This window comes from Cibotium barometz, chromosome 10, assembly GCF_041138505.1.
Source record: "Cibotium barometz isolate CiBa-2024 chromosome 10, ASM4113850v1, whole genome shotgun sequence".
NCBI classification, from domain to species: domain Eukaryota; kingdom Viridiplantae; phylum Streptophyta; class Polypodiopsida; order Cyatheales; family Cibotiaceae; genus Cibotium; species Cibotium barometz.
Genome location: NC_141055.1, coordinates 52,699,739 through 52,771,827, shown reverse-complemented (window position 1 = coordinate 52,771,827; position 72,089 = coordinate 52,699,739). Strand labels below are relative to the sequence as shown.

The window sequence follows — 72,089 nt, the reverse complement described above, 5'->3', positions numbered from 1 at the left end:
ATTGTTGATTAGGAGGTCACACCACTCTGAAAAACATACGATTTTGGAGCCTTGTGCTATTGATTCAGATTTAGATTTGAAATTTACGTTAGAGCATTCTATATTCATCTATTGGAAGGACAAAACTTTTGATGATTTGCATGAAATTGGAGCTCAAGAGTCTTAGATTTCATTGATTTGATCCAAGGATTGATTTATCAATTGTGATTAGGAATGGAATCCACTCCAAAAACATGAGAATTGAGCTCCATTAGGTTGGATGAGAGTGGAATTATCAATTTTTGTTCATGCATTTCATATTTTTTTTCATAATTTGTTCATGCATCGTTAGAGTTGGTAGATTGGAAATATACTAAACCATTAAAAAATGATAAAAACACTTAATTAATTGCATCATAACCATTAACTAAGATTAGGATCATTTACCACATCCCATCAAGTCCAAAAAATCATCAAAACCATAAAAAACTCCAAAAAATTAGCTCTCATGTAGGGGATGCTAGCCTAGAGTCCCGTGCAAAAAGATGTAAGTCTAGATACGTGACCTTGTAGATGTGAGTCGTGAGTTTGGGCATGTATAGACACATGTCTATCAACTTGGACATATGAACGTGGAGATGTGAGTCTAGAGGTAGATATATCTAATATAGTATGGAATAATTTTTACTACCATAAAGATTCATATGGGCACACCTATCCATGTCCTTGGAATATTTTCTTGTCATACACAGCTACAAATTCTAAGAAAAATTATTATCCTTTGTAATTATTGGTGGGGAATTAAATACACTTACTACCCACACCAACCCTGTCTCATAGGCCCGTGTTTGAGGTAGAATCATTAAATACAAGGGAATTACCTGAGTTGAGTTCATTAGAAACAGTGTGAGCCTACAGAAGACATGACTCTAGAGGCGTGAACCTATATACGTAAACTTGGACATGTGAATCTACAAACATGAACCTATATACGTGAGCCTAGATACATGAACCTAAACACGTGAACTTGCATATGTGAGATGTGAACGTCGACATGTGAGAACCTACATATATGAACCTGTAGAAGTGAGCTTGGAGATGTGAGTAGAGGTGTGAACGGAGATGTGAGTAGAGGTGTGAACCACACATTACAATTAACTGTAGCACATCAAACGACACTCCTTAAGCCTATAGAGGTGAGTCTAGAGGCATGAACCACACAATACAATCAACTGTAGCACATCAAACCACACTCCTTAAGCCTTTGATTCGACCAACACTCATCAGAGTGCTCCCCTATTAAGAAGGCTAGACTCCTTCAAATCAACTTCCACATGAGGAGCTTTGGGAGAAATGAGCCAACGAAACACAAAAGTGAATGGAGGAACATTGGAACACCTGGAAACAAGAGCCACCCCACGGCTCTTCGGGCTCTAGATTCACCAACTTGCTTTGTAAATGCCGCCTCAAATTTTATGAAGAAGGTATTCAATTGCCCTATTCTTGGGTGTAGCTCTAGTGAAAGAGTGGGAGCATGACTAGGAACCTCGAGGTTCATTCCTACAGGAAGTAGTGAAACAACCATGTCCAATGCCATGATGTTTCAAACATTTGGAGTCGATGATGTTGACCTAGGTTTATCCCAAGCTGACCATGACTGACAAGTAGCCCAACAATCTTAGTTACAACAAATAAGACATGTCTCTTTTGTTGTACCACTAGGGACAACAAATAGATTTTTTCCCTAGGGCTCCCACATGAAGTAGTGAAACCATGTTCAATGCCATGATGTTTTCAAACATTTGGAGTCAATGTTGACCTAGGTTTGTCCCAAGCTGACCATGACTAACAAATAGCCTGCCACTATGCAACATAGTTGTGAGTAACGAAGACCAACTTAGCCTTCAATAGTTGAAGGAACTCCGAACATTGGATCTCCTTGTTCACAACATCTTTCCTTTTCTTTTTCTTTCCATGTTTGTCCACTGCCTCCACATATTCAAATACCTTCACAATTATAGTCTACTTCCATCAAGAACCTCCTCAAATAGAATGACTTATCTTCCTCCTTTGAGAAGACTATTGATTCCTGTAACTACGTCATGCCACTGAAAGTACAAACCGGTGTGATGCAACCCATGGTTGCACCATCTCTTGCACAAACCTCACATCTACAATTCAAGATGAGCAGCTTTGAATCTCTGGAACAACTCAACCTACAAAATAAGAACAAAGTATCCACAAGCATAAATGAAGAAGTCTACATTGCTAGGTATGCTAGCTAACATGATTTACTATTCTAATTAGCATGCAAGTATGCTCGTTAGCATACATGAGTTTGTTAACAAGCATGCAGGTATGTTAAATAGCATGATTTAGTATTCTAACTTGCATGTAGGTATGCTAGTTAGCATTATGAATGCGCTAATTAGCATGCAGGTATGGTAGTTAGCATAATTAAGTTTTTTAACAAGTATGCAACATGCTAACTAGTATGCAAGTATGCTAACTAACATGCAGTTATGCTAGTTAGAATGTTGAATGTGCTTATTAGCAGGTAAGTATGGTAGTTAGCATGATTTAGTGTTCTAACAAGCATGCAGTATGCTAACTAGCATGTAGGTATGCTAACTAGTTATGCTAGTTAGAATTATGAATGCGCTAATTAGCATGCATGTATGGTAGTTAGCATGATTTAGTGTTCTAAAAAGCATGCAGGTATGCTAACTAGCATGCAAGTATACTAACCAACATGCAGTTATGCTAGTTGGTATGCAAGTATGCTAGTTAGCATGATTTAGTGTTCTAACAAAGTATGCAGGTATGATAACTAGCATTCAAGAATGCTAATTAACATGAAGTTATGCTAGTTAGCATGCAAGTATAGTAGTTAGCATGAAGGTATGCTAGTTAACATGATTTAGTGTTCTAAGCAGTCAAGTATGCTGGTCAACGTGATGTGTGTGCTAACAAGCATACATGTATGCTAGCTAGCATTAATGAGTCGAGCAGAGAAAGATTAACTTCTTCTGTTCGTACCATCTAACTATGCTAACAAGCATGCATGTATGTTACTTAGCATTATTTACTATTCTAGATAGCATGCATGCATGTTAATTAGTATAATTGGTGAGTGTCCAACTAGCAGGCATATGTAATGATTAAACAAGGTTCATGCACTTGAGGTTGATCGAGCAGATGGACCGGATGCTTGATGTAACAGTTTCATCTCATTCTTTTTCTGTAGATATCTTTCTTGTGGGGGGAGACACGTGTTTTAGATTCCCAAAAGGAGTAAACAAGCTCTTTGATTTCATCCATGTGGAAGCCTTAAGCATGCTTTCAAAGAGAATAAGTGGTCACCAATCATTTTTTTGAGATTGCACACTATTTTTTGCGATGTACAAATGGCAACCTTAGTAATGGGCACAATTCATGAGAGTAGTCAATGTACTTTTCCTAAGAAAGAACTCTTCTTTACTTGTTGGTTTCTTATTAACAACAACCAATGTATTGCGCACATTTGCTATTCATGTTGATTGTAATTTATCCTATTCTTTATTTAGCTCATCACGGAACCCTAGCACTTCAAGGTGTTGCAAAACTTGATCAAATATCTCACATTTGACTTGTCCCCATGCCCAATCCTCTTAGCAAAGAACTTTACTGTGTCTCACGGACTATTTATTGCTTCATGGATTCATCCACCTCTAACACAGTCGACTCCCTTTTGCGCTTATTCCATTCTCGTTGTTCCCTCTTCTTCTTGGCCTCGTATTGTCTAATGATATCCCGTGATTCAAGATGCTAATTAATTCCGTCACACATGTTTTCTTGCAGCAATCAAATAACCTGCAAACAAACAACTTATGTGTGCAACCTGTAATACAGTAGTATCTCCTGTATCTGCTGCAAAATAGGCGGTACTTCAGCATAGCCTGTGTGTCACCAAATGTGACAAGAGTACATGTACATACACCCAGTATCAACAGTACATGTGCAAACCCTATCTGCACTTCCAAAATGCACTGCTGCACTGCAGTAACCAGATTTCGAGCAGAAATAGTTCTCTATCAGAATTTTTAGAAAACTGCTCTTGAAAATACCTTGCAGTGACAAAAAAACGGGGCTTGTAATGCGCCAGAAATGCAAATCCGACGGCTGAAAAAACAGTGTCCGATGGGACACTATACTTGCCCTCCTATAGCTCCGCTCCCGCAAAGACAGCTCCTCAATCAGAGATTTGTATCTCCCAGAGCTACTGAGGGACTGTTATACCTAAACCAAGAAGGAGAAAGAGATGATGGTGCTCTTACCCGCCGTGTAGTACTGCTTCCTTCCTTGCTTGTTCTTGCCTCTTGCTTGCCTCCTTAGCTCTCACATGAACCAGGCTCTAATACCATAAAGAGAATGTGGGGGAGCGGGAGAGATTCAAACCCTAGCAAGCAAACACACACACACAAGAGAGAGCAAGACACAAGAGAGAGATGGATAGCTAAATTTTCTTTTATCTTCTTCTTCTCTACTCAACCAACATAACATAAAGATAAGAGTACACACTATATGGGTTAGTACTCAACTACTACAACAAACAAGGGTCGGTCCATAATGTGAACCCGACTAAATGAGCTAGCGCTATAACTATGCTAGTCTCTAGTAATCCAAAATGGCACAGCCTATCATCCCACTGGCCGCATATCACCCATAATCTCACCAACCATGCCAGTGGTGTAGATGTGAAAGCTATCACCCAGGCAGGTCATCAATGTCCGCACCGTAGCACTAGTTGAACTCGATATCTCAACAACATTGGAGGTTACAATGTTTGCATATAGTACATGTATGTTTGTAAACATTGACATTTGGCATAGGCCTATTGGTCTCATGACAATATGCAATACAACGGGTTAAAAAATATATAGGACCAAAGCACTATTATAGGAATTCCAAAGTTTAAAGTGGATGGAATGCACAATGTTGATTGGGAAAACAATCAATTTCCACATGGTAGAAATGTGAGACAAATATCATTGGATAGGGTGAATTCTAATATCTGGGGACCAACAAAGATGTCATCAATTAAAGGATGCTACTATTATGTATCTTTCATCGATGACACTAGGAAAGTGTGGATATACTTCATGAAAGAGAAAAGTGAAGTGTTTATGCACTTTTTTAGAGATTCAAGGCTATGGTTGAGAAAGACAACCATAAAATGCCTAAGATCAGATGTTGGGGGAGAATATTTCAGTGAATTCAGTAATTATCTAAGAGATCATGGGATAAAGATGTAGTTCACACATAGGTACACCCCACAACAACATGAAGTTATCAAAAAGAAATATTGTAGAAGTTGTGTGCGCATTGTTTCAAGCCTGAATGCAGAACAATGAACCAGCCAAGTGAGCTGGGTGGATGCGGACAACGAGAGCTTGCTTTGTGAGCTACCATAGCACGAAGATCAAGATCACTAGTAGCTTACTCTCGCAATATCTGCAGGTAGAAGTAGACTTGAGGATGTGATGACTAAGAAGACCAGCAAGAAGACCAAGAAGAAACATAACAAACATAAGATGAAGCACAAACTTGGATAGGAGTATCTAGACAAAAGAATCCAAAATGTAATTGCATGTTTGACAATTGTAACCAACCCTTGTGTCACACGTGGTAAACCAATAGTGGTTTGCCAAAATCCTAGGTGGGTATAAAAACCCTGTGAACTTTGTAAAAAGAGTTCTAAGAAGTTTAAGTGATTCTCAATTTTATTGAGTCTGGTACCATCTAAGCTCGAGTGCTAAATCCTTCTTTGTGATTTTTACTCTCATTATCATTGTAATACAAGCTTTCATCTGCATGATGGTTCCTTTCTAAATTCTACAAGTAACTCTTTTCTTGGAAATGTATTCAATGAGTGCATATAGAAGTCTATAACTGATAGCTATAGCTATCTGGTAAGCTAGATCTGACCCTCTCTCAAGTCGATGAGAGGAGTATACTATTGGTAATGGTGGAATGATTATTGGGAGATCACACTTAGCACCAAGTGCCAAGCGTAGATGCTAGCCACAAGCCCGAAGAGCAAGAGATCTATCATGAATGAGGGACCATCTACATTTTGGAAATTATGATGGGGAGATCAGATCGTCAACAATAGCAAAAAGTCAACAGCAAGAATATGCAAAAATACACATTTTTCTCTAAAATGGAAGGGGAAGCTTTGTAGTTATCCATACATGATGCCAAAATTTGGGAATTATCTATTATTTTAGCCGATTCATACCAAAACTAGTAGGAGTTAAGAATTTTTTAATGTAGATAATCAGGGAGAATATGAGACATTAGGAAAGATCTAGAAATTGTGTTGTAGATTAAAAATTGCATCCATAGAAATGAGAACTAGGAGTATTAGGGGACATAGATAGGGAAACGATACTCACTACTCTGCAAAAGCTAGAATCAATAGCAGCTGTGGTGTAACAAAGTTTTCACATAATAAAGAAATGGAGCAAGCAAAACAAAGAGAAGAACGAGCACAAAGAAGAGCTAAACAAAATGAGAGGTAGAAGAAGAACGAGACTATGATAGGAGCATAAAAAGACTTACAAACAAATGAAGAAAACTAGGAGTGAATGGAGGAAGATTGGAAAATGTCCAGTAGATAGAGCTAAAGGAGTCTTATTGAGCAAAGAGAGTGAGCAAAGCATACATCAACAAAGGTTAAAGTGGAATTGCCACCCAGTATGTAAAGGGGATAAGAAGAGAGACCCTGGCATCCACATACTAGCCTTTGAATGATGTTCAAAGCTAAGATGCATAGACTTGGAGGAGTGGGAGGATTATTTTCCTTAACCGTTGTTGAGAAGGCTTAAAAATGGTACTATCAATATTCTCTCGCGAGAACTCCATCATCATACAACTTACAAAGGAAATATTTTTTGAAGAGATACAGAGAAACTCGCAGTGATGAAGACTTACTAATGTAAGTTGTGGAAAATCAACCAAGGAGTAGTATCATTGAGGGAGTTTATGGAGAAGATCAAGGAGCTATCCAAACAACTAATTGATCCTCCTACCAAGCAAAACCTGAGATCATGATTCTTGAATGGGTTGAAAAGCAAGAAATTGCAAGAGGCAGAGTGCTTTCACCTAGGGATTGAAAGAAGAACTCTTGAAGCATGCACTAAAAGTGGAGAGAAGTACTTGAAGAGTTATGAAATGAAAGAATTTGAGAGAACATTGGAAGAAGAAAAGCAAACCAAGAAGAAAAAGAAAGGAAAAAAGTATGATACCTCAGAAAGTGAGGAGTCAGAAAGTGAAACAAACACCAAAGCTAGTAAAAAGAAGAAAAATCGAGAGGCTAAATTAGAGAAAAGGCTAGAAGAAACTACTAAATATCTTAAGGAGATCACACACAAAAAAATGAGTCCATCTCACAGAAGGGAAGTGTGGGTGCACCAAGTGCAAGAGAACATGACATTCAACTGGTTTGAGCAGAAGAAAGGGAAGAGCCGGAGGACTACATTAAAGAAAAGCTGATGGCAATGGAAATTTACCTAGAAGGAGAGATGACCTATACATGGTAGCAACTGACTCAAGAAGGTAGCAAGAAGAACAACAAAAACTGTACATTGAGAGGTTTTCAAAGTTAGTTGAAGGGGAAAGGGAAGTAATGAATATGACTAAGAAAGAAGATTGAGAACAAAAGCATGGGTAGTACCAAATGACCAAGAAACTCGAAAACTAAATTTAGGCTCCTAAGATGAGCCAAAATCATGATCCTGAACAAAGATCTACCAACATACTTTGAGGAAGAAATGACAGTCTTGTTTCACAAGTTCAAGCACATCTTTACTTCAAAACACACAGACCTCAAGGGTGTAGACCCTAAGGCATGCCAACACCGGATCCCTTTAAAGGCAGACACTAGACTAGTGAGAATGCAACACTACCAAATGAACCCTAACTATGCCAAAAGGGTCAAGGAAGAAATAAATAGTCTCATAAAAACAAGGTTCATTTCAAAAGTATCTAGTAAGAGTGAAAACTGTAACTTTGTTTTTATCTACACTAACCCTCTCATTACTTCAATATGAAATTAACTTATCTGAAGACCTCAACTTAGGTGATTTATTAGAGCAACAAATATAACTTCCTGATACTCGTGAGCTAGCTCATCTATCGCATCCTCAATCACTCTGTTGTCACACTCCTTTTCCAATAATTTTGTGCTAAGGGGTGACGATAGAGCTCTTTATGCCTAGATGGAGAAAAAAAAGAACGACAATCCTTTGCATTGGTTCTCTCTCATAAAATATGGGGATGAAGAGGAAGCTAATTCAAGATAAAAACCTACAACCACTCCTATCTTAGCAGGAATCCATCGTCAATAAACATACAAGGTTTAATAGCATAAATGCAAGAAAGAATCCATCCACCAAACATGCAAGGTTTAATAGCATAAACTAAAGCAAGAAGAGGGAAAGGAGAGTTCAAAAGTATTCTATTACAAGAGAATGATTGTGTATTTCTTATTGTAAAAATGACTTATGTACAAGTGACTAGCTTTCACACTAGGCTGACCAAAATTAAAAAGTATTTACACAAAATCCATAGACTTTTTCTATTTAACATCAAGAACAAGGTAAGGCTGCTTTATATGTTCCAATGTTATCTTACAAGGGATAGGTATATACACAAAGTCCATAGACTTTTCCTATTTGACATGAAGAACAAGATAAGGCCGCTTTATATATTTGAGTGCCATCTTACAAGGGATAAGTGCACGTCTAGAGATCGAGTAAGATGACCAAGTACCTTACAGTAGGTCAAGCGGGTGTGAAACCATGTTAATCTATAGAGTGGGTACATAACATAGCCCCTTCCTTGGTGACTGCATCCATGTGTCACCCAAATTGGCATTGAAGTTGTTGATGAGGTGGGAAGGTGTGGATGGTCCCGGGATACACTATATAAAGTTGGCATGCAAGGTTATGCGGTATGTGGATGGTCCCGAATATGCTATGAAGGTGGCATACATGGTTATGTGGTATGATTTGGGACCAATTTGTAGCCAAATGCACGGCATATTGGTGATAAGATTTGGATAGCTTTGGTAGATAGAGTGTGTCAAGGTAGCATGGAAAGTTATTATAGGTGATGTAGAGGTTCCTTATGCTAGAATTTGTTAGTTGTGAAAGTGGTGTGGATGCTTTAATATTAGGTAGTTGTTGGTAGAAGCGATCTGCACTCAGTGATGGACTGGTCAAATGACACTAGGACCACCATGGAATGATTGGCATGGGTGGATGGCGGTCAGATCTTTATGGAACAATATGAGAGCATGTCCCAATCTCACAGTGTGATTCCTAGAGATGAGGCTTCTTTACTCCACATCCCTTTTTTCAAGAAGTGAAGATCATCATTGGTCCCATGATTGCAAATGGATATGGGCGGTCTCTGGGACTTGAGGGATTTGGATATTCCACCACTCTAAATAGAGGCATCATTAAAAGGGATCAATGGGTGGTGTGGTTGAATACGAGGTTATTAAAGATTCTTGCTATTTTTAGGAAGATTCAGGTAATGGGTCATACTATGGGCCATGCTTTTCATGGTCCCCCTATCACAAATACTATAGTTGGAGAGTTATCGATGATGAGGCTAAATGCAGGTTCTAAACGTGTGTGGTGTCTATATATCTATTACTACATGAAGAGCCTATGTATATGAGAAGAATGCAGGGAGAGGGTGATCTTGAGTTCCTTGCAAGAAAACACACAAACACGGGTAGACAAGTACACAAGATAGATGGATGGCTAAATTTTCTTCTTTTATCTTCTCTTGTCTCTAGCCATACCATAAATATTGTTGAGATATCGAGCTTAACTATTTTTGCGGACATTGATGAGATGACCCATTAGGGTGATAGCTTCCGCACTTATACCACTGGCATGTTTGCTGAGATCATGGTTGATACGCCTCCAATGGATAACAGGCTGTGTGACAAAACCACTTCGGAGTACTAGAGTTATGGCATAGTTATAGCGCCAGCTCATATAGTCGAATTCACACTATGGACCAACCATTGTACGTTATTGTAGGAGAGTACTTTCCCTTTATGTATGTAATGTTATCTTCTAGTTATATGATGGTTTCTTGTAGAGAAGAGAAGAACTTGATAGAAAAAATTCAGCCATCCATCTCTCTTGTGTCTTATACTCTCTTGTCTGTGTGTGTTTGTTTGTGCAAGAAACTCAAGCTCTCCCTCTCGCTCACATTCTCTTTATGGTATTAGAGCTCCAGTTCATGTGAGAGCTAAGGAGGCAAGCAAGAGGCAAGAACAAGCAAGCAAGGAAGTGATACACGGGTAAGAGCATCATCATCTCTTTCTCTTCTTGTTAGGTACAACACCCCATCGATAGCTCCGAGAGCTACACATCTCCAATTGAGGAGTTATCTTCATACGCTTGGAGGTGCATGTGTGGTACATTGTACTTTATACTTTGTACTGAAATTTTATCCAGATTCGTGTTTTAGGCACATTTTGGTCTCTGTTTGGTCACTGCGGTTTCAAATAGTTCTAGTAGAGAATTGTCTCTGGTCAAAATCTAGTTATTGCAATGCAGCAGTGCATTTTGGGAGTGCAGACAGTGTTTGCACATGTATTATGGATATTGGGTGTATGTGTATATACTCTGGTCAAATTTGGTAACGTACATGTTGTGCTAAAGTACTGCCAATAGTCTCACTAAAGATACTATTGTATTACACATTGTATACAGAAATTGTATGTTTGCAGGTTTTTGATTATTGTTTGTAGGAAAACATGTCTGATGGACATAGTCAGATTGTCAGTGAGAAGTTGGACAAGAATAACTACTATGCCTGGAAGTTCTGAATGACCAATTTCCTGATGGGTAAAGGATTTTGGGACTATGTCGAGCAAAGGAAACTGTGAAGAGCCTCCAGAGTTGTTTGAAGAGAATGCCACTCCAGAAGATATAAAAGCATTTTAAGAAGTGTGTGTCATAGCAGACACAATAATAAGACACATATAGGATGCCAACACTCCAGTAGTTACATGGCAGAACCTGGTGTAGATGTTCCAAACCAATATAAAGACAAGGACACTGCAGCTAAAACAAGATCTACATACTGTGGAAAACAAAATCATGTCTATCAATGATTATGCTTTAAATATCAAGGGCATTGTTAAATCCCTTGGGCCTATCAACATATCGGTGAAGATGATGATTTAGTGAGTGTTTGTTTCAATTGGCTTATCAAAGAGTACAAGCCATTCAACCATTGCAATCAGAGAGAATATTCCGTGAATCATAAAAGGAAAGTCTCTAGGTGATGACTCTTCTTCACAAAGCAACAGCACATCAAAATAGGTCTTCTACTCTAATTGAGATAGAGGAAGAGAGGTAGAGTCTGTGGTCAAAGCCAAGGTGGTGGGACCGATAAAGAAAACTAGAATTATGAACAACGTAGGCATCAATAATTATACACAAGTGGAAGATGCCAGTTTTGAGGCAGGGGGAGCCAAAGAGACCAGGTGGTTGGCAAAGAAATCAAAGTGCAAATAGCATAGAGTGCTATTATTATAGCAAACAGGGACACATGGCAAATGAGTGCTTTAAAAAGCAAAATGAAATTAAATGTGAAAAGTTGCAAGCAAGAAAACTATGCATCATCTAGTAAACAGGGTAGTGATGACAAAAGTGAGCAATTATTTGTGATGCAGCACATGCTCAGTTCCACAAACAGGTGTCAGGATCTCAAGATATATGTTATGTGGATTTTGGTTTCTCTAACCATATGACCAAACATGTAGAAAATAGAAAAACTAGGTTATGTAGAAACAAGTGATGATACTACGCATCCCATTGTGCATGTTGGTAAAGTGCCATTGTCTATGCAAGATATCAAAATAAAGAACTTGGTAGATGTACTTCATGTTCCAAATATTACGAAGAACCTAGTTTCTGTTGGACAGATGATTGAGCAGGGTGTGCAAGTAAGGTTTCATCCTCAAGGATGTTTTGTAGAAGACTTTAAAAAATCAGTGTCACTTGGTTGCAAAGGGTAACAGAAATGACAGGATGTTCACTTTGGATGTGAACATGCCTGAGGTAAAGGCAACCACATCGCATGGAACATATGTCATTGCATATATTGACATTGGCAGAAATGCATTTTTCATGTAATATACAATAGGTCAAGCCTATGTAGACCCGAAATATTATTTTGCAGATTTGGCAAAGTTTAAGGTTGATGGTATGCATAAAGTATGTGAAGCATGCCACCTTAGTAAGCAGGCCAAACATGCTTTCCCACATGAAAAGCATGTCAGTGCAAGGACATTAGATTTTATGCATTCAAATGTATGGAAGCTGACCAAGACTGGAACAATTGCTACCTGCATGAAAAGCATGTCAGTGCAAGGACATTAGATTTTATGCATTCAAATGTATGGAATCTGACCAAGACTGGAACAATTGCTACTTGCAGGTTGCTACCTGCAGGTTGCAGGTATTCTGTTACATTCATTGATGATCACACTAGGAAGTGTGCGTTTACTTCATGAAAAAGAAAAGTGAGGTGTTTGCTCACTTTCAGAGAGTTAAAGTCTTGGTCAAGAAGGAAAAAGGCATGCAAATAAAATGCCTGAGATCAAATGGTGGTCCAGAGAGTATTTCTCCAATGAGTTCAGCGATTTCTTTATAAAAAAAAGAAGGGAATCAAAAGGCAGTTTACATGTAGGTACACTTCGCAACAAAATGGTGTTGTTGAAAGGAAAAGAAAAAAGAAACATTGCAGAAGTGGCACATGCCTTGATGATTAAAAAGAATATGCCACATTATTTTTAGGCAGAAGCAATAGCAGCTACTATGTATATTATGAAGAGGACACCCACTACAGTTGTTTATGGTATGATGTTGTGCGGCTAGAAAAACAAACCAAAAAAACAAGTATATATGTATAGAACTCTGGTATTTATGTGTCAAGCAATGATGATTGGTTTGTACTTGGGGTAGGTATTATAGTATGTCTGTTCATCAAAGTATAGGGGGTTGTGCTTTGAAATGCATCATTACATTTTGTAAATTTATAGCATTGAGCTTGATGCATTGTATGGGTGGACATCACAGGCCAAGAGATGATGTGTGTCTTGTCAGGAGGTCTCCATGATGAATATTTTTTGAACCCAAGGGTAGCAACCTTGGTAATGATGCCTAGGGTTGGTAAAATCTGACTATAGTAAACAGAAGACATGGTGCAGTGGTTGATCACTTTAGGCTAGTGGTTGATCACTTTAGGCGCTTGTCATTACAAAGGTTTTTTTGGGGGGAGGGTTTTCTGATGTGATTAGGTTGAGAGATGGCCAAATTTCGATAGCATTGAGGTGTTGGCCAATGGTGGTAATGGGGTTTTTTTATATCTTGTATATAAAGGTATTAAACAAAAGTTTTTCGCAAGCTCTTTTACTAAGGTGTTTTACACCTTAGTGGCCATTGCTTAATGGAATCAATACGTCAAAGGTGATGGGAGCGAGAAGAAGTCTACGAAGGAGTTGGTCGCCAAATTTGACCACACGAGGAGCGAGAAATACGAATTTAGCAGGTGCATGGGAGGAACATATGAAGGGCAAGGCCACCAGACTGAGACTGTGAAGAAGCTGAATAGCAAGCATGTGAAGATGGCCAACACCATTTTTGGTATCAAAAACAGCAAGGGGAGACTCAGCCGCCTTAGAAGGTACTTGAACCTGAAATGCTATAAATTAATGTGGTGGGTGAATGATCGAGAGAGCACTTTGCCAGAAACACTGTAAGGAGATGCTGCTGGTTTGATTCGAGGAAGCCAAGTGTGGAGATTTTGCCTAGCTTTAGTTCTGTTCTCACGCTACCCACACTGAAGCTAGTGCTGCGAAGAGGCTGGTTGAGGATGCTTGTTGAGGTTGCCATAGAAGCAAGGGTTAATGCATTATTTTGAGGCGGCATGTCGGCTGCTCTTCAGATGAAGATCCTCACACTCAAGCTTGGTAGACGATGCAATATTGAAGATAGTTTTGGTGATGAGCTGCCATCATTGATGATTTAAGTATGAAGGCCGCCTTATGAAGGGATGAAGATCTTGAAGCTTCAAAATCAGAATGAAGCCGTGCTCCACCACAGCTCATCAAAGAGAGTCCTTGGTTCTTGCTAGCCACACACTTTCTAGTGTTGTGTTCATGTGAAGAATACTCCCACTCCTCACTACTTCAAGGGTCAACATAAGCAAGAGTGTTAAGAGTTTTTTCTTTTCTCATTTCATGGTTGGTAAGAGAGTTTTTTCTTTTCTCATTTCATGGTTGGTGGGTTATGTGTTTAGCTTGTCTCTTCAATTTGTAAGTACTTAGATGTGGGATGTGTTAAGTATTGTGTGAGTGCATTCTCTTAATGTATCCACTAATGGGAATCATAAGAGCTTGGTTCTAGCACCCCTTCCAGAGGAAACTTGAGGAGGCATTGGAGAGTGAAGAGGATATGCCTAGCCAATGAAAGGTCAAGGGACTAAAGTTGAAAGATAATGCATCACTTAGGCCTATATAACCATGTGTTTAGGGTCCATTTGGGATATGGTTGGGTGGAGAATCAAAGTTCTAGTCTTACAAGTCCTCAAGCTTATAATGTGAGGAGCATTACACCCACTCTGCAATAGATGGCCCTGGGGCCATTCTATCATGCAATATTGAGAGAATGGTCGTATAATGGGACACGAGAATCTAGAGTGACCCTTGCAAACAGATTAGGAGAGAAGGGTTTAACATAAGCTAGAGTCACATCTTATTGAACACTCACAACTTATAACTATCAAAAATCTTATATGATGTGTTAGGTGTGTGGGGTTGGGGGTTGGTCTCAAAAGATTAACATCATGATTCTATCTCTACTCCTAGAACCATGGCTACAACACATCTCAACTCTGGGATTTCCACTAAGCATCATAGGTTCTTTCCACACTGACTATGAATGGTTTATCCTACCTCAATTACCAGTAGGGTTGAATAATGTACGTATTGCTCGGGATCTACCAAACGAGGTAATTGATGCAGAAATAGTGAAAGAAGAAGATGTGGATACTAACTAACTTTATGTGGATATCGTGTATCTTCTTCTGGTAAAGCAAAGTCGTGTGTATGTTTCATGAATATACCCAGCAGTGGTATTTTGTATAAAGTCAAGTTTTCTTACTATATATCAATAGTATTTAACTTCCATGGGATGCTTATGGTGATGGATTGGTTGTATATCATTCTCATGGAACTTTATTTGTAAGGCTAAGAGTTGTGAGTTTTATTCCATTCAAGTGTGTTAGTGGCTTGCTTGTCAATTGGGTGTACACTTACTCAATATCTAGCATTATACCATATCCGTTTTTTTGGGATAAAAAGTCATTGTGAAATCTTCTTGGAAAGTTCATTTTTATTTAGTAAGGGTTGGTCGTCATGGTTGTTTGGGGTTCAACAAAGAACCATAGGATGTTCCTTTTATATGTTCTAAGGATTGAGAGTTGACATAGAGGAGTTTGTAGGCAAAGACTGATTGCTACTTGTCACCTCTTACAATGCCTGAACAAAAGTTTACAGGCATAAAACTGGATGTGCCTCTTGAAAGTTTTTGGATGTATTTCATATGTGCATGTTCTTGAGGATGAAGTAATAACAAAGTTGGATCCAAAGGCAAAGAAATGTATCTTTATTGGTTATGCTTTGGAGTAGAAAGTTTATAGATGTTATAACCCTACCACTCGTGAGATGCAAGCAAGCAGAGATGTTATCTTTGACGAGATAAGTAGCTAGTATGCACCGGTAGTGCAAGCAAGCAGAGATGTTATCTTTGACGAGATAAGTAGCTAGTATGCACCGGTAGTGAAAGCAACAGAAGATGTAGATGTAAGAAGTGATGATGTTGCACCACATGTAGAGCAGCAATCACACAAGTGCTTAGTGGACTTGGAGACCCTCTAGCAGTGGATCCAATCTTAGTCCATGGTGTCAAGTAGGTTGAGGATGGATGTAGGTACACACATATCATTCAAAGGGAAGGAAAACGTAGATCAACCATTTATGGTGGCTGATCTGTCACCAGGTCACTCATATGTGGATGGTGACTCTAGTGGCTCTGAGCAAATCCTTGATGAGGAGCTTGGCATTCCATCTGTGGTTACTCCTGGTATAAGGAGAACCATGATTATTTTAAGGACACCTAGTACTGATCCAGGTCTACCGGGATTGGGTACCCTGTTGACAAATTGAGATATGATGGATATACAGCCCATCATTATGCTTACATGGTTAAAGAAATACAGGAGTTGGAGCCCACTTGTTTTGAGTAAGCACTTAGAAATAAGAAATGGAAAGATACCATGAATGAGGAGATGGCATCGTTGTATACAAATACAACATGGGAGTTAGTGCCTTTGCTTAAGGAAAAGAAGGCAATTGGATGTAAGTGCGTGTATAAGGTCAAGCATAGCGTTGATGGTTCAGTGAGCAAGTATAAGGCAAGATTAGTTACCAAGGGCTATGGGCAGACTTATGGCATTGACTATGAGGAGACATTCAGCCCAGTTGCAAGAATGGAAACCGTGAGAGCTGTCATTGCTATGGCTGCAGGCAGCAAAGGGTTGGTCTTTACACATCAGATGGATGTAAAGAATGCCTTCTTGCATGGTGATTTGCAAGAAGAAGTATACATGATGCAGCCACCAGGGTATGAGAGTGATTTATCTGATTACCATTGGATTTGAGATATCCAATGTAGATTTTTCACTTTATGTGAAAAAGATAGAGAGGGATCATGCTATTAGTCATCTATGTGGATGACTTGATTATCACTGGTGACTAATAGTGATGTTGACACACATAATATCAGGAGGCTTTTGAAGCAAAAGTTTGAGATAAAGGATTTAGGTGAGCTACAATGTTTCCTGGGCGGCATAGAGGTGGTGAGATCGTCTCATGGCATTTTGTTACTATAGAGACAGTGTGGCTTGAACATGTTGTCCAAGTATAGTATGATAGGCTGCAAGCCTATTTTAGTGCCATCATTGGAACAGAACACAAAGCTTTCTACAGATACAAGTGAGCTTTTGGAGGACCTCACTATGTACACGTGCATAGTGGGTAGATATACAGGAGAACTACTAGGTCAGACTTGAGCTATGTTGTTGTTGGACTTGTGAGTCAATATGCAAGCCCCTAGGAAGCTGCGCTTAGATGTGGCTAGACAAGTTCTCAGGTACATAAAGTCCACAGTTGATCATGGACTTTTCTATGAGGTCGGTATAGAGATACACTTGCATGGGTACACACATGCTAATTGGGTTGCTAGTGTCGCAGACAGGAGATCTACCAGTGGTTTTATGTTTCATTTGGGAGTGCTACTGTGAGTTAGAGTAATAAGAAGCAACCAACAGTTGCCTTGTCGAGTACAGAGACAGAGTACAGGGGTGTTGCTATGGCAGCTTGTGAGGTAGCTTGGTTTCAAAAGCTACCTCACAAGCTACTTGGTGATATGGGTGAGCTCGTGGATAGGGCAATTGTTATTTATTATGACAACGTGAGTAGCATATAGTTGGTTAGTAACCCAGTATACCATGCTAGAACAAAGCACATTGAGGTGTATTATCACTTTGTGAGGAAAAAGATTCTAGCAGACACAGCAGGTGATGTACATCTCGTATATCTCAACACAGAGGATCAGGTGGCTGGCATCTTCACGAAGGCATTGGGCAAAGAGAAGCTCTACAAGTTTAGGAGCTTACTTGGAGTACAGTGTGTGGAGTTGAGCTCGAGGGGGAGTGTTGAGATATCAAGCTCAACTAGTGTTGCGAACATTGGTGACCCACCTGGGTGATAGCTTCCGCACTTATACCATAGCATATAGTTGGTGAGATTATGGTTGATATGCCGCCAGTTAGTAGATGATAGGTTGTGTGCAAAGAAAACAACAAGGACTAATCTTCACCAATTGGCTATTTTTTAGAAATTTTTCGTTGAAATTTACCCGATATCTTAAAACATTCGCTCCAATTTTGGCCATTTTGAAGAGTTTTAGAAAATATTTGCCCAATTTTGGACATTTTAGAGCATTTTTTAAAAACATTCGCCCCATTTTCTATAATTTTTTATTTATATAGGAAGAATAAATCACCAACCCACCTACACTTATATATTCATAAAGGTATCTTATTTTTTTTATTCTGGAGCCTGTGTGACAGCCACTTTGGAGTACTAGAGTTATGGCATAGTTATAGCGCTATACCAATAGCACATATAGTCGGATTCACACTATGGATCGACCATTGCATATTATTGTAGGAGAATACTTTCCCTTTATGTATGTACTCATATCTTTTAGTTATATGGTTGTAGAGAAGAGAAGAAGATAGAAAAAAAATTCAACCATCCATCTCTCTCGTGTCTTGTACTCTCTTATTTATATGTGTTTGCTTGCAAGAAACTCAAGCTCTCCCTCTCCCCTGCATTCTCTTTAAATATAAGAGTACATACTATAAGTGAAAATACTCTCCTAATAAAATATACAAGGTCAGTGAGCTAGAACTATAGCTATGCCATAACGCTGGTGGAAATGTACCTTGAGGGTTATTGACAATGAGGCCAATGCACTTTTTTTTGTTTTATGTGAAAACGATGGATAGAGGAATCATGATGTTTGTCATTTATATGGATGAATAGATTGCATTGGTGATAGGAATGCTAACATACATGATGTCAAAAGCCTTTTGAAGTGGAAGTTTAAGGTGAAGAATTGAGGTGAGTTGCGGCATTTCTTGGGCATAGAGGTGGTGTGGTCACCTCATGGTATTTTGTTGTTACAAAGGCAATATGGCTTGGAAATGTTATCTAAGTATGGTATGACGGATTGTAAGCCTATTTTAGTGCCATTGAAGAAGAACACAAAGCTTTTCGCAGATATAAGTGCACATTTGGAGGACCCCACTATATACATGTGCATAGTGGGTCGTATGATCTACATGACCATTACTATGCCAGACTTGAGCTATGTTGTTGGACTTGTGAATTGGTTTATGTAGGCCCCTAGGAAGCCACAATTGGATATGGCTAAACAGATTCTCAGGTACACAAAGTCTACAATTGATTATGGACTTTTCTACGAGGTTGGCATAAAGATATAGCTACATGGGTACACAGATGCTGATTGGGTTGGTAGTGTCGTAGACAAGAGATCTACTGGCAGCTTTATCTTCTCTTTTGGAAGTGCTACTATGAGTTGAAGCAATAAGAAACAGCCACCAAGAGTTACCTTATCGAGTATACACGCAAAGTATAGGTATGCTGCCATGGCAACATGTGAGATAGCTTGGTTTCAGAAGCTACTTGGTGATATGGGCGAGTGTGTGGATAGGGCCGTTGTCATTTATTGTGACAACATGAGTAGTATACAATTAGCTAGTAACCCAATATATCATGCTAGGACGAAGCACATTGAGGTGCATTATCACTTTGTGAGGGAGAAGGTTTTAGCAAGTGATGTAGATTTGGTATATGTCAACACAGAGGAATAAGTCGCTGATATCTTCACAAAAGTACTTGGTACAGAGAACTTCAATAGGTTTAACAACTTACTTGGAGTGCAGTGTGGAGTTGAGCTCAAGGGGGAGAGATCGACTAGTATTATGGACATTGATGACCCCCCTAGTTAATAGCTTTTGCACTTATCCCATTGGCATGGTTGTGAGATTATGGTTGATATGCTGAAAGTGGACAAGTTATGTGAGTCATATTTGGATTACTAAGAGTATGGCATAGTTATAGCGCGAGCTTATATAGTCGGGTTCACCTTATAGTAAGAGAGTACTTTCCCTTATAGTATGTACTCTCATCTCTTTATGTTATTAGTTGTAGAGAAGAGAAGAAGATAGAAGCAAATTCGACCATCCATTTGTCTCTTGTGTGTGTTTGCTTGCAAGGAACTCAAGCACTCCCTCTCCCCTGCATTCTCTTTAATAGTACACCATTCAAGCATTTCTCCACACCCAACGAAACGATGACCACTATGGCACAACAATGGAGTGAATATGTGAGCCTTGTAGGTTCTATCACTAGGAGGTTGAGAAACCAACACTATGACACATCTACAAGTATGCAAGACACAACCACACATAATATAGCAACCAACAAGCAGAGTCAGATAGCTGAGGACACCTGGCACTACCACATAGCGATGATGACATGGCATTGATGATGTGGCAATCGAGTACAAGTGACTAACAGCAGTACTACTTGCCGACTAGGAGCATTAGTGCATATATATATGTGGGTAGCCAAATCGTCATACACATTTGCTTTCCTTATCGTTGTACTTCACAGAGTGTTTCTGTATAGGTGAAGTGCTAAGCTAGGAGTGAACATTAGGTCATGAGGCTGGGATTTAACATCTTCATTCTCAACCACATCTTGTACTTGAGTTTCAAATGTATTACTTCTCTCTTGTACATAATAAAAAACAATAGTTTAGGGCTCGTGTGTGTTGTATGTGTGATTCCACCATACTCTTCTTTCTATATTTCGAAAACCCTAGCACATAGGCGCAACGCACTATGCAAGTCCCCTAGCAACAAGAAGCCTAAGCAAAGAATCAAAGCTGGGTCCCAAGATCTCGACTCAAGTCCAAAACTCATTAGTTTTGGTTGGGTTTGTGATGACTCTAGGGTTGCAAGCTAGGTCCCAAAGATCCGGATTGAAGTCCAAGACTCCTCACATTGATTCTGGGCTCAAGAGGGATGTATGCCACATCCTAAAGATTCATCCACAAGTACAAACTCCTCACACTTACTTGGATCGGAGGCCTCCAAATTGGGAATGTTGCCAAGTTACCAAGATTTGTCAACACCAAAACTACTCGCATTGATTTGGACCCCAAGACCCTAGCCTCGGATGTCTTAGGGTCTCGACAACTCCAAAGGTCCAACTCCAAACTAGGGATGCAAGACAAGTCATAGATGCGGACACGATGAAAGTTCTATCAAGACTCCTTAGGTCCGACTCCAAACTAGGGATGCAAACCAAGTCATAGATGTGGACCAAGTCTTAGATTGCATTCTATTAGAAACTTTTTCTGCATGTCACATAGAATGGCTTTCTTCAGAGGCCTTGATACTTGCACAGACAAGTCCCACGCCATGCGGATTGCAGTACAGCAAAATTGAGTATCAACTCACAACCTCTAAACAGAGATAGGGATGGCATAGCATCTGCAAATGCGCGGTGTATTATGAGATTCGGGGGGGATTTCATTGCCTCTTGAGGGGATTTTGGCCCACTATCCAAGATAATCGACTTCCTATACTGGCAATGGCTAGGAGGGTTTCTTAGGAAGCCACACAAACATAAACATCTCCTTCTCAAGGAGGGCAAAGCCCAAACTCAGATTCTTTTGAATCTAAGAAGCCCCGCAGATGGACTAGATAGCACAAAGGCAGCACCATACCCCTTGGATATACACATCAGCTGGAATACCACGTCCCACAAGCCCCAAATCAACCATCCATGCAACAGCTCCAGATCCATGAGATCCCTCGGAGACAAATGGAGGCCGGACATAGAGCGATTACATGAGACCATAGATGATGCCGCCACACAGTGATCATACTATAGGTGGTACCTCATATTCATGACATAAGTTAGGTAGCTATTTTTTTAACTTTGTAATCATGATTATCTTGTCTCTTCACATGATCTCTGCTGTATATGCAGCGAGTTGTTTCCACGACGTAACTAGATCATAAAAAGCAAATGAACTATTGGAACACATTTCTGGTCTCACAGACGTTTTGTATACGTTTAATATTGCTTTCTTTATTTCTTTCTTTCAACAATACCCAACATGCAGCTCCATCTGCAAGACATTTATAATCAGAATACATGAAAATTCAGTACTGCCTTAGTGGCAGCATAAACACAGTTTGACACATGAATCAGTCATACTGTGTACATACATTTGCGCCTTGATGGTGGCAGTACTATCTTGATAACAGACTAGCCAGACTTACAAGTAATGATACAGATCGACTACCGAGATACATCTCAGATCCGACCACTCTTCATGTAATTGGTCTTAAATATCTTACAGTGCCAAGCAAGAATGCTAGATCTTTCTGAAGCTTTTTACACACATTTGAACACAGCACAGTTCCTTAAGCAAAGCACCCAATAAAGAATAAGAGCCCAGCACACAAACAGCCATCTTCGAACATGTACACATGGCCACCACAAATCCAATAAAATATCATGGAAAGGGCGCATCAATCTCAACAGCATGATTTGATCTTCCATTTGATGTTGAGTCTACGTATGGGAAGTCCCAACGTGACCTTTTACGGGGTCTTTTCAGATGGCAATAACCAATCTCCTTGTATAAAAGCAGCCAGCTCCATTGGAGCTACAACAAGGTTCAACCACTGCTGTAACACTTCACCTTCCACCTTATCATCAGCTGTTCATGCATCATAACTTCCTGCCATAAGAATACATCCAAGCAAAGCGTGCATACAGAACAAACCCCCGACGTGATGCATCTACTACAGGATGGCATACCTTCAAGCTGTGCACCGAGACCCTCCAAAACAGTCGGATTTGATCGTATGACAAGAAGAGCCATTGACAGAGCTGATTGCAGCAACGTTCTTACTTCTCTTTGCACAAGATCAACCATGTGACCCTGGGTTCCCCAGAAAAAACGATCAGCTATGTGACCACGACCAAAATAAAACTTTCCAGAAAACTTGGTACCATAATTTATTTCTACCAATCCAGATGTAGCAAGAGGCCAGAGATTACTAAAATAAAAGAGAAAAACCCCTGGCCAAGAGTGCTGAAATTCACCTGATCTTTCGCCCATGGAAAAGCAGATCCCGAATCATCTAGCCCTCCTCCTGATAACGTTGCAAGTGAAATTGGACCAATTGATGAGTTCAGTCCATATTCTGCAACCGCTTTATAGGCAAAATCTGTGGCCCTCTTAATGTCATCCAGCGCACCAGTAGAAACCCGACCTGAGTAAACCACCTCTTCTGCTGCTCGCCCACCCAATAACGTCACGAGCCGACCCCGAAGCTCGTCCACAAATAGCAGGTATCGATCCTCCGTGGTGGGCGGGATATATGTGAAACCAAGAGTACCACCAGATCTAGGTAATATGCTAAGCTTCTAATGATCACAAGGATGAAATAATCAATCATTTGCAGCAATAGAGAGCAAAGGTAGACAAACAATATTTGCTTAATATAGTATCTCTGCTTGAGCATGGCTGGAGGCCCTAATACAAATATATAATACACTGTTATCAAGTCCTTATATGCAGGTCATAATGTACTACCTCTACTCGAGCATGGCCAGGTAATAGATTAGCAACTGCCGTCCCAACAACAGCATGACCAGCTTCATGCCTTGCAACAACTCCTTTCTCATATCCCTGGAGTGATGAACGCTTCTTTTCTATACCCTGAATTGGGGAATTTTTTTTTTTAAAGCAACAAAAAACATTACAAAAACTGAAGTAGAGGAACTTGACAAATTTACAACCACTGATAAATAACAACATTGGATTTCTAATGACAAATCAGATAAAATCTGTGAATCTTTATGCCTTCATTAACAACATAGTGGCCCTTTCGGGAGATCTCGAATAGACTACCATGGACAATAATTTCCTGTGCATGTATCAAACTTCAAAAGTAGCAAACCCTCTTCTTGTTAAATACATAGTCACCAAAAACAAAAAGGTTTTTTGAAGGAAACAGACTTCTCAAAAGTTTTTTTCCTTTAGCAAAGTGTTGTAATGGAAAATGCAAAGTGACTGTAACAACAAACACACATTTAAGTTGCTCTTTGCTTAATAAAGAACACCTCTTTTAAATAAAACAGCTTAGTTGTTGCTTTGATGGTGTGACACTACACCATGTGGATCTCTCTTTGGGATACTATGCTGTATGTCTTTTTGACATTTCAAAAAGATGATTCTAAAAACTTAGCCCAATAAAACAAATTGTTGCTGATGAGTCAGTGGTGACTGAGGTCACGTAGCTGTGGCAGAGGCATGACTACATCTATCAGATATATGATTTATCTCGATAGAACACAGTTGAACCACTAAAAATAGCAATACACAGCACGCACACACAGCATAAATAAGGGTTGGAAAGCATGACTACATCTATCAGATATATGATTTATCTCGATAGAACACAGTTGAACCACTGAAAATAGCAATACACAGCACACACACAGCATAAATAAGGGTTGGAAAAATGTACATTTGGGTGCCGTATATACCACACACAAACCCCCCCCCCCCCTGCCCCCAAAAAAAAAACAAAAAACAAAAAAAAAAAACCCACCAAACTGCCTTTTCCCCTTCCCCAACAAACAGAACACCTTTTAGGTGCATGTAAGGCCTATTTATCTAACTGCACGTGTAACACAAAAAATTATGCAAAAGCGCGTTTACTTACTGCTGGGAGCAAATCGCTCACAAAACAAGCCTGCCAAAATGGCTGATGGCTGAAACTGAACAAAACTTACTGAATTCTATTGAAGTATTGTTTCCTGGGACAACCAGTTCAATCCCGAAATCTGTCTGCATGACGATCACTAATTGAACTAAGGGAAGATTCTTGCTGCCGATTTGCTGCACTTTCAGGCTCTTCACAAGAACGGAGATGGGCATGAGAAGATTGTTTCATCTTTTGTGTGCCTCAGGGTTACTTTTATAGGGCCGATATTTTCCACGAGACCAGCTGCCGATGCACGTTTTGCAAGAGGATATACATCCCTAGCCCACCTGAAGAGGCAATGTTTTTAGGCCCATTTCCAAGTACCCCACACTAAATGTTGGCTATTTGATACCTTCCAACAACGATATAAGGGGTCCCCTTCTCATGACCGGATCTTAGTGAGGCAACCTAGAAGTGCATAGAGAGACTCCAAGTGATGACGCTTTCATCTATGATCAGGAGTATGCCATTTGCGCCACGAGATTGAGCTAGCAAAGTTTGGAGCTTCCCCTTTGGTCATAGATACCCTCTTTCAGACCATTACTATATTCATCATGTATGCACAATTGACAGTGACCACAAAAGTCGTCGATATAGTTACATCACAGTGGACATGGCAGATCGCTATCTTTGGGGAATGGTTTTCGTTGCATCTTTCCCAAAATACACCCCTCACATACATGTCTTGGTGGAGACTCAAGAGGCCAACCATATGATGCTTCTGCAAAAGCATCAAACTCTGAAAATTTACATGCCCAAAACGAGCATGCCATAGCTCTGCATCATGCATAGCAGGAGTGTGGGCAGCCACTGTATTTGCATCATAAGTGCGCTTGTCATAGCTGTCCAACTTATACAAGCCTTTGTATCGTGTTCCAGAAGTGACTATTTCATAACCCTTTGATGGGTCTTTTACCAAACACTTCCCATCTTCAAATTCAACCTTTAAACCTTGGTTGTTTATGGCTGAGACGGAGAGCAGATTTTTCTTTATCCCTGGAACATACAATACATTTTTCATACATATATTGGCACCATTGGCTGCAATAAGTATGACATTACCAATTCCCTTTACTGGATATGTGGTATGATCTGCACATGATACAGTGCGGCCATTTGAAGCATAAACCAAGTCCTGAAATACATCTTTGCATGAAGTGATGTGGCTCGAAGCACCACTATCAAAATACCATGATGCATGCTGTCTGTCAGATGCAATGCAAGACATATCAGTGTCTGAAGCACTTGGTGTGTCACTAGTGCATGTGACCAAAAAAGTGTACTCTTCCTGATTACATTAGCTGATTGCTGTGCTTTGTCATCAAAAGAGTCTGCTACTGCATTGCCTACTTCTTTCCTTTTCTCTTTTGCAATCCGCTTCCTACATTCACTGATGTAGTGTCCAGGCTTATGGCAGTAGTGACATTTGCCCTTCTTTTTGGACTTGTTTGCATCCCCTTTGTCAGACTTTTCACCACTAGAAGAGGGCTGTCCATGACCAGCCTTGCTAGACTGTTGTCCCCCATGCCTAAAGCTCTTTGCTTTACCCTTATCCTTGGCTGTAAATGCCTTTTCTCCACCACGGTTGCTCGATATGTTTGCTCTTGTTTGCTCTTCCTGCAAGAGTAAACCCACGAGCTCTTCAAAAGTGACAGGATCACCACCTCCTCTCATTGAGAGGTTGAGAGAGGTGTGAAAGCCCAAGTAGGAAGGCGGTAAAGAATGAAGAGTGTTGGTGACCATCTGTCTGTCTGGGATAACCTCATCAATGTTGAGCAATTGTTCCTGCAACTCTTTCACTTTGGTGAGATGATCTGCCATGGAGTCACCCTCATCCATAGAAAGAAGATCCAATTGCCTCTTCAAGTAGGCAACTCTTGCCTCGTTGCGTACCTGATACATTGCTTCCAATGTGTCCCATGCAAGCTTCGATGTCTTGCATGAACGAATGTGCGGAATAATAGTCCTTTTCACTGAAATGGCTATCAATGACATGGCCTGTGCATCTCTAAAGTCCCATCTCTTCTGCTCTTGTGTGGGAGCAGGATCTACATCAGGAGCTCTTTGAGCACCTCCCCTTTGAGGCGTGGTTGGCTGTATGGTAAGTGGGCGTGTGTCATCACCACACACGATGCCCCAAAGCCCTTTGGCTACCAGCAAATTACGGATTATGAAACTCCAGAGAGAGTAGTTAGATCCATCCAGCTTATCCTCCTGGGTGAGCATACCAAATACATCTGTAGCATTCTGTGCCATGTCAATAAAATATACCTGCAAGCAAACCAAGCACCAATGTGCACTGCCAGGCAACCAAATGTCCTGTGCAAATGTATGCCTGCAAATCAAAGCACGTGTAAACCTGCACCAAATTGTCCAATTACACACAATGTGTATACATACGCGACAAATCGCAGCTGTAATGCCCAATTACATGCTCCAATTTGAAAATCCCCAATTTTTATGCACTCCAATCGCTTCAATGTGCATCTAATTGGCCAATTTTCACAAAAGCCCCAAATTTCTACAAATGTAAGAGGTTCAATTTGCCAATTTTGACCTCAATTTCAAAAACCCCCAAATTGTAGGCAAAGCCACATGTCCAATTTTATCAATTTGTCCTGAAATTGAGAAATCCCCCAAATTTGCCTGAATCCTGTACCACCTGCAAGCTTTCAAATCTTCTTGGCAAAATCTGCCTGCAAACCTTATTTTGTTTTCTTTGTTTATTTTTTTTGTTTAATGAAACAAAGGTACCTGGGCAGCAATGATGCACAGGCGGGAAGATGTAGTACGGAAGCACAGTCGGGAAGAGTCGTTGAAGAGAGTCGTTGCAGGTAGAGGCGTTGCAGGGAGGCGTTGCAGGGCAGCGGATGGCTGTGGGCAGCCGACGGGGAGCTGGGGCTGAAGCTTACGGAGCTGATGGCACAGGCGTAGGCAACAGCCATAGGCTAGCTGCACCAGGGCAGTTGTCGAGCTAGTCGCTGGAGTCTCTGGCGGCGAATACGGGTGACAAAGCGCTGGCAGCGAACACAGGCAACGGACCTTTCAGGCGCAGGCTCTCGGCGCTTGTGTCGGGCTGGACCCGCCGGGATGGAGCGGACGGAGGCGCAGGGAGGGTGGTCGCGAGCGGATGCTGGACGTGTCGGCTCGAATGGAGCAGGATGACGCGGGCACCGTGGGAACGGAACAGGAAGAACGGGCGACGGCAGCCGGTAGTCGGGAGCAAATGGCGACTGAAACGGACACGCCGGACGTGGTCGACGGCCGGAAGGGAGCACCAGTCGGAACGGAGCGTTGCTAGGCGGCGGCGCTGTGGGCAGTAAAGCCGCCGGCTGGACAGGGCGGTAGCTGGGCGGCGGTGGTGGGCTCCCCACTAGTGCCGCCCCTTCCTAGTGGCCAGAGGGTGGAGCAGCGACGGAACTGGCGGACGGACGACGACAAAAAAACACAGCATCGACGGAAAAACGCAGGCGACGGACGGAATGCCAATTTTCAACAGAATTTCGCAGGATTTCTTCCCGCTGCAGATTTTCAGGGCCAGCTCCCAGCTCCCAGCTCTGATACCAAATGTTGGGTGTTGGACTCACACACTCACACATACAAACCTGCACATTAGGGTTAGGTGCAGGGTAGAGAAGCTCACACACAGAAATTAGAGAGACAGAGAGAGAGAGAGAGAGCCAAAAGTGTGGTATCCACAAAATGCAAGTCAACCCTTGCATGTGTGCCACATCCATATAATATAGTACAAAATATCATATGTTAGAGTGTCCTTTCACGCTTGATATCCAAGGGGAAAAACCACATGGGAAAAAGTGCCCTTGGTTAAGCCCTGTTCACACATAGCACTACCATAAGTGAGCATATGCCTACAAATGACTGATTGGGCTTGGGTACTAAGTGGCCTTTTCAAGGAGATTCATAGCACTATTGGCATCAAACAAAGATGCCCACTATGCCCGACACTCTTTGGCTTATTCCTTGACAAGATCTCTAGCTTTATTGAAAGATTGGGAAAAAGTTAAAACAAACTCTCAACTAGCTCAAACAGAGATACCTATCCTCTTGAATGCCAATAACATAGTCCTCATATCAGATTCAGCAAAGGGGCTGCATAGACACTCAAGATCTCTAGCTTCATTGAAAGATTGGGAGAAACAAACTCTCGACTAGCTCAAACAGAGATACCTATCCTCTTGTATGCCGATGACATAGTCCTCATATCAGAAACAAACTCTCAACTTGTATGTCGATGACACAGTCCTGATATCAGATTCAGCAAAAGGGGCTGCATAGACACCTCCATGCAATTCACATTTCTTTGACAAGAGGGGCCTCACAGCGAATCTTGGGAAGACCAAGATTATGCTTGCATCCACAGACAGACCTTCATGTATAGAGGTACTCTGGTTGAGCTTTCTCCTTATATGTTTACCTTGGGATCACTTTCCTAGGCCCAATTTTCTCAACCTGCCTGGCAAGAGGCTTTGCCGCCCTAGCCCAGCTTGAGAGACTGCTTGCAAGTCCATTTTCAAGAACCAAGCACCAAGAGCTGGCTATTTGACACATTGGTGAGACCAACCGTGATGTATGGTACCTCATTTTGGGGAGACCGGACTTGGGAGAGGCAGATTGGTAGGAGATAGAGAGATTGCATGTCATTATGTACTCAAGTATGATCAGGAATAAGCCATCGGTGCAACATGAGATTGTGCTTGCTGAGTTTGGGGTAGGCCCTTTGTCCTTGCTGCCCTCTTCCACAGTCACCTACATCTACCATGTATACACACTAGACAAAGACCACGTATACACACTAGACAAAGACCGTCTCCTAAGGGTTGGTCTCCGTATGGACCACCTCCCTCCCTTCAAGTATAGACTAGATGCACCCTTTTTGGATCTCTCTTAGCAAGAGATCAACCACACTATCCGCCTCAACCTCGCTCGCCTCCACATGCGTCAGACATGGTTGTCCCGATGGAGCTTCCCGAAGCTTCAGTTCTACCAGGACCACTTCTTGAGATGGTTTCATTGAAAAATTGGGATACCTATATAGACACAGTCACACGTCATGAGGATTGACATTCGTTGGCTGAGGACTGCCTTTGGATAGGGAGTATAACATGAGAGGCACAACATTATCTGTTTAGATGCCCAATGCATTATGAGATTCAAAATAGGTTTCACTCTTTAGGGGGGGAGGGGGGGGTGGCCCCCTCACGCAAGTGATACATTACACAGACCAGAGATGCTTAGGCCCATAGTTGGTTCGAAACTTGTGTCAAATGAGGAGGGGCCTAATGACTTGTATCGTTTGTAATGTATGGTACCTCAAACACCTTGCATTTTTTTCACTCACAGACACCTTTTATTTTGTGAAGCCACTGTCAATTCTTATATTCGAGGACCCTCAAAACGAGAGGTTCTCAATAAAGTACATCTAAAAACAGAATTCATAGTTTTGCTCATCAATCTGTTGCCGCTCGAAATTGTCATGCAATGACTGACATAATGATCGACGGAAGTATACATACTTGTCAATCCAAGGTTGTGCAGCTCGAAATTGTCATGCAATGACTGACATAATGATGGACAGAAGTATACATACTTGTCGATCCAAGGTTGTACAAACACTCATAATTACGATCCAGCCATATTGTCCATATAGCCCAATATCTCACCCAGGCAAAGAAAAGAGCATATTCCTGCAGTATGGAAATATATCTTCCAAACATCCAAAACATTTTCCCAAATGTCACCCCAGGAAATCTTGTTCGCATATCTGAAAATAGGTGATTCAGAAAATCACTTGTGTCACTGCATGCCCATTACAAATAATAAGGCAGCGCAGACAATTTCGAGCCGCCATTTTCCGCTTTGTCAAATACTCTCCTACCAAGAGCATTCCTGTAACACGTCTCCATAGGAAAACCTTCTATTTTAAAGGTTTTTTGCTTTGCCATATCAATATTTTCAGACTTTACTCTGCCAACCACACAAAATCGTTTCATTCAGAGACCCAGATACTTACATAGACATATTGCGATTGGGCAGATCCTAGTCTCATCCCACTGCCTCAGGGTGGAAACTCAGAGAACAGAGGGCGTTTCTAGGGAGGACAGGATATGTAGCCTCTGCAATCTGGAGATCAAGACAGAGGACTAGTACAGTTGGTGCTGACAAGGCCATTACGGAATAGTAGCCTCTGAGGTGGACACAAAGTGGTCTCCCAAATCTCAGACCAATTGATTTCTTGGATGAGGGGATAAAAGAGAGCTTTGTAAGTTGCGACCATTTGGACACAAGACAGCTGAGGACAGCTGCATCTTCACTCAGGGAGAGTGTGGCATACCTGTGGGCACAAGGCACACAGCATCCCACTGGCACCAGCAATGTGGGCAGCCAGACCGAGTAGGCTAAGGGGCCAGTCGGCCAGCCTCCCCACTTCTCATCAAAGTATTCTGCACCTTCACCTCTTCAACAAGCAGTCCAAAGGCAATTGGAAGAACAAGGAAAAACATCTACAGCAGCGTTTGCATCTGGAGAGCGAGGTCTACTGCGCCTCGCACTAAATCGGCAGATTGATCAGAACAATTAATTGTGCATATTCTTTACATGAATACAGACTTAGTGTAGTGATTGTGTGTGTTACAAGTCTTCCGCTGTGCATCCTCCTCTGTTCCCACTTTCATTGCACTAGTAGTCTCACAGATTTGGTCCGGCTGTAGGGTATAGAGTAATCTTTTTAAGTGTGCCATAAGTGAGGTCTCAAAGAGAATGCCAATCACCACAGTGCCCGCAAAATACAAATCAAATAGTCTTAATACTTACTGCTATGGCACGCTCGTGAGGTCTCAAAGAGAATGCCAATCACACCAGTGCCCACAAAATACAAATCAAATACTCTTGATACTTACTGCTATGGCACGCTCCACTGCACGTGTAAAATCCTCTTTCCCCACCTCCACCTTGCTAGCACGCCCAGCAAGCAAAGCAGCTTCATTTACGAGGTTTGCCAGATCCGCCCTACATCGAATTCAACAAAAAAGACACCCTTGAAATGTCAAGTTAAAGGTAGGTCAATAAATTTATTTAGACACAAAGGGGTGCGAGAACGAACCCGGTAAAACCTGACGTGGATGCAGCTACCATGTTAAGATCCACATCAGCAGCTAAAGGCAGTTGCTTTTTAGTAACATGCACATCTAGGATCTCCCGTCGGCCATGTCTATCAGGGGCCTCCACCTACGAATGATATGGAAAATCAGCACAGGATTTGACTCAAAAAAAGGAAACCAACCACACGAGATGACAAAGGCAGAAGAAACCAACCATCACAATGCGATCAAATCGACCAGGCCTTCTCAATGCAGGATCCAACACGTCCGCTCTGTTGGTAGCTCCTAGCACGATCACCATTGAAGTGCTCTCAAACCCATCCAGCTCCTACATACAAGGCTAAGATGCACCATTATCTGCCACTCTTATGGAGATAATCATAATTGCATCACTACAACATTATCCTGCCTCTTACAGTTAGAAGCTGATTGAGAGTCTGCTCTCGCTCATCGTTGCTCACACTCCGAAGGCGCCCATCTCGACCCTTGGCAACCGCATCAATCTGTGTATAACAGCACCTCATGCTGTTTGTGCATCATTATAGGCTTCTTCAACCTATTGCAAAGCAAACCTGATATTGGTATAACTCTCAAGACAGGTGCAGAAGAGCCAACCAACCTCATCGATAAACACTATGGATGGAGCATCCTTTTTTGCTCTAGAAAAAAGATCGCGCACACGAGAGGCTCCCATGCCGACATAGAGCTCCACAAATTCACTTGCTGAGCAGCTGATGAAAGGTACGTCTGCTTCACCAGCCACAGCTTTGGCAAGCAGGGTCTTCCCTGTTCCTGGAGGACCAACCTTGAAACATAACCAATTGAATGTCAGTGTCGGAAACCTACACGTACTATACGATCACTACTATAGAGTTTTATTGTATCAAAAATAACATTGGAAGAAGATTATGAGCACTTACAAGTAGCACACCACGTGGTGGTCGGGCACCGAGCCGTGAATAGCGCTCTGGAGTCCTTAAGAAATCCTGTTGGCGAGTAAGATTAGGGAAAGCTTAGGTCTTTGCAGAATTGAAATGTTAGATACCACCCAAAAAAATGGTTGTTTAATTCACAGATCACACACAACACGCATCTTTAGATATCACCCAAAAAAAGTCGTTAAATTCACAGATTACACAGACACATCTATTTATCAACAAAATTTTAAAAATTTGTTTGATTTGGGGATAAAACAGTGTGTGTGTTTGAGAGACAGAAATGAAAATGAAATGATATATTAACGTCTTCAAAAGGCTTTTAAAAATTTGTTTGATTCGCGGATAAAACAGTGTGTGTTTGAGAGAGAGAGAGAGAGAGAGAGAGAGAGAGAGAGAGACTATTAACGTCTACAAAAGACCCGAAGGGCCTATGAGACCTTGAATAGTACAATGATACCAAGGGTATACAGTACCATGGAAAAACTAAAAAAGAACATGACTCTATAAGCCTTCTAATGGGAGATGTGGCTATTGTGAGGGCGTGTCATGTTGTCGGAGAATCTCATGGATCTGTGTGTGTGATGGAGATCCTCAATGCTTTGGGCTAGGGGCACCTACCACGTAGGATGGAGTAGGCCTGCCCCGACCATGTGTACGGCTAGTATGAGCGGATGTCGATGCAACAGTGTCCGCGCTGGTGGCTGCTGTGGATGGTCGTACTGTGAAGAAATCGGTAGAGGATCTCTCGGAAATGTTTTGTATGGGCTGGCATTGAAGGCCCAAGTTTGAGTGAACAGCTACAGTGGATGGAGAAGGCATCGTGGTGAGAGAGAAAGATATATTAAACGGCTACTAAAGACCAAATGGACCTATGAGACAAAAGCGATACAATAATGTCCATGGCATATCTCATCATGGAACGGAAAATAAAATAGAAACATAACAAAGCTATCTCACTGGAGTGATACAAATATGTCCATGGAAATCTCATCATGGAGTGATAAAACTGTCCTTGGATATCTCATCATGGGATACTAGGTACATGAAACATAGACGATTTACCACTCTCCACATTATCAAGCATGGGGCTAAGGAATATGGCCGAGGTCTCCCTCAGCTACGTCACATGGAAAAGTAGGTCCAGTGTGCAGCACCCCTTCCTCACCATCAACTGTCCCCCCTCCCCACTACCTCCCACCTCATTGCCCTCCGCCTCCCCCCTCTGCGCTCCTCCCACATGACCTCTCCCCCTCTGCCTTCTCGTTCCCTCACGCCTCCTACCTCCCCACCTCGCCTTGCTCCCTTCGCCCCTGCTCAGCCCACTTTCTGTGCGCCGCCCCCATCCCCCACTGCTTCCCCGCCTTCCTCCTCGCCACCTCCACCCTCCGCCATTCTCGGCGTCGCCCCCTCCTCTACACCTCTCCACTACCTCCCACCTCATTGCCCTCTGCTTCCCCCCTCCGCGCTCCTCCCGCATGACCTCCCCGCCTTCTCATTCCCTCACGCCTCCTACCTCCCCACCTCGCCTTGCTTCCTCTTCCCCCCTTCCCACTACCTCCCACCTCATTGCCCTCCGCCTCCCCCCTCTGCGCTCCTCCCACATGGCCTCTCCTCCTCTGCCTTCTCATTCCCTCACGCCTCCTGCCTCCCCACCTCGCCTTGCTCCCTTTGCCCCTGCTCAGCCCACCTTCTGTGCGCCGTCCCCATCCCCCACTGCTTCCTCTTCCCCACTACCTCCCACCTTATTGCCCTCCGCCTCCCTCCTCTACGCTCCTCCCACATGGCCTCTCCCCCTCCGCCTTCTCATTCCCTCGCGCCTCCAGCCTCCCCACCTCACCTTGCTCCCTTCGCCCCTGCTCAGCCCGCCTTCTCTGCGCCGCCCCCATCCCCCACTGCTTCCTCTTCCCCACCTTCCTCCTTGCCACCTCCACCCTCCTCCGCCATTCTGGGCGACGCCCCCTCCTTTGCACCTCTCCACCCTCCTCTCCATAGCCTTCACCGTCTTCCTCTTTTTGCCGTTCCCCCCCCCCCCCCCCCCCCAAATCTTTCTTCCTAGTCTTTGGGAGGAACCTATTTTACAAGAATTGAGCACTCTAGCCTCCTATGCCAATGCTTCATCTGTAGGCAAATGGGACATCTCACTAGAGCTTGCCCCCGTTGACAGTCCAAGCGGCCGCCTCCAATCCCCCGCCCGCGTGACCCCAACTCCAAGCACCAGAGCACCATGACACATCATCGGTTGAGACCGGAGTAGGAGAGTGGCAGACCACTGGCCCGAGGTGGAACCGCCGGCCGACTTCCAAAGCAAAGCGGTGCCGATAGGCATGCCAAGCTAGCAAGATCCAAGAGGATAAGATAGTGTTAGAGAACCGTTTCGAGCATTTACCTCAGCAACCCCTCAACGGTGATGCCCCCCCCCAAGCACCCTCGAGGAACCCGTCCCCGGCCTCCCCTTCTAGAGACCGTTACCTCATCGAGATCCCCCACCAAGCTTTCAAGTTCTCGAGGGACCAACTAACCCTCAAGAGCCTATGGCCAACCCTCCGCCCCGCCCCCTTCCTCTCCCGCGCAGGCGAACCCTTCTCCCCCTTCCCCCCTTCGCAACCCTTACTCATCACCGTCTCCCTCCGCACCCCCCCCCCCCAACCACCTCTTTAGAGAACTCCCACTGCCCTCGGCTGCGCTAGACCGGGAGCGGAGACAACCGACTAGCTTGTTCCGCCGTTTGATTCATCGTTTTTCGGAGCCGGTAGAGACGACCATCGATGTCTCTCCAATCTCCATCCCGAATTGCTGACAAGCGGCCCCCAGAAGTGCTGGGGCTGCCAGTTGATTATAGTTTCTTCCGGTAGCTCCCCATCGAAGGCACTCGCATGTTCGAGGAGACGGTGGCTCCTATTTGCATGTGTGTGGTGCTTTATCACTCCAGACCATCCACCCCAGAGAGTCGCACAATGATCTTCTCCTTCCCCTTGAGTGCAGCAGTACAAGGAACGGAATGGAGCATGGAGTTAGCGTCCACCGCTACTCACGTCAAGCTGGTTTAGTGTCCCTCTTGGGTCTTTGTGATCTCCTGATTTCCCATACTCCCTCTCACATCAGGTTGGAATGGGGACAAGAAGTATATTTTCTATGAAGATGTGAAGATAAAATTGACTCACCCATGGTAAGGAATCAATGGAAATGGACCTTCTCGACACAGAACAAGAAGAAGAGTAGCATCAAAGCCATTACGTCTGTGAATAGAGAGCCACTAATCAATTAAGCAAACAAGCTCTGTAGTTGTGACGTCATCAAGAAGATGATACGACACGATTGTCTACCCAAGAAGAAATGCTAAGAATGATGTGAACAAGAATGTCATACAGTTTCACCTAATTTTTGGAAAAGCCATAAATGAGTGCTCACGTGGCATGTTCAGAGAGCAATGGCACTGCTAGGTATGGGTGACAAACAGAGCAAAAATGCCCTTAGGGGTCATTGCAGTGACCCGAAACCCTCTTAGAAGAGGCAGTGAAATCTCCCCTGTATCTCATAATACATTGGGCAGGGCATCTGAACATATACTGAGCCTCGTCCTCTATCTCCCCTATGGTGCATACTCTGCATATCCGCTCCTCTCGTGGGATGTTTTGGACTCCCACTCTCTACTCAGATACAGTGGAGGATACTTTGAGCCGGCCAATTGCAATGTGCATAGCATGTGACATGTGGACCTGCATGTACCTCCCCTCCATGCCTTGCCAGACAGCTCACAGTGCTACACAAGTAGGAAGCCAACCATCACGCCACACCTAAGAGGTCCACAAAGGATACAATCTCATAAATATATAGCCCAAATAGTGTTGGTGAGAGCAACAGCCTTGCTTAACCCCAATAGGGCTACATATCGAGAGAGACAGAGACAGAGAAATGAAATGAAATGAAATGTTATATTAACGTCTTCAAAAGGCCAAAGTGACCTATGAGACCAAAGTTACAACCATGTGACATCTGATACACTCTCTGGAAAAGAAAATAAAGAACTGAAGGTAAGTATCTAGCCCTACAATACATCAGTAGGGAGCATCCGGAAGCAGCAACTAGGGAGAGTGGGAAGCTAATGCTACTAGTCAAAATGGGGTACATGAGTACATGGATACATGATGAAAATGGGGGAGTACAAAAGTGACAGTGAGTACAACAGTATATGAGAGAGAGAGAGAGATAGAGCCAGGTGCACGAACTCGGCCCATTACTACCTCACAGAGTGACAACGCATCCCGAATCACATCATGTAGTAGTTGGAGCTCTTGCAAGCGTCCCATGAGCCAGGATCAAGGGACTATCAAAAAGCTTTGCAGAAATCCACCAAGCAGCAATACACATGTTTGTGTCATGATCGTGCTTCCTCTACATGATCTCAATCCACAAAGCAGCAATATGCATGCTTGCATCGTGATCGTGCTTCCTCTCCAAGAGCTCATAGAGTGAATATATGGTCCAATGTGGAGAAATTTCTCCTCAAACCTGCCTGACCAACAGGCTTGTGACCCAGATACTCTCTCGCTGAGCTGATTATGTCCTCAAGCACCGCCCCATAGATTTTGGCCATACTATGACCGATCATAATAGTCATGTAGTTATTTGGATCCGTGGAGTCCCCCATTTTATGAATGGGAACAATGATGTTGGTGATCGAGGAAGGGGGGAAGCCTCACATATTGTTCTGTTAAAAAAACCTTCCATTATGCCACTTCTTTAGGACCCTTAAGACATTCGTAGTGTTAAAACTGAAAACTGAAAGCCAAGATCTCAGACTCTTAGATTATACAAGATGAAAAATCTAGATCCTACTATGTGAAAAACACACACACACACACACACACACACACACACATATATATATGATGCATATTTAATTGAATGGAAGCATAAAGAGAGGACTTCACTTCAGCATACCACGATTTCTTCCAGCTCTTCTTTTGCTTCATCGACCCCTGCCACATCTGCAAATGTGATAGGGCCACCTCGTTCCTGGTCCTTGTTTCCACTTAAGTTATGGCCTTTTTGGCTTCTTAAACGACCAGTTGAACGCTACCATTCATTGTAAACACTTCACCAAGTAAGTGTGGATTCACATACACAACAGAAAATCACACTTCACTTTCTATAAAACAGAACTTCAAGAAAAAACTTCAGTAATGTACTGCTGCATTACTTGTGGGAATTTGATTGGAAATCGCCCAAGAAGACCAGCAACTAGACCGATGTATAGAAGGCCTATCTGCACATCACAGCATAAGTTAAAATAGAAGTATTTTTAAGGCCAGCAGTTGCATTACACATCATTGTTCCCACTCATACATAACACAAACAGCATGTTCTGTTCAACTGCTTTGTTCTGCCTGGGTATAGAAACCACGCACCCACTGTTCTATAACAATTCCACAAAAATCACTATCTATCACTATAAGTAAGGCTAGCATAGTTGCAGAATGTCATTCCCCATCGTGGGGGACAACAAAACATCATTTCTTTGTATCACAAGCTGGGCAATGTGGGAAAACGGACTTGCAACAGTGATTGATGGCAGATTCCCAATGGTCAAAAGGGAGGAAATGGTGTTGCGCTATCCTTCCCTACATAGCTCAATTTTCGTCAGGCTTAAATTCTAAGAAAAGGGCACCACCCAAAAATTGTGCAAACAGTCCCCCAATCAATCTTTTCAAATAATGTGGATAACCAAGCAACCTGATGTGTGAAGTTCAATGCAATGTTGATCTTATCATCTTTGCAAATGTTGAAACAACAATTGAGTTTAATTTGTGAATGAATTTTTCTTGTGTTATTGGTATGGTATATGGACGTTTGTTTCCTTTTTCCGTTCCCTGTTCTTAATACTCACATTCGAGCGATTTCCGTTTGGCTGTTGTTATTTAACCATACCCATTTCTAGCAACTATAAAGACTAGATCTATGCAAAGCACATAAAAAAACATTTGCAACTATAAATTAGAGTAACCTGTTGAAAGAGAGAGCAATGGAAGCAATGGAAACCTTCACCTACAACAGCAGCTATCATATGCACAAAGTCATACAGCAACAAGAGAGAGAAAAGATGGCGGTGGAAGCACACACGTAATAGTGTGTTATGAGAATCTCATAGCAAACAAAGAGAGAGAAAAGATGGCGGTGGAAGCACACACGTAATAGTGTGTTATGAGAATCTCATAGCAAACAAAGAGAGAGAAAAGATGGCAGTGGAAGCTCACACATAATAGCGTGTATGAGAATCTCACAGCAACCAAAGTAAAAGGTGCCCCCCTACATCTAAGGACCAAGGGGTCTAAGTAAAGAGTGCCATGTGTCACCATAACGTATACACGTGACACTAAGGTATAAAAAACCCCAAATAAACTAAGTGCCTAGCACTAATAAACTCCTACATACATGTCCACTACAAAATCTCTCTCTCCTGCAAAAACCCCCCTAGTGGAAATGTACATATACAGAGTAGACCAATCCCCAAATGGAATCAAGCCCCAAATGGAATCAAGCCCAAAGCTTTTCGGAAAGCTTCAAACTTCTCTCAAGGAAGTGCCTTGGTGAAGTCTGCCACGTTGTCCTGTGATTGACAATAGATGCGGCCAATGTCACCTGCATGAAGCCTCTCCCACGCATAGTGATAATGCACCTCCATGTGCTTGGTCCGTGCATAAAAAACTAGATTTCTCACAACCACCACCATAGCACTTTGACGAAGACTGCTCTATACTTCAGCTTCACATGAAGAAGTCACCATTGTAGGTTCTTTTTGTTAAGCCATGATATAGAAGAATTTCCCAACAAAGCAATGTCTTGTCATGTTGTACACAAGTAGATGAGGCATCCCACAGCCTGGCTATACAAGGTAGCATCAAAAAGGCTCACCTACATCAAAGCTATTGAGCTTTATACCCGTCTCAACCAGTGTGGCAATAGGCTTGCAATCCTCCATGCAAAACCTTTTCAAACGCCCACATACATACTTTGATTTAGACATAACTATGCCACCATCCTGCTGCATAAATTGTATGCCCAAATAGAAATGTAAATGGCCAAGATCTAACATCTTAAATGTCTCTTGTAATTCAGCTTTAAAAGCTGTCATTTTCAGCTTGTTGTTCCCTGTCAAGATCATGTCATCCACATACAGGATGCCTATCAATATCTAAACCTCTACGCATATAGAGTGTTGGCCTTTGACCTCTGAGAAGTCCTAGTGGAACAATCACTTACACACGGGCACTTTTTACCAAGCATTGGCTTGGGTTTTTTCCCCACGTGCACACACAATTGGTATGTTGGGACATTTATCCCTAGGTGTATAGTACCTTATACTTTCACTCATTATCATTATTAAGTACTTCCAACTATCACATCACGTCTCTCTCTCTCTCTCTCTCTCTCTCTCTCTCTCTCTCTCTCTCTCTCTCTTGAGCTTGACACAGCCGCAAAGCATCTACTCTCCCATCCAACATTGGTATCAGAGCAACGGCTCAATGTTTGTGCAGAAGTAGCTCGACATTTGAACAGCTCATTTTTAGTTGCACCAGTCCATTTTTAGGGTTTCATCAATGTACAAACCTGTCTCTAGGGTTTCGTGACCTGATTTTAGGGTTTCGTCATTGCTGCAGTCTAATTTTTCAAGGTTTCGTCACTATTACATGCTATTTTTAGGGTTTCCTCATTACTATTGCTGTGAAATGTTACATGTCATAGGTCAGTGTGTTGGTCACTTTGTCCACCTACTCGCAGGTCGCCCTGCACAACAAACACCCACGCAACAACCGCCTCCAGTCACAACAAAGAACACCACCATTGCCAACTTCAGGGGCTTCGCCCTGCATCGAATGTGCAAACCCCCAAATCAATTTTTCGATTTGGGGATTTCCGCCTCCACCGCCATAGCAGCACCCATTCCACCGACTGAGCCGCCTGCTCCGCCCACCACCACTGCCACCGTTGTAGAGCCAATTTTTCAAACCAAAAAAATTTTCCTTTTTTTTTTTGCACAGCCATGTTCCTCATCATTTCCCAAGTCTCCCAAGCCAAAGCACTCCAAAATCGGAGCCCGTTTAGGCCATCAAAAATCCTCAGCAAATTTTCAGCTTCTCCAAAAACAGAGCTAGATCGAACCCTAGGTTAAATCCGGCGTTCATCGTGCTCTCTCTCAATGCACTTGGCATCGAAATACAACATTCTGACACCAATGATGTCATTGGGGCGACCTTGTAACCTATGTAGGTGCATGTACTTCATTGGAGAAATCAAGAAAACTATCACATCATTGAGTTGTATACTCCACTCTCTCTCTAAGAGCTTTGTTCTCTTTATTCTCTCTCTATCTTTTTGAACACACATTTCTATGCCATGAAGATCTTTCAACCTCCATAGCTCAAGACATTCAACACAACCAACACTACCCACCTTGGTCTTCCTCTTGTGACTGTGCAGGCAGCAGAAGATGCAAATCTTCGAAGCAACAACACCACCTCTACTTATAAAGGTGCATGTACTTCATTGAAGAAATCAAGCAAACTATCACATCATTGGGTTGTGTACTCCACTCTCTCTCTCTAAGAGCTTTGTTCTCTTCATTCTCTCTCTATCTTTTTGAACACACACTTCTATGTCATGAAGATCTTTCAACCTCCATAGCTTAGGACATTCAACATAACCAACCAACAATCCCCACCTTGGTCTTCCTCGTGACTGCAAGAGGCAGAAGATGCAAATCTTCATGCAGCAGCACCTCTGCCTATAAAGGTGCATGTACTTCATTGAACAAAACAAGCAAACTATCACATCATTGAGTTGTGTACTCCATGCTCTCTCTAAGAGTTTTGTTCTCTTTATTCTCTCTCGATCTTTTTGAACACACACTTCTATGTCATGAAGATCTTTCAACCTCCATATCTTAGGGCATTCAACATAACCAACACTCCCCACCTTGGTCTTCCTCTTGTAATTGTGCAGGCGGCAGAAGATGCAAATCTTCAGGCAGCAGCAGCACCTCTGCCTATCTGCAGGAAATCTCCAAGCGGCACCACCTCTGATTTTATGGGCTTGAGAGGATGATGTAAACCTCTGAGCAGCAGCAGCAGCAGCAGCAAGTGTGCCCAGGCTGACTAGCAAACAGCAGGTGTGCAGAGCCCAGGCAGGAGGCAGGTAGCAGGCCTTCCAGAAACAGCCAGATGGCAGGCAGTGAGCAGGTCACGAAAGCATGTGTGCGCGTGTGCGCACACACAGAGGGAAGATGACAACTGGATTAAGGGAGATACACCAGAAATCATGAACTTGGAAAAGTATATAATATTATTAGAATGTGGTACTCTTATAGGTGAACCTCCCTTTACATTGTGTGGGCATAGGCTGCCAGGTGTCACCTTTTCACATCATTGCTTACATAAGACCCTTCTAAGGGGCTCATCCCACACATAAATGAACCTACACACAAGCAGGCTGTTCACACACTAGAACCACTTTATTTAAACCCTAGTTCACACAAACAAGTGCTAGTTTACACAACCACCTAGCACCTTTTTATTTACTAACCCATTACACATTCTCACTACCATGAGTGTGAATATTCCAAACAAGGACCTCACGGGCCACTGCCAGAGTAGTTGCAAGCAATCTAGTGGTATGGAATGCCAGCACGCTGCCAGGGCTTGGCTGACTCACAGCAATCTGACCTTAGGCTCAAGGGTGGTTCCAGCAAGGAGCCTCCGGCTAGGAGGGTGTCACTAGCCACAATCTATCACGGTCATCAATCCAGATTCGATGCACGTTATTGTAACCCTCGTAGGATTTCCAGGTAAGTGGAGCATGAACGAGCAAGGGTCCAATCTACCTAAACACCCTCTGTATCCAAAAGATCAAGCTCGGGGGAAGGGGGGGGTGTTAGAAGTCATCTCCTATCTTTATCAGACACCAGGGCCTTTGTTGTGGGTGTGCCCGCCCTGTATAGGTGTTTTATCATTTTTCCTCACTCCCCGTATTTTTTCCCCATTTTTCCCTATTTTTCCAGGGTGTGGGAGGCAGTGTAGGACCTATCGACTGTACCAGATGCTGGCCGACTGGTCACAGGCAGTCCCAGTTGCTCTCTGCTCTGCTGGCCGACTGCACACGAGTGATGGCCGACTTTGATATGCTGGCCGACTGCTGTATTTTCTGGTCATGGGCATTTCAGGTCCAGTCGGCTGTCCATCTACTGGCCGACTGCACTCATGGGGCCATATAAAATGGCCCCATGGCCCCCCACCTATTGTATTCAGTTTTCATTGCGGGATCTTGTGTATAGAGAAGAGTTACACGCCTATCTCTCTCCTCTTGTGCTGTCTATTTTCTGCACTCTACTTGCTCTTGTGATCTCAGATTTTGTTATCATCTCCGCTGCGTATTTTGACACGGTATCAGAGCCCTAGGCTCTTGAAAGATCTTGGGAGTTTTCTGAGCAAGAGGGGGATTGTTGCGTTGCTGATTGGTGGACTGTATTGGACTATACAGGAAGAATAGTAGCAAGAGGAAGGCGGTCTAAGTAGCTGGACAGCCACTTGCAGGTTTAGAGTTTTTTTTTCCCCACCCACCCACCCTTTTCAGTTACATCCCCGCGATGGCAGATTTGTTAGAGATGGCTGAGAAGCATGTGAAGATCCCAACTCTCCCCACATTCCCAGTGGACCGTCAGTTGGACGGGAACAATTACGGCATCTGGTAGGTGATGATGGAGTCCGTGCTGGAGTCATATGACCTTGCTGATTTCATTGTTATCGAGGTTCCAAGGCCGGAAGCAGAGGAAGGGGAGTTATTGTCAATGAAGAAGGACCGCAAGGCACAGGCACATATGTGGGATCGTGTCAACGCCAGGGTTCGGTCATTTATCTTCCTCAACTGCACACCACAAGTAATCAATCACGTAAAGCATATGACGCTCACCAGAGGCATATGGCAACACTTGGCTTCTCTTTATAACAGGGTATCGCCCATGAAGAGGATTTCCTTGGAAGTGCAGATGCGGGTTATGAACCCTGCAAAGTCATCGACAATGCGGGAGCACATTAACAAGCTGCAGGCCCTTCAGCAAGAAGTCCTCCAGGCTCGGAATGAGATATCATCAGAAGATATGGCCATTACTTTGCTGTCCCACTTGCCTGCTCAGTATTCCACTTTCTACTCCTCTTTGATTACTAGTGGCAGGCTCAGCACCATTACCTAGGAGGAGCTCGTGCCCATGGTCCTAGACCAGGAGGAACGTTTCACGAACCCTCCTCACAGCGGAGTTTCGGAGGCCTTAGTTAGCCAACGGCCGAAAGGCCGGAATAACAACAAGGGCAAAGGGAAGGCTTCACCGGAGAAGTCTTCTGAGAAGAAGCCTGAAACAAAACGAGAGAAACTGAAGGCCGAGTGGTCCTGCAATGATTGTGGCGAGAAAGTGTCCTAAGCGGACTGGGAAGAGTGCTGATTTTTCAGCCTCAACTACAAAGACTCCTGCATTTGTGCACTTAGAGATTATGAACTCCAATGCTTCATCGTCTTCGAGCGAGGAGGCAGTTGGCTTCACCGCAAAGGATACCCGGGAATGGATTCTTGATAGTGGTGCTTCCAGGCACATGACTTCGACCCGTGACTTCTTTCTGGATCGGAAACGACAGTCAGGTCGCATTTTCATTGGCGGCAACTCCACCATTCCGATTCAGGGTGAGGGCCGGATGGAGATTATTCCCAACGGCAAGGGGGGCAAGCATGCCTCCCGTGTTCTTTATGTCCCTGCTCTTGGTTTTCATCTTCTGTCCTCAGTGCATGAAGTATGCAAGATTGGCTTTCGGGTGGAATTTTAGGAGCATTCAGTTGCTCTACGGGACCGTGAGACTGGCCAGGTTGTTTGGGAAGGCGGTGTGGAGAATGGTATCTACAAGCTCTTTGCACTCTCCTTAGTGACAGGTTCTCAGGTCGGAGATCTGTGCCACTTTCGTTTTGGCCACTTAAATGTGGATGCATTGCAGCGAGCTTTTCGGGACCAGATGGTGGTTGGCTTGCCAGATGCTGGCAGCAGGCAAGGACGTTGTAGTTCTTGCATACGTGGTAAGCAGCACGGGGAATCCTTTCCGAAGCAGGCTTCCAGGCGGGCTTCAAAACCATGGGTGTTGATTCACACTAACTTGTGTGGACCTCAGCAGACACCATCAATGGGAGGATCTCTCTATTTTATGCTACTGATGATTGTACCAGATTCTCCTCGACTGTATTTCTCAAATTTTGTGCAGACCATGGCATCAAGAGGGAACTAGCCAATACAGGATCGCCTTCAGAGAATGGAGTTGTAGAATGCAAAAACACGACTGTGGTGGAGATGGCGAGGACCATGCTGGAGCATCGTGATCTTCCTTGTCCACTTTGGGAAGAGGCTGTGGCAACGGCTGTCCATACCCTCAACCGGTCTCCAACGACTTCGGTACCTAATATGACTCCGTTTGAGGCATATTTTGGCAAGAAACTTGATGTCTCGCACTTCCGGGTTTTTGGGAGTGATGTGTATGTACATATTCCGAAGAAGCAGAGGGGGAAGCTTGACTCCAAATCCCGCAAGCTTATATTTGTGGGATATAATTATCTTTCCAAGGGATACAGATTGTATGATCCAGAAAGGAATGAGATTGTTGTCAGCCAGGATGTGGTCTTTGATTAGCATGTTCCAGTATCCACTGTCGAGGAGCTGCCACTTCTTGGAGATCCAGAAGAGTTCGATGATGATTCCCAGACTATTGTTCTGGTTGATCCACCTCAGTCAGTACAGGAGGTTGAGCCCACAGCTGGAGTAGAGCCCCCGCAACAGCAGGAGACTCCACGATCTGTTCGAGTACCCAGGTGGTTGTTGGACACCCTTCGGGAGTCAGGTGTCAAGGAGTTACCCTTCGAATGGACCACAAAGGACGGCCCTCGAAGATCGCACAGAGTCCGCGACAAAAGCAATACAGCGAAGCTTCTTCATGTAAACTATGCTTTGAAGTCTCATATTATGCGGGACAAGGAGCCCACTTCCGTGAAGGAAGCCCTTTCACAGGATACTTGGAGGAAAGCCACGCAGGTGGAACTTGATGCCATCGAGAAGAACAAAACATGGGAGTTGGTACTGAGGCCGTCGAAACGGCCAGTCTCATTGGTGTCAAATGGGTCTTTAAGACCAAATATGTGTCAGATGGGTCGGTGGACAAACACAAAGCCAAACTTGTCGCTAAAGGTTATGCTCAACGGCCAGGCATCGACTACAAGGATACCTTTGCACCGACAACACGGATGACCACGATTCGGACCGTTCTTGCCCTTGCTTCTTCTCAAAGGTGGCCAATGTATCAAATGGATGTAAAATCTGCGTTCCTTATTAATGGTGACCTGCAGGAGGAGGTGTATGTTGAGCAGCCTCCAGGCTTTGTTGTTCCAGGATCAGAAGGGATGGTTTACAGGTTACGTAAGGCCTTGTATGGTCTTAAGCAAGCTCCCAGGGCTTGGAATCAGAAGATTGATTCCTTCTTTGTTCGGACAGGTTTTCAGAGGTCGGTTGCAGATCCCAACCTGTATTTCTTTCGAGAACGCGGCATGGTTACGATTATCATCCTTTATGTGGATGATCTCATTCTCACCAGCGGTCATGTGGAGCACATTGGCGTGACGAAGGCTGCCTTGTCAAAGGAGTTTGAGATGACCGACCTAGGCTTACTCCACTTCTTTTTGGGATTGGAGATCTGGCAGACCCAGAGGGGTTTTTTTGTCTCTCAGCAGCGGTATGTTCATGAGTTGCTTGAGGCCTTTGGGATGGAGAACTACAAGCCTATTACTTCGCCGATGGACCCGAACACAAAGTTAACTGTTAATGATCCTTGTGAGCCAGTTGATGCCTCGCAGTATCGGAAGTTGGTTGGTTCATTGATTTGGTTGCTGAACACCAGATTGGACTTGAGCTTCTCCGTGGGGCTGTTGAGCTCTTTTATGCAGATGCCGTTGAAGTCTCATTGGGACGCAAGATTGCGGATCTTGCGGTATCTGCAAAGTACGAAGGATCTAGGACTTTTTTACACAGGAGGGGATGGAGTCAGACTCCAAGGTTGGAGTGACTCAGATTGGGGAGGAAATCAAGACACGAGGAGATCCACTTCAGGTTACAGTTTTACCCTCGGCTTAGGAGCAGTTTCTTGGAGCAGTAAGAGGCAGCCAACTATTGCCCTATCTTTGACAGAGGCACAATACCGGGCTGCTTGTGGTGCTGCTTGCGAGGTTGTGTGGCTGCGGAGGCTGCTAGGTGAGATTGGGTTTCCACAGAAGGAGCCCACAGTCATCCAGTGTGATAACCAAAGTTGTATAGCTATTGCTCGGAACCCGGTCTTCCATGCCCGGACCAAGCACATAGAGATACAGTATCACTTTGTACGTGAGAAGATCTTGGCTAGTGACATCTTGCTACTTTATTGTTCGACGGAGGACAATGCGGCGGACCTCTTCATGAAGTCTCTACCTCGGGCTACGCTCAGGCGGCACTCCAGCTCCCTAGGGTTGATTTCACAGCCAGGAGCTGAGAGGGGGTGTTAGAAGTCATCTCCTGTCTTTATCAGACACCAGGGCCTCTGTTGTGGGTGTGCCCGCCCTGTATAGGTGTTTTATCATTTTTCCTCACTCCCCGTATTTTTTCCCCATTTTTCCCTATTTTTCCAGGGTGTGGGGGGCAACGTAGGACCTGTCGGCTGTACCAGATGAGATGCTGGCCGACTGGTCACACAGGCAGTCCCAGTTGCTCTCTGCTGCTGGCCGACTTTGATATGCTGGCCGACTAGTCACAGGCAGTCCCAGTTGCTCTCTGCTGCTGGCCGACTTTGACATGCTGGCCGACTGCTGTATTTTCTGGTCGTGGGCATTTCAGGTCCAGTCGGCTGTCCATCTACTGGCCGACTGCACTCATGGGGCCATATAAAATGGCCCCATGGCCCCCCACCTATTGTATTCAGTTTTCATTGCGGGATCTTGTGTATAGAGAAGAGTTACACGCCTATCTCTCTCCTCTTGTGCTGTCTATTTTCTGCACTCTACTTGCTCTTGTGATCTCAGATTTTGTTATCATCTCCACTGCGTATTTTGACAAAGGGGGGGGGGGGGGGGGGGGGGATGTCAAGTGCCTGGCACCACAAGGCTATTTATGTCCTTCCAATCTTCCACATCTTCACCACATGGGATAAACTATTCTCGCAGCCACTGGGCTATGATACCACGTTGAAGTGGCTAAGATAACCACCTCAACAAACATGTCAGCACCCGCCAAGAAGTGCACAACCTATGCAAGAAATAGGAGGGGCTAGCAGGACAGCCCCACTCTGCCTAGCCAGCCTTCCTTATCAGAAAGACTGCTGAGGGGAGTAAAAATGAGAGGGGCACAACAAGGCTGTTTATGTCCTTTCACCTTCCACATAGAAGATAGAAATGGAACCAAGCCCAGATCTAGTTCTAGTACCACTTTAAGAACTCAATCAAGGCCCTAGAGTTGTAGCATTGAATGCAGTCAATTTATATACTGATCCACAAGGAGCAACAGGGATAATAACCCCTTCTCCCCCCAGTGTTCCAAGATAAGCCATGCTGTTTGTCAGGGCCCTAGTGTTCCATAGGACCAAGGTCTATTTTCCAGGTGATGCAAAAGCAAAGCTGAGACATGATCTAGTTCCAATCCTCTGGATCTCCAGATGTGGGAACCTCTGCTGCAAAGCTCTGGTCTACTGCTGACTTCAACTCTTCATGGCCAACTGGGCCACTGGCACCCTGGTATCGCCAAACATATTTCTTCCTCCATAGATTAAAACATGGCTAAGTTGCTAAAGCCCTATGCTGATGCTAATCCACCTGTCACCTTGCCACTCCCCTTTTCATGTCTTGAATCCTCCATTTAACCCTTGCTTTGCTTTCAACTAATACCATATATGGCCTTGCTAATCAATGATCATGCTCTAAGCCTAATCATTACCCTGAATAAGCTAATGACTAGGCTTAGTAATCAAAGTGTTTAACCAACCAATCCTCAAAGCCTTCATAAGCAGCCTCAGCCCTAGGCTATCAATACACACCGACAAAAGTTTCATTTCAACCAGTAACAATACATGATGAAAATTTTGCCAACACAGTCAAAAATATGTTGAACAATGCTTCATAACATCAACTATGTTTAATCTTGCACTCTTGTTGGCCCCCTAGACTAGCTGCACAAACCCTCTGTCTGAGCAGCAGCGTATAAAGCCCTTTATGGACTAATCAAAAGCACGTTGCCAAAGACAAGATCTTACCAAAACTGAGTTGAAGAGACGTGCAGATCGCCTGTCGGGAGCTCCAAACTCAACCCCATTTTCAATCATTTTTTCGTATGGTGTTGTCATATCACTAGGACGAATGGTCGTGTACACAATGCGCTTTGAGACTGTGGCTGATCTTGCCAATGGTGCCATTGATGCTGCATCTCCTGCATGAGAGATTTCAACATCTTTTAAATCTTCTTCCTTTGCACTTAGCGTGGCAATTTTCTCCTTCCAGGCAGCATCTTGGGCTCGAGGCCTGATTGAAAAAGTTAGATGCACTCCATCCACTTCCACACTCTCAACATCATTGCTGTGGATTCTGTGCAAAAAATCACTGAAAGCAACATTTACATGGGTGGTAGATACATGGGTTTCCACAGGTGGCCTGGTTCTGGGCAAAGGAAACCCCGGTCGAAGAAGCCGCATCAAAAAGATCACGACACTCAGCTGCAAAAGAAAAGCTCCAACTTCATGCGCCTGCACTGCCCCTCCGTTTTTCCAGTTCCAGAGCCAGTTCCATCTTTTAGAGGGTCTCTTCCAAGACCGCCACCAGCTCGAATCCTGCTGGGATGGAGACGTCCCGGGGTCCTTCCGGCCTGATGTGCTGGGATTGCCATTGCTATCATCCACAGAGACAGAACTGTGGGGCCTACTGTCTTCGCTGCCACCAGAGCTTGGGCCTGGCATCGATGTCGTCGGTGCATCGGAGCCCACCGCTGCATCCGGCTGCTCCTCACATGAACCGTGTGCATTGGAATTTGCTGTGGCAAATGATGCTGGCCATATGCTTCTCCCCATGGGGGATGCGAACAAGCTTTCGAGTCTTCCTGCTAGCAAACCATTAACTCCAACACAAGAAAACGAAGGTCTAGTTGATCTTTGACGCTCATGTGAGTACCTCCATACATGGCATAATCCTCTAAAATTTGGCTGTAATTTGGGTGTATTATACACAGAACTGTGGTGCACCTCTTGCCCAAAATGGTGCACAAAAGCGCAACTTGTACAGGCCTCACCGGCCAAGGCCAACAGGACAGCCATTGGCATGGTTAAAGTGAACCCAACAGGAGACCGAATGTTGAAACGGTCATGCCAAAGCTTGGCATAAGGGTTACGAAATCAGAGGAGGATACAGAATTGAGAAGTGGGCGGAACCCTACCTTTTCCTGCTTGGAACAGCAATGGCAGCAGATCAGCATGTGTGTGTGAAATTCAACTGATCGTCCAACTGCCCTGTGAGTGCTGGCTAATGTCTCTGTAACGGGGGGAAGGTCATGGAGCTTAAGAAGTCTTCCTCCAAGCGTGTGTGTGAGGGTTTTGAGGGGCGGGGGATAGAGCTTAATCAGCAACGTGGTATCAAACCATATCTTCCTCCGATAGATTGTGTGTACACCCATTCTTTAATTTGATAATTATTATTATTACGTAGTTTCAGTAGATTTCCTTTTGTAAAACTATTCTGAAACCTTAATGTCTCTTTCCAACCATCTAGCTTTATCTACTAGCACCCTTGCTGTTTGCTATTGCCTACCATCCTCTAATAATTTCTCTAGAATCAGCATGCAATGAAGGGAATATTATTGGGCTAAAGCTCAAGTATACTGAACAATTAGTTATACAATGTTTTGCTAATGGTTTCTTATTGTTTCTAAGGGCTGAGAACAATAATGTGAGATTGGCCTTAGAGATAGTGCAGGAGTTTGCCAATGCTTTTGGCTTTAAATGCAACATTCTGAAATCCAGAATTATATGCGTGACTGAGGATACTGATTTTGACATACAAAGGTAGGGCCGTGAGGTGGTGCAGGAAGGCCAGATTGTCAGACTGCTTGGTATACCTTTTGGTGTTGGGGTTACTAATAAACAACTTGTAATGTGGGTTATCAATAGGTTTCTGGACAAATTAAAAAAGTGGGAGGGCATCAGAGTCCCCTTTCATAGCAGGGTTGATATCTGCAATACAGTACGGAATGCCTATGTTATGTTTTTGTGCCCTGTGTGTTGAATATTGGGAAGTGTCACTGGCAGAAAATCATAGGCCCTATTAGAGATTTTCTTTAGAGAAATGGTAATGGGAAAAAAAAGTCTCTTCTTGACTTGCATGGGACAAACTGTCAGTTTCTAAAAGGGAAGGGGGCATTGGTATTATTCATATGCCTACTCATTGTATTGCAAGAAATGCTCTGATGCTCCCTAGATGTTTATCTCATAACATCACTTGGGCCCTAATGATGAGGGAACTGGTGGAGCTCTCTGATGTTATGGCTAAAGGTAAATGGGGGAATCTAAACTGGAACATAGTCTGGGATGGAGGTGGTAGTGTAACAGGCAACTCTATGCTCAATTTGGGTATATGGTGGACTCATAAATTTAATCCCCCTCTGGCCCTACTTGATATCTTTGCTTCTGCAAAGAGTCTCAACAATAAAGGCATTAGGCATCTAGTTGATTGCTAGGGATATGGTAGGGTGGAAAGATGTGGATCAATTATCTTTGGAATATCAGTTAGCTAAGAAGGAAAGAGATCTGATGGCTCAGGTTTTAGAGTTGCTTCTTCAAAGGGAGTTATGCTTTACTACTACTGATACCTCGGTTTGGATTAAAGACCGGGCTTGGCTGAATGGTGTCAAACTAAAGGATGGCAAAACCAGAGTTATATATTCATTAATGAGAAATGGGGATGCCAATGTGTTGTATTGCAATAAAATTTGGAATGTAAATTGGAGCCCTTCCAGCTGGAAAAAGAGATGGAACCTGTTATGGGATTGCCAGATCTCTAAGAAGTTTCAAGTTTTTTTGTGGAAGGTTTGCATGTGGACGTTACCTATTGGCTCTAAACTCCAAAAGAAAAATATTTCTAGTCGCATCTATCCTAGGTGTAGGTCTTCATTAAAGATGGTAAACATGTGTTTTGGGAATGCCCAGCAAATAGGGGTACGTGGTCCAAAATATCTAAATGGATAGAGAAGAGCTGGGGTATGCAAACATATAGGGGGGACTGGGTAAATGGTCAATTAGTAATGAACATATTGGTCTCATTTTTAATATCATCAGAGCTTGCATCGTGTTGAAAATCTGGTCTAGCAGGAATGCAATTATATTAATGAAGGCAGTATGTACAAGCTTGCAAGACTCAGACTTGATGTATAAGTGTATTTACATGTGCTGATCTGTGTGCAATGTAAATAAAATAAGATGCTTTGAGATGGATTTGTTGATTCAGAGTTTGCAAAGGAACATGATCTGAATTCTACCCCAGTGCTTGGTGAGCTTCAAACATACTAGGAATAAACCCCTAACTCTGGTTTGTATGGTGCAGGTGAGATGTTGGGAAGGGAAGAAAAGGCCTCCCAAGTTGGACCAAAAACTCGAAGGTGGTACTGTAAAGAAAAACAAGTTGATCATACTTTTGTTGTCTTTATAGAAAACCCGGTTGGAACCAGACCCACTATTAAAGTTTGGTCCAAGAAAGGGGGAATGCTAGAACAACACTCCCATCGTGGATGCTCTACAGAAGCTATGATGGAGGCTAGCATACTTTTTGGGGTATCATATATTTTGGGAATAATCCAGTTTTTTGTTGGAAGAAGAGGGATGGGAATTTTTGTGTAAAATTTTGAATGAATTTGAGGAGGAGTAGTAAATATGGATACTGTAGCCCTGACTTGGTTGTATTTGCAGCTTTTGAACAATTTTAATTAATATATATAATTATTATTGATCCCAAAAAACTATTCTGAAACCTTAAGACGTTTTTCTCTTCCATCAATGCTCGCGCAATCTCAGCAATGCGGAGTGTATCTGCATGTAAACTGTCTCCGAATACCATTCTTCTTCAAAAATTCAGAGAACTCATTGGAGAAGTACTCTCCCCCTCCATCTGACCTTAGGCACTTTACATATTTCCCTGTTTGCTTTTCAACCAAAACTCTGAAATTCTGAAAGTGAGTGAACACCTCACTCTTCTCCTTCATGAAATATACCCACACTTTCCTTGTGTGGTCATCAATGAAAGTCACATAATACCTACAACCTCCCATAGATATGGTCTTCGTAGAACCCCGTACATCTGAATGCACAACATCCAGTGCATTTCTGCTCACATATCTGTTACGTGGAAACACATGCTTTGTTTGCTTCCCAAATTGGCATGCTTCACATATTTTCTGCATACCTTCCACTTTAAATTTTGGCAGCCCTGTCACAATTCCTTTTGTCTGCATAAACTTCAATCTCTGCACATTCACATGTCCAATCCTTTTATGCCAAATGTCTATGTCTGCAACAATTCCTGAACCATTTGCAAACATCGCAGCACTCATTTCAGGCATGTCTACATTTAATGTAAACATTCTGCCCACTCTGTTGCCTTTTGCAACCAACCTGCACTTGTCTTTGAAATCTTCAACATAACACCCATCAGGGTTAAACCGAACCTGCATACCCTGTTCAGTCATCTGGCCAACTGAAACCAGATTCTTTGTTATGTTCGGTACATGAAGTACATCTGCAAGGTACTTCACTTTGCCATCCTGCATAGATAATGGCACATCTCCAACATGGGCAATTGGATGAGCAGTGTCATCCCCTGTTTCCACAAAACCTGGTCTTTCCGGGTTTTTCATCTCCTTGAACCACTCCCCATGACTCGTCATGTGGTTCGAAGCGCTTGAATCCACATACCATACATTATCTTTTTGTGCTGCATCAACATTTTCAGACATGGCATTCACGACATGCTGCATAACAAACAACCTTTCATTATCCTCATTATTTCTGCTTGAGGATGCATAGTTGTTTTGCTGCACTTTCCCATTTTGCATGTCAGCCTGCTTCTTATAACATTCTGCCTGCACATGTCCAGGCTTACCACAATAATAGCATTCACGTGTATCATTATATTACCTTTGCCAATTTCCACAGCATCTTTGACTCCCCCTGCCTCTCAATTTTTCTCTTCCACCTGCGTGTTGTTGTTGTTGTTGATTCTGGGACTGTTGTTGTTGCTGCTGTTGCTGGCCATAATTCTGATTACCTGTTCGGCCACCTCCTTGACCACGTCCACGGCCTCCTCTACCTCGTCCTCTTCTTGAACTCGTGTAGAAGGCCTGTTGCTCTGAACTGTTTTTGCTTTGTGAAGGCTGCTAGTCTTCACCCAAGCTCTTCTCTTCGATAATCAGCATAGACACCAAATCTGTAAAGTTGGGAATGTTTTCCCGAGTCTGAATGGACGTCTTGAATGCCTTGTATTGTGGCCCGAGACCACGTAGACAGACTTCCACCTTGTCATCATCATCTACTGACACACCAATAGATGCAAGGGATTCCACAATACCCTTTATCTTCAACGCATAGTCATTCACAGACATGCTCTTTTTCTCCACAGTATGAAGTTCATTCTTCAACTGTATCTTGCGTGCCTTGGTATTTGTTTCATAAAGCTTTACCAAGGTGTCCCACGCCTCCTTGGGGGACTTGGCATCCTGAATGTGCCCAATCATGGTGTCCTGTATACTAATGGAGAGGCAATACATAACCTTCCTGGCTCCTTGGTTCCAGTCTTTAAACTCTTTCACATCTGCAGCAGTCGGATTTATATCCGGTATCTCCAGTGCCTCTTCATGCTCACCTTCTATGTAGTCCCAATAGCCTTTTCCCATCAGGAAATTCGTCAACCTGAACCTCCAAGCATGGAAGTTATTCTTATCAAGCTTCTCAGCCACAATCTGAGTTATCCTATCATTTGACATCTTGCCAAACACACAGTTTTACCAGAAACTGCACTCTGGTTTTTCTGCACAAACTGTTGTATTTTCTGCACAGCGGTACTGTAGTACTCTCAAATGTCACAACCAGTGACTTCAATGTACACACATACACCCAATGGCAACTGTAGACCTCTTTGCAGCACCCACAGTGTCTGCACAGTCAATCTGTCTTCCTGCAGTTCTTAAAACAGAGTTTTGCAGAGAATTGATGACTTATCCTCGCCTGCTTTCTGAAAAACGGAGGTCTAGACGCGCCCGAAACGCGTTTTCGGCCCAGAAAATTTTGTCCGATAAGACAGTATAGTTGCCCTATAGCTTTACTCCCGCGAAGAAAGCTCCTCAATCAGAGATCGTTGCCGGTGCCTCCCGTAGAGCTCCCGACAAGGGTGTAGTCACCAACACAAATAGGGAAGAGTAGTTGAAGCTCTTACCCTCGTACCGCTTCCTGTGGTTCTCTTGCTGCAGCTCAGCCCTTAGCACGAACCAGGCTCTGATACCATGAAAAGATGCAGGGGGGAAGAGAGCTTGAGCTCTTGCAAGCACACACACACACTCACAAAACCCTAATAGAGAACACACAAGGTGAGAGGCTGAAAATCTTCTTCTTCTTCACTCAACACTCAACACACCATATACAAGAATAGGAGTACACCTAATATGAAAGGTACTCAACCAATACATACACGGGTTCTCTATAGTGTGAACCCGACTAAATGAGCTGGCGCTATAACTATGCCAGTCTCTAGAATGGCTGTCACAAAGCCTGTCATCCCACTGGCTGCATATCTCCCATGATCTCACCAACCATGCCAGTGGTGTAAGTGTGGGGCCTATCCCCGAGGCGGGTCATCAGTGTCCACCGCCTCACTAGACGAGCTCGATATCTCAACATTTCACACTACTACTACTACTACACACACTCAAGTACCACAAGGGTGTACCACCCTGACAAATATTAGCCACTTTTGAAGGTAGTGCATAAGTCGTAGGATGAGACGTGCAAGTGAGTCGCTCGGCCAATTTTGGAGTGAACACTCACGACCTACCATCCGTAACCTCACGAGGTGAACCGAGAACAATTAGTGAGAATAGCCTTTTCGGTGACGACGGAACAGGATCATAACCAACTGCTTATCGGGGTGGAGTTCGAGACTATTTATCGATCCCAATTGCATACTTATCGGTCTAGCTGCTGCATACTTATCGGTCTAGCTGCTGCATACTTATCGGCACTGCTCCTGAATGGCTTCTCGCATACTTATCTAGCGTTGCAGGTGGTGGCTTAACCATCCCAGTGCAGATCATTTGGAGTAACCCGCTCTAGTCTTTAGCAATTAGTGCAACTTATCTAGTCTTTCAGTACTCCGTCCGGATCGTACTACTTATGTAGCAATACGCTACTTATCTAGTAGGTTAAGATCTCTTCTAGTGGCTTGCAGGTAGTGTCTAGTCCAAATCATTCATCTTATCTAGGTAAACTGGTTATCTATTATCTAGTAGGTAAAGTCAGATGCCAATGAAACCGGTGGGGGTTTCAGTTTGGTAGCAGAAGCTAGACAATCGCTAACGGGCGGCAGATTGACGCGGTCACTCTGCAAAGTTGGTAGAGGCTTGGCATTGCAATCAAGTCACAATCTTTAATGCCCATGGAAGCGAGCGTTGAGTTCAAAGCAAGCATAACACATTATTGTCACCATGGGATCATCAATGATGATGAGGTGGAATATGTTCAGGCAATGTAGCGATGACTTGACTAATGTGTGGGATGGTGACCATTGTGCCAACCTACACACGAACACACTGTAGGGAGGGTGTCCCCATAGGATTTGAACTTGGAACTTCTCGAATGAGAGACCCAATCTCTATCCACACTAGGCTGCTGCCTTGGGGAAGACAAAAAACACCCTTATAGTTTACTCTTACATAGGGTAATCTTTCAAAAGTGGCACTTTCCCATGTCACCTCACCCTCTCTGTGCTCTTCCTCCTCTACTAACCACATCGCCTTTCTCCACTCTTCCTCCTCTACTAACAACCTTGTAACATGGGTGTAACTCAACCTCCAAGTCACCTCCATGTAAATCTCATTTATCCAACCCATTTATTTCTTTCTTGATAATTTCTTTACAAGTTCACTAAGGGTTATAGCATTCTATCCTTAATACCTTAGAGCATTAAATTTGATCTTCCTTCTTAAACACCCTTGATCTCTTGCATATGTGAAAGACAAAGCTTTGAGTTAATAATTAAGGTTTGTTATTATTAAGCCTTTTATATTTATCTCTCTAAAACTTCGAACTGTACCAATCCACTGACACCAAACAACGACCTTGTTCTCTTCCTGATGTTGATGATGCCTTCTCTTCAATCTCAGTGATCTTTACATAATCATCGTCATATGCATTGTTCATACCTCTAGATAAGTTAGGAGGAGAGGCATCACATTATCTAATATGGGCAAAAATATGTACAATAGCTCTCTGGTTTGCTTGCAAAATATGGTCATTGGGGCCTGTAAATGTAGACTTACTTCTCATTGCAAAATATGGTCATTGGGGCCTGTAAATGTAGGCTTACTTCTCATCTACAACATAGAATCTTGCCAAATCTAACTATCAAGGACTATAATTGGAAATATTTCTAACTTAATGCGATAACTTCCCACTACCAACCATTATTGACAACGTGCATATACAAGCCATAGGCCTGTGTCGTATGCATTTACCTAGGATCCTAGCCATAATGGAAAAAAATTCATGTGTAAGTAAATACTTAGGATCGATAGAGATAGAAAACAATTCTACAATCGGGAAAAACCCAATTTCCAAAACCAGCAAAATGAGCCCTAACTAGTTGGCTTTTAGTCAACAAACCCATTCATGTACATGTGCTTCAGGAAAATTGTAAGGAACAACTCTCTTATATCGAGGAGAGTGCATCAAATGGCTATGTCTAGTAATACCTATTTAAGTCATACCACCTTGGTATTTTAATGATTCTAGTGAGAGTGAAGACAATGCTAGCACAAGGCTAGCATAGGACAAGACTCATGACTTGGAGTCCGAAAAGGCCAATCCTTACATGGACAATGAGGAGCCCATTGAGGCTCAAGCTCCAAATTCCCTGACCACATTGCAAAGAAGTTTCACTTCTCTCTAACTCCAAGACTTCATCCTAAGGAGTTCACCTGCCATACGTTTTGGACCCAAGATGGTAATGCCACCTATAAAACTACCAATCCCAAGGGTAGACCCAAATGCGTCACGCTCAAGGATCATGCAGGGGTGAAAATTTACTAGGGGTACGAGTAATCTCTCCTCTAACCATAATTGAAATAGTAATAATACGAGCTTTAGGTGCATGAGGTTTTAGATCATATGACTTACTTATGCTTCGATCAATGCGGAGGATCATCATACTTTGGCCTAGGATCACATGTAGCTTGGGGGTAGGTAGTATCAAATCAATCAGCTTGGGAGGAGTGGGAGGACCATCCAAGAGGAGGAACATTAAGAGTCAGCGGCTTCAAGCTTCATAGTAGGAGGATTTGGATCTAGAGGATTTATGCATATCGTGACACTTGGTTTGAACATCATTACATGTTTTAAGCTAAACTAAAGATGCTAAAAATCTGGTAAGGTTTATCATGCAACATCCACCACTAGGCCTCTCCTACAAAAAAATAAGGGCAAATCTATTTGAGAAATATACATGTTCAACCTAATGTCTTTGACATGAGACCTATTACAAAGTAAGCCTAGCCACATCAAAATTTAGACCTCTATATCAAGTGGGTGTCATCAACATTAGATGAATTGAATGTTAGGACTGATGTCAACAACAATAACCTAAATACACTCCCATGCCAAATGTCACCATTTAACTCAATCAGAAGCTAAGCTTAATGTCATCAACATTAGACTTGTCAAATCGTGTTGCCATAATTACAAATATTGAACCTAGGGGTATTCTTCACTCTCCTTGTTGTTGGTTGTTCTAGAGAGATCAAGCCAAGCTTTGCCATCAAATTTTTGGTCTCTGCTATGATTATTGAATGTTCTGCTAGATCCCTCTTCACTTCTTCTTTATCTAGTGGGGGCATGTTGGGTTCTTCGGGGTGACCTTCTGGCCATGAGATAACTGTAGTGTGGCTCAAAACCTGTTTGAGGATGTAGGGATTTACCACTTTGTTGCCATGCTTACTGAGGTAGTTGGTGAAATCCCTATGGATCGTGCTTTCCCAATCATCCTTTTCTCCCTTATGCAATGTATACCTAGTTGACATCATTGCTTATGTCATGTAGAAGAACCTTCAAGGTTTTAAAAGCATTCTATTTGGTGTAGCAAAATCTATTTAAAATTCCTACTCTAATCACACTTTCACCACACTAATCACTTCAAATCTCAACACTAAGTCAATCTACCAAAAGTTTTGCAACTCATGGGCAAACTAAAACAAACAATGGATCAATAGAGTATCTCTATTCCACTCTAGCACTAGTTCTACTCCTCGACAGTGTTGCCTCATTCATGGAAGTTGTAGCTGCATAACAAGCATTGTCTTCACCTAGGAGTCGTATTTCTTTTGCCGCATTTACACATACTTTTGGCACTTTGAGGCTTAGCCCTTTAGACCCTCATTCACTGACTTCATGCTATGATAAGGTAGCCTATTCATGCCATGACTAGTTTTTCAAGCTCGAGGGATTGATGCGCCTAGTCAATCTCAAGGCATTTGTTTAATGAGGTGGATGTATGTGATGGTCCACACACGGGGATTTCATTGTTTCATTGCTTGGCTACCTCCACACGGATGGTTCGACATTGTTCGCATGGGATGATTCTTCCTTGGGCATCTTGCATGAGTGTTTTGAGGACGCAGACTACACTGACACAGATTCAGATAATGATGATGATGTATCACACCCACATACCCTATGATGACGTCTCTCATACACATACACATCATGATGTACCGCACACACACATATGATGATATTGATACATGTGCACATGATCATAGTGATACACATGCAGATGATGCTATTGCCACGTATGTACATGATGATGATATATGTGATAGTCATGTGTGTGAGTTGGATCATGTGGACATGATCTCGAGGGCAAAGACTACAACGACCACACCATCGATACTTCTATGCCTATCTTCCTTCTTCCTACAGATCAAATGGATACATTAGTTGATTGTGGGGGATTCTAGAGGATAGTGTGCATTCAACTAGTGATACATCCATTATAGCACATGAGTTTACACATGTGGGTTCATGGGATACTTACAGGGATTTAATATTCACGTGATCACAAGTTTTTTCTTGTTAATAATATATGTGAACATGTTAATAACATGTTTACATGATTACACGTTCACAAAAAAGCAGGTTGCTGGTTACTTGGTAACCGGCCAAAATCCCGCCGGGTATAATAAAAACCCGGCGGGAACCACCGCGGGGCCGTCAGAATTCCCGCCGGGCAACATATTTCTATATATATGAAGCTCGTGGGGCCCCTTGGGGATTTATTACAAGATTTATTACTTGAAAGCTATTTACACACAGGTAATGTCTTTTTTGCATGTGGGTAGTGTGGGTGTGTGAGTACTCGTGCAGGCAGCCGCTCACAGTCGCAGTGTGCGGCTAGATGTGGGTGGTCCGCCACACGAGAGATGCGTGTGTGTGTGTAAGACCATTCTTCGGAATGGTGCTTATCATGGGGCACATGGTCGGTAACGCGGTCGAGTTGTGTCCTATGGTAAGTATGGCACGTTGTACGGCAACGCGGCAAGCATAGTATCATTATGACGATGTCACCTTCCCTTCCCTTTATCAAATGCGGGCATATGGTCAGTAACGCGGCTAATTTATGTCCGTATCCAATTCCTATTGCCATAGATTCGGGCGGCACCTTGTTGTTGGTAACGTAGCAAAATGGTGTCGTTCGCTAGTGCATATGCTTTGATTGCATAATGCGGCATTTGATCAGTAACGCGGTCAAAAAATGTCGTAAATTTGTTTGGTTTGCCGGTAACGCGGCCTGTGTTATTTTTATTGCGTGTGATACATGCGATACTTGGTCGGTAACGCGGCCTGAGTATCACATGGGTCATAGTTTAAATCATATTGTCTACAAGTCTCATTTCATGAAATAGTAAAAATCAAAGTAACAAAGTAATAACCAAAATAACACTAAAAAATAGATGATATTCTTTCTCTCTCTCTCTCTCTCTCTCTCTCTCTCTCTCTCTCTCTCTCTCTCTCTCTCTCTCTCTCTCCTACCTCTATCTTTACTTGGGTAATTATGGCTAAACGTCCATGCAAAGATGACAATGTAAACAAAACAATTCTACACACTATTTTAGTCTATCTTGGAGAATTTACGAAATCATTCAAAATGTCTTCTACTATTCACTCTCTCTCTATATATCTATCTCTCTCTCTATTTTCCTTCTCTTATCTCTGTCTTGACTAGGTAATTATGGTTAGATTCCATGTATAGATCATAATGAATATAAAACAATCATATACATTGTTTTGCATTATCTTTAAGAATTTATAAAACCATTTAAAATGTCATCTTTAAAATTTTTTGAAATTATTTAAAATGCCATTAAGGGATTATAAACATTGCTGAAATTATTCAAAATGCCATCTAATATGATCTCTCTTTCCATCTATTTCTCTCCTCTTTCCACTGTCTTGACTTAGGTGATTTTGGCTAGACAATGAATATAAAACAATTTTAATCTCTCTCTCTCTCTCTCTCTCTCTCTCTCTCTCTCTCTCTCTCTCTCTCTCTCTCTCTCTCTCTCTCTCTCTCTCTCTCTCTCTCTCGCTCGCTCTCGCTCTATCCTCTCCCTCGATTCACGTGATTATGGCTAGAAGGATATGTATATATGACAATGAATATTTAGCTTGACTGTTCATGTGTCTTGATACTCTCTCTCTCTCTCTCTCTCTCTCATATATTTCTCTTGATCTACTTGATTGGTGGTAGCAGTTCAACAATGGATGCTTCTTTTGTTTGATCAATGATAGTTAATGTGACACACTTGTTACGGTTGTTTTACCTGTTTTAGTGTAAAACGTAAATGGATAACATGTTGATGTATTGCTTGATGTTGTTTTCAATGCTATTGTTTGATATTCTGTTTTTGTTCTGTATCTAAAGATATTTGCTAGATTTGCAAATGATGGCCACCATGCTCTCCACCGAAGAGCGAAAGATCATCCTGCGAGCCATTCGCATAGAGGCAGTTATCATAGTGTCACAATGTTCAGAAGAAGCTGTCAGAAAGGCTGGTGGAGCTTTCTGTATCATTTAATCCTATTATGTAATTGAACATGGTGTCCGCCTTACTTTGAAGAATGACCAATGTTTTCTAGTGTGTGCAATGTTTTGAAGTATTTTTATGTTAAGTGGATACTTTCTGAGTCTTTGCATTTCATCTTTCATCCCGTGGTGTTTAAAATTAAGTTTTTGAGGATAATGATGAATTTGTCGTACGTTTTATTTTATAGTTCATTAAAAGCCTAAAGTCATCTTTATTTGTCCTCTATTCATGCAGACATGGGAGACGCACAAGCGAACGAGCGCCACGAGCTGGCTAAGAAGTCGTACGAGCGCATGAAATCCCTTGCACACGGATTGACTGCTCGTGAAGCGACTAGAACGGTGTGCCGGTTGTCAAAATGGGCAAACCCTTCTTATGCCTAATGGAAAGACATCAACAAACAAATAACCACAGATATGATTAAACAAATATGGCCATGCCCAGATGGCGAGATCAAGAAGGGAAGGTGGAAGGTGTCGCGGTGCAATCAAGACGACATCAAAAATATTGCCAAACGAATATTCTTAGAAGTGTACGGTCGTCCTCTCCACAATGCAGACGCTCCACTGTATTTTGCCAAGATGCTGTATGCCCAGTTTGTCCTGCAAACGCCTGTGGACTTCGCTTCTAGAGAGGTCACTATCAACAACCACAATTTGCGTGAAGAGACAGTGACCTTCACAAGAGAGGAGCTTGCTCTCATGGTGGAAGGGGCTGGGCTAGAGCTGAACGCGCAAGATTTTTTCATTGTAATACATGCAAACAAGTTTATCAGCTCGGTCTGTAAGAAGTCGATTGCGAATAGTGCTGTGAATATATTTGTACATACTCTAGTTTCTTTCTGAGCCTGAGTTCGAAGAACACTGGCCTAGAACCTTCATTGCAAGGTTGCGCAACAAAGCATAGTGCTCACCACCATTCATCATCCACCACTTCCATGCAGGTTGCTCTTTAGCCATTTGTTGAACAAGGGAGTTGGAAAATAGACCTTCTTTCAATCGAAAATAGGACATCTCTTTTATACATTTTACACGATCATCAACATTGTCATAAAAAGTGTTAACCACTGTGTAGAAATCCTGAACCACCTCAACGTTAGACATCAAATCCATATTCTAGTATTCAGGATCTAGCATATAAGCAGCACTGTGTAATGGTGTATGCGCTCCAATCCATCTGGCATGGAAGTACTTCAATAAGACTTTTCTTTGTCGACTGGAGAATGGTACACGCCAATGCTTTTCAACCACCGAATGCTCTAATTTCTCTGGACACTCTAAACTCCGCTAGATAGTCCAAAATTGCATCCATACTTTTCCAAGATTAGGCGCTCTTTGATCAAGATTTCGTATCGCATACATAACAGGCATCATTAAGTGGTACGCATCCATTACACTGTTCCACCAGGTTTTCTTCGTGAGCGCCGTCTTCAAGACTTTGATTTTCTCTTTCACTCTTTCAGTCTGAGTGCTCTCCCAATCATGAAATGCCAAACATGTAAATGTTTCACAAACTGCATCTTTGTTTCGAAGAAGAGACTCGAAAGTATAGAAGTGAGTTCAAAACCTGGTCTCCGCAGGAAGCTTTAACATAACTGACATGCGAGGCCAAAAAATATCTAACAGTCTCTGTCTCTTGTTGTGCATAAATCTCACAAGCTTGCGAACAGTATCGACGATTGAGGCAAACCATTTGGTATCATCACTTTTATACCAATCTTTCAATACAAGATTCAAACTATGAGTATTGCAGCCAGACATGTGGATACTGCCGCTTTAAGATTTTGGATGCATTCTTGCAATTTTTTGCATTGTCCATAACAATTTGGACTACATTTTTGGCGCCCACTTATTCTATCACAGAGGCAATGATACCAGCAACATACGCCCCAGATTTTATTGCACCAACCGAATCCACGGCACGCTTAAAAGTCTCACCTCTAGGTGAAACAACCATTATATTAATTAATGGTTTTCTTTGTACATTGGACCATCCATCGCTGACTATACTACATCCAGAAAGCTCTATGTTGCTAAGAATTATTCTATGTACACGTTCTTTCACTTGAGCATAGCATTTCTCCAATAGATCATTTCGCATAGCATGATACGAAGGTGGTGAAAACCCTGATCCAAATTCACCGATTTTCTTCCATGCTCTCTTCCAATGCTCACTCTCCACCATCACCATAGCACTCCCTGAAAAGTAGATCGCTTCAGCAAGGGCGAGCTGTGCATCATCGAGCAGACCATTACGTAAGCTTTCCTGCAATGAAGTTTGACGCATGGGTATGTTATAGTGACGCTTGCAAGAAGATGCACTGGGTAGATTACTTTCTGGTTGCACATTAAAGTTCGAAGTACAAGCCGGCGATGCTTCCGGAGTTTGATGATTAGAACAACAATGTTCTTCCTGCCTCGATACATTGGCAGTAGATGAGAACAGTTTCCTTGCATCTTTCTTCTGCATTTCGTCTCTTAAACGTTTGGCCACTGCAGGTGCAGAGGGGTGGGTACATCCTCGGCCTTTTTTCTTCACTCCACCTAAAAAGTGTTCTCTTAATCGAGGCGCCCCACCTGATTTTACTGCGTGGCATAGCTTACACTCCCAATCTATGAATCGGTTACCGATGTTAATTGCATATTGCCACTCTATCCCAGGTGCCTTTTTTTCTGCTATTCTGAATTTGGGCTCTATTAGAAGTATCGCTGGGTCCAACGTTTTCTTCCATCTCAAATAACCTATTCAAGCAAGCACACAATACACAAACGAAGTAACAGCAAAGCCACTCACATATTACAAATTATATATCACCACAGAAACATAGAAGCCTTAAAAAACCAAGTGATTATAGAAAAGCTAAAATGTAGCCAAGGAAAAATCTGAAACTAGTTTGAATCTATTTTGACAAAAATAAAAGAACGTCATATATGTTGATCGTCATATATGTTGTTTATTGTTTTTATTTTAAAAGAGAAAGACATCCATGACGATTCATGCTAACTGCAAAGGATGACTGAAATTTTTTGCCTATAGGAATTTTATTTTTTAACTTACAGAACCGTAGATATTAATTTTTGCTAGACTTTTTGTTAGATATCCGTAACACCGCTACGGGCGTTACCACAGGAGGGGACGGCCTCTGGCTCACCACCTAGCCATAGAGGAAGAATGAGGATTGCCCCTCATCCCCCAGGCTATATAGTGTGTGCCTGCCGTCCACACTAGCCTGGCCGCCCATGACTCCGCATGGGCGTCCTCTCCCACTGAACCCCGGACATGGCCATCCGGTCTGCCGTCGGTCACCCACAGGCATTACAGCCTATGTGACATTACCCCCCCTTAAGAAGAGTTTTCGTCCTCGAAAACAAACTGGGGAAACCTTTTGGAAATTGCACTACGGCATTCCCAGGTTGTCACCTCCTCATCCCTATCTGTCCATTTAACAAGTACCTCCTGGTACACTTTATGTCGGGTTTGTCTATCACGATACTCTAGAATCTTTTCAGGTTCATGTGGTATCTTTGGTGGCTCTATCAAGTGCACCAAAATCTCTGGAGAAACTGCGTTCTCTAACCCGTGAACTGATTTCTTTAGTTTACTGACATGGAAGACAGGATGGACTTGAGAACTCTCCGGTAACTCAAGTTTATATGCTATGTCCCCAATCTTGTTAAGGATTTTAAAAGGACCACAATATCTCAGAGAAAGTTTATCACACTTTTTCGTTTTCATGGTTTCTGACTACGCAGGAACCTTGAGGAATACAAAGTCACCTTCTGCAAAGGTCACCTTTCTTCGTCCTTTATCCGCATAAGTTTTAGCGTGATCCTGAGCGCTACGAATGCTCTCACGTGCGGCTCTGAGCATATCATTCATATCTTCAAGGAAATCCTTGACAGATTGAATCTTCTCCTTTTCTAGGCCTACAGCCATCGGAGATCTCGGCTGGAATCCATACATTAACATGAATGGTGTAAATCCAGTCGTCGCTGAGTGTTTGGAGCTGTTATAGGCAAACTCCAATAAGGGTAAGTACTCTTCCCAATTAGATTGCTTCTTACTAACATAAGAACGCAACATATCCTCTAGAATTTGGTTAACTCTTTCAGTTTGACCATCAGACTTCGGATGATCTGCCGTACTCATACTTAGAGTAGTATCCAACTTTTTGAAGATTTCCCTCCAAAAATGACTGTTGAACTTTCTATCTCTATCCGACACTATATCTGCGGGCAGGCCATATACTTGTAGAGATGTTCAATAAAGAGTTTTGCCAACTTTGGCGTTTTTACAGTTTTCTCGTGGTAATAAACTTTGCCATTTTAGTTAACCTGTCCACTACCACCCACACCGAGTCATTCCCTCGACTCGTCTTGGGTAAACTGGTAATGAAATCCATGGAAATGCTTTCCCATTTCCCTTGAGGAATCTCCAGCGGATGGAGTAGTCCTCCAACCTTAAGACGTTCATGTTTATTGACCTGGCACTTATTGCATTTCAGCACCAATAAAACTGTCTTTTTACTAGTGCATAGGTCTTCTGAATCCCAGGATGACCCGCACTTGGACTATCATGACTTTCTTTAAGAATTTGGGCCCGAAAGTCATTAATAGTTGGTACACATACTCTACCCTTGTAAAGTAAGTACTCGTCGTCAATGGAGTAATTAGCATATTTCTCCCACGTGTCCGGTCGAGCTCGACCGCCGCTACGGGCAATCCGACATGCCATTAACTGGGGAAGTCATTGGTAAGCAAATGTCTAGTAGTACTCACGTAAGCCGTGATTTGGTATTTCAACCAAAACCCCAAGGCAAATTTCATGCCTTGATTTTGCATCATGTCAGAAGCTAATGTACTGGAGAGCACTCTAGTAGCGCAAGTTCTTAGACTATGCTACTAGATATTTGTAGACTACGCTACCATGTTGCATCACCAACTTGTTAAAACCTCCTTGGAAAGCTCTACGGCCATAGGAGAAATAAACTAGAGCCAATCTAATCATGCATCACAAGGAATAGTTCCAAAGCTGAGAGATACTTTCTCTCTTAGAGTAACATCTTTGCACAAGCATATGCTCTAGAATCTTGTTGAGTTTCTAACTACCATCAATCTACGGATGGTTAAACTCCACTCTAACTCAGAGTAAATATAAGTTTTGAAAATTTTCCTTCAAATATAACAATCAAACTTCCTATCTCTTATGCCATACTATATCTGCGGGTAGACCATATAGTATGTGGAGATGTTTGATAAAGATTCTTGCACCACTACGGGTGTCTGGAGTTACATCCAATCACTTACAACTCTTTGTTGCTATTACCAAACACATCCCTTCAAGTATTGTCTGGACTCACACAACTATTCGAGTTTATGTGATATTTGAGGATATCCCTCCTTTCCCTCAAGAAAGGTTTTTGTCCTCAAAAACTCTACTCTCAAGCGGACTACGTGCTAGTGTCATAGGTCCAAGAACAAATCTAGACCGTGTTTAATATCATATGTTATATTGAGTACTTCCAAGAAACTTTTAAACATCTTGCAATACGAAGATGTGGTATAGTGTCTACGCACATATGGTGGTACTATTGATAAACTGCTTTGCAACATATCAGTGGTTTCACACTTGTAACAAAGTGCTTCATTGTTGCATATTATTACCCTTCATAAGCGGTTACACACTTATGAATCATTTGGGTGGGTTGTACCATCTATCAAGAAAAATTCCAAACTACTAATAACCACATTATCAATCCACAGATAATGACTGAGCTTGCTACGAAGCCATAGGTTGCTAGATAATTGATGGTAATTACACAAGCCCAATGTCTCATTACATCATACATTCAATATAAATGCAAACATCACAGTACTTCGTGATGATGAACTTAGGAATTTCATCCTATCCCTGTTTGGTGTTGGTATGAAGTATAACTATGAGAACATTATTTGCTGCCTGCTCATTATAGCGGCAAAGCTACCTACCCATCACAGGTGGCAATCTCTACCAAGCTATAACCGATGACAAGCAAATAAACTAGTGCTTTTGTAAGAACTTCATAACCATATCTCACACCAAACTCATAATCACTACGGATTAAATGCCAGGGCTTGCAAAATTGAATGTTGTCTGATAGGTAGAGGGGATCATCAAACTACGGATGACCTTGACAACTCACTAGGACTAGTGATGTGTAACTTTTAAGTTACTCCACTCTCCTTGCTTATTCCATACCATCGAACAAATCGGTCCCTCGATTTGAGCAACGTCAACATATTTATGAGTACCTCGATACTCATGGATTGTGGTTCAGTAATTTAAAATGTTGATCTAGAGTATCTTTCACTCGAGGATCTTAATTTTATTAGCAGCTATGTATTAGTAGTGAGTAACTACGTACCCACTATCATCACACTAGTAGCTCCATACTAGTCTGTGAATAACTTCGTACCCAATGGCGTACCTCCCCCGAGTGGGAGTACCATATACAACCATCTATAACAAGATGCTTAAGTCCCTTGCTGCTAAGAAGTGACTACACAAATTGACCCCTCCATTGCACATTGCAGTACAATCTCTGGTATTACAACACGAATTTTTGGACGTCCTTATCTCATAGAGGTCAACTTAAAAACTAGTGCATAGGTCTTGTGGAGTCTTGGCTGACCTAACCACACCACTGGTGACTTCCTAAAAAAATGTGGCACCGAAGTCACCACCTATGTACTTTAACTCCGTAAAGTATATGGTCTTCATCTATCATCTATGGAAAGTTGTAAAACATTCCTGCGATGGATTTTTATCACCCTAAAATTATTGTGCACTATTTTAGTGTGAAGAGCTTTTTTCCTGGGTACCATGGTTCACCCCAAGCTCATCTGTTGCTAAATTCTCCGATTTAACAAAAGATATGTCTACCTCCGAACACTCCAGTTCAGTCCCAGACTTTGAGTTTACGTCTTAACACTCCAGTTAAGTCAAAACTCACCAGATACATTAGGATTTACCGCTAAGCTCTCCGGCTTAGCCTCCTATCCTAACTCAGCCCGATTTTATGTACACTACATATGTCGGATCCAATACTAACAACAACCAGGCTCGTCTGGAGTGAGATACTACTCACTATTGCCATGTAAAACCTTATTAAATCCTAGAAATGCTCCACTCATTTCCCAGGGATCATACGACTTATAGGGTTTACACGCACATGAACTTTGTAAGCAAAATAGCCTGTCATGCAATATTATAATTGCTTATTTAGGAAAGTAATATATTTCCCAAATTCATATGGTAGCAACTAAAATGTGCTCACAATCGCACACTTATGTTGAACATAGGCAAGACTACGCTTGCAAAATGCTATAGGGCGTCCCCCATGCATGAAACTGTCCAACCAAACTAGTCTTACTGCTAACCTCTAGATTTAGATCATTCAGAACTAAATCACTCTGTTAGCACTAGTACACCATCATGGTCTTGCTACCTAGAGCTTCTCCGAACTGTGTAACTGGGTTTTATCCCAACTTATGGCTATATTTGGTAATTTTCAAAGTTCAAATTTTATCTTGCACACTTTATCACTACAGACAAGTGTACATACAGACCTGCCAAAGAGTCAAGTTACATGCACAAGCCTTGGCGTCCCATTCCACCAAGACTACAATCGATTCCGTGAGAATTTGATGTCCCATACCATCAAATTACCACCAAACCAATTGATGTGACATATAAAAAGGCTCTTTACCCCCCTCGAAAGATCACCACAAACTCTCGAGCAGTGGGATGTCGACGCATGGCAATAAAAAGAAGAGAAAACCATGCTAGTAAGTTTAAGAACAGTTCTCTTCGATCAACTACTATAAGGGCATTGAGCATTACATCTCAAGACTATACCCCTTCAGATTTACCTTTGATTTCTACAAATCAATCCTAAATCTACTATTATTATCTAGGCGTATGCTAATCCCTCAGATTAGTACTCCTAGATAAACCATTCAATTGAGTACTGCTAGTAGCACTACTCGCCCCTTTATCCCAAGTAATACACACCTTAGGGATTACTTTTACAGGGCAATCTACGTGACTAAATCAAACTAGTCACTACTCTCTAGGCCCAAGTAGTGACACTATTTTGTTACTACCAACAAGGGCCAGCTTGCCTCTATGGGCCAAGGCTCTCTTGTTGCTACAAACAATAAGCAACTTGTTTGGACACAAGGCATAACCACATCAAGACTACGCTTGTACATGGTTCTCATTTGCCAAAGTTTATCACAATCTTCTAGCAACTGTTAAAAGATTGTGAAGGGTTATGAGCACTACGGCTCAATTAGGCTTACCTTGATTTCTCGTGATAAGCACTTCGTCTAATTTGGGCACAACTGACGCCACTGCCGGTCCTCTTAGCCCAAGTAAAACACACCGCAGTTTTAGATTTACACTATAGCCAAACTTCGTGACTTTGATGGTTAATACTAAGTCTATGCTCAGCTTAAATTTAGTCTCTCTGAACCAAATGTGTGATCACCACATGTGCTACCCTCGAGGCGCTACGGCCATAGAAGTGTTCACTAGGCACAACGGCCATAGAACGGCTGTCTCTCGAAAGACTCGGCACTACGGCCGTGGGATTTGTCTCTCTCTTAGCACGCGGCGCTACGGCCGTGTGTGGTGGGTCTCTTTCATGGAAAACGGGCACTACGGCCACAAGGCCACACGGCGCGACGGTCGTGTTGGGTTTGTTTCGTGGAGTGTACCGTTGTTTTGTGTTTCTTTTTTTTTCTTTTTTTTTTAAAAAAATAACGGGCCGGGCCGGCCCTCGCCGCTTCCACCCGCCCGTGGTTGGGGAGTGTCCACAACGCCGCCCAGTTTGGCCGCCGCCGCCTGGCTGGCCGCCGTTGCCAGCTGTGCGCTGGACAGGCCCATATGTGATGGCGCCTAAGGGCTGGCCGTCCGTATGGCCGCCCGCTGGGCTGGCCGCTTGGGCTGGCCGCTTGGGCTGGCCGCCTGGCCAGGCCTCAACCGGGCCTTCAACTCCGCCCGCCCGCCATCCACCCTTTCAACGAGAAGTTCCCCTACGAGCTCGTGGGCACCGCCCTCTTCGGCGACGGTGCCTCGGGTGTCATTGTGGACGCCCTACCCCAGCTCCACATGGAGAGGCCGCTGTACGAGATCCACTGGGTGGGCGAGGTACTGGCGCCCGACTCCGAGAAGATCATTGAAGGCACGCTTAAGCTAGAGAGTCTGCAGTTCTACCTGAACCGGAGCCTCCCAGCGCTTGTGTCGAAACATGTGGGCGCTTTCTGCCGGACGGCGCTGGACAACGCGCCCACCTTAAAACACACAGTGTTTGCTGGCCATTGCCGTGGGGCTGGTCTTCGTCCCCCCCACCTCCCCCACACACAGTATAGAGGCGACTTCTCTGTCTATGAAACGAATTTCAACGCAAAAAAAAAAACAAAACGAAAATTGCTTACCTGCATTTTTTTTGCTATGTGTGACGGGGGGAGAGAGAGAGAGAGAGAGAGAGAGAGAGAGAGAGAGAGAGTTCTTCCCTTCCATTCTGTCTTGGCCGCCTCCCTCCACACACTCCATTGGAGATAAGGATGAGGAGATGAATGGTTGAAAACCATTGAGTGGCTCCGGTCCCCCGGTCACGCGCGAACTCTGACGACCCCATCGAACCACGCTCTGATACCAGTGTTAGATATCCGTAACGCCACTACGGGCGTTACCACAGGAGGGGACGGCCTCTGGCTCACCACCCAGCCATAGAGGAAGAATGAGGATTGCTCCTCATCCCCCAGGCTATATAGTGTGTGGCCTGTCGTCCACACTAGCCTGGCCGCCCATGACTCCACATGGGCGTCCTCTCCCACTGAGCCCCGGACATGGCCATCCGGTCTGCCGTTGGTCCCACAAGCATTACAGCCTACATGACACTTTTAGCGTCACGACAAGACAAGACGAATGCATAAATGTGTATTCTAAGAT

The 72,089-nt window shown here is 43.1% G+C and overlaps 1 protein-coding gene across 2 annotated transcripts; it reads right to left on the bottom strand.

Moving 5' to 3' along the window:
- Window positions 1-21,847: 21,847 nt before the first annotated feature.
- LOC147635046 (ATP-dependent zinc metalloprotease FTSH 9, chloroplastic-like) lies at window positions 21,848-50,381 on the bottom strand. 2 transcript variants are annotated; one of them, XM_086804297.1, is made up of 13 exons: window positions 48,970-50,381; window positions 37,827-37,892; window positions 37,568-37,702; window positions 32,609-32,674; window positions 32,308-32,493; window positions 32,105-32,191; window positions 31,903-32,016; window positions 31,691-31,815; window positions 31,488-31,596; window positions 23,394-23,519; window positions 22,901-23,224; window positions 22,613-22,736; window positions 21,848-22,511 (listed from the first exon to the last, which is right to left on the bottom strand). In XM_086804297.1, exons 1-13 carry the CDS (start codon window positions 50,023-50,025, stop codon window positions 22,393-22,395), a joined length of 2,637 nt encoding a protein of 878 aa, XP_086660423.1. In that variant the 5' UTR covers window positions 50,026-50,381; the 3' UTR covers window positions 21,848-22,392. The 2 variants fall into 2 exon arrangements, with proteins under 2 accessions (XP_086660423.1, XP_086660422.1); XM_086804296.1 differs by having other exon boundaries at window positions 23,394-23,489; window positions 48,970-50,373.
- Window positions 50,382-72,089: the final 21,708 nt, after the last annotated feature.

Excerpts from the sequence above, each read along its gene's own strand:
- LOC147635046 (XM_086804297.1), bottom strand. The coding sequence starts at position 50,025 with ATGCCAATGGCTGTCCTGTTGGCCTTGGCCGGTGAGGCCTGTACAAGT. Across the intron at positions 37,703-37,826 it reads TTCCAATCAAATTCCCACAA|CGTTCAACTGGTCGTTTAAG; the intron begins GTAATGCAGCAG and ends AATGAATGGTAG. Across the intron at positions 32,675-37,567 it reads AAGAGCTGGAAGAAATCGTG|GATTTCTTAAGGACTCCAGA; the intron begins GTATGCTGAAGT and ends ACTCGCCAACAG.